Source organism: Clarias gariepinus, chromosome 8 (assembly GCF_024256425.1).
Source record: "Clarias gariepinus isolate MV-2021 ecotype Netherlands chromosome 8, CGAR_prim_01v2, whole genome shotgun sequence".
In the NCBI taxonomy this organism is placed as follows: Eukaryota; Metazoa; Chordata; class Actinopteri; order Siluriformes; family Clariidae; genus Clarias; species Clarias gariepinus.
The window spans coordinates 35,814,037-35,885,926 of record NC_071107.1 but is presented as its reverse complement, the minus strand read 5'-3'; the positions used below and the strand labels follow the sequence as shown (position 1 = coordinate 35,885,926).

The 71,890-nt window shown below is 40.2% G+C and overlaps 4 protein-coding genes and 2 long non-coding RNA genes across 8 annotated transcripts; 1 reads left to right on the top strand and 5 right to left on the bottom strand.

Annotated features, from left to right (window-relative positions):
- Positions 1–12,559: 12,559 nt before the first annotated feature.
- On the bottom strand, positions 12,560–13,665 carry LOC128528915 (uncharacterized). Its single transcript, XR_008360995.1, has 3 exons — positions 13,238–13,665; positions 12,817–12,978; positions 12,560–12,730 (listed from the first exon to the last, which is right to left on the bottom strand). It is a non-coding gene; the product is annotated as an uncharacterized LOC128528915 (long non-coding RNA).
- A 3,086-nt stretch (positions 13,666–16,751) lies between these two features.
- Positions 16,752–17,601, top strand: LOC128528912 (interferon alpha-inducible protein 27-like protein 2A). The gene is made up of 4 exons (XM_053502102.1): positions 16,752–16,848; positions 16,947–16,976; positions 17,089–17,250; positions 17,340–17,601. Exons 1-4 carry the CDS (start codon positions 16,839–16,841, stop codon positions 17,414–17,416), a joined length of 279 nt encoding a protein of 92 aa, XP_053358077.1. The 5' UTR covers positions 16,752–16,838; the 3' UTR covers positions 17,417–17,601.
- Positions 17,602–19,129: 1,528 nt separating this feature from the next.
- Positions 19,130–49,268, bottom strand: LOC128528910 (interferon alpha-inducible protein 27-like protein 2). Of its 3 annotated transcripts, none has more exons than XM_053502099.1 (4): positions 49,112–49,257; positions 20,290–20,325; positions 19,603–19,764; positions 19,130–19,518 (listed from the first exon to the last, which is right to left on the bottom strand). In XM_053502099.1, the coding sequence occupies exons 1-4, from the start codon at positions 49,119–49,121 to the stop codon at positions 19,421–19,423; spliced, it is 306 nt and encodes a 101-aa protein (XP_053358074.1). In that variant the 5' UTR covers positions 49,122–49,257; the 3' UTR covers positions 19,130–19,420. The 3 variants fall into 3 exon arrangements, with proteins under 3 accessions (XP_053358074.1, XP_053358073.1, XP_053358075.1); XM_053502098.1 differs by lacking the exon at positions 49,112–49,257 and adding an exon at positions 20,433–20,533; XM_053502100.1 differs by lacking the exons at positions 19,130–19,518; positions 19,603–19,764; positions 20,290–20,325 and adding exons at positions 47,639–48,208; positions 48,288–48,449; positions 48,967–49,002 and having other exon boundaries at positions 49,112–49,268.
- On the bottom strand, positions 26,061–29,862 carry LOC128528914 (uncharacterized). The gene is made up of 3 exons (XR_008360994.1): positions 29,813–29,862; positions 26,278–26,352; positions 26,061–26,138 (listed from the first exon to the last, which is right to left on the bottom strand). It is a non-coding gene; the product is annotated as an uncharacterized LOC128528914 (long non-coding RNA).
- A 2,124-nt stretch (positions 49,269–51,392) lies between the features above and the next one.
- LOC128528909 (interferon alpha-inducible protein 27-like protein 2A) lies at positions 51,393–55,495 on the bottom strand. Its single transcript, XM_053502096.1, has 4 exons — positions 55,363–55,495; positions 54,363–54,413; positions 52,269–52,430; positions 51,393–51,677 (listed from the first exon to the last, which is right to left on the bottom strand). Exons 1-4 carry the CDS (start codon positions 55,367–55,369, stop codon positions 51,451–51,453), a joined length of 447 nt encoding a protein of 148 aa, XP_053358071.1. The 5' UTR covers positions 55,370–55,495; the 3' UTR covers positions 51,393–51,450.
- Positions 55,496–61,107: 5,612 nt separating this feature from the next.
- marcksl1a (MARCKS-like 1a) lies at positions 61,108–64,924 on the bottom strand. Its single transcript, XM_053503002.1, has 2 exons — positions 64,643–64,924; positions 61,108–62,761 (listed from the first exon to the last, which is right to left on the bottom strand). The coding sequence occupies exons 1-2, from the start codon at positions 64,709–64,711 to the stop codon at positions 62,198–62,200; spliced, it is 633 nt and encodes a 210-aa protein (XP_053358977.1). The 5' UTR covers positions 64,712–64,924; the 3' UTR covers positions 61,108–62,197.
- Positions 64,925–71,890: the final 6,966 nt, after the last annotated feature.

The window sequence follows — 71,890 nt, the reverse complement described above, 5'->3', positions numbered from 1 at the left end:
CTGGGAGGTGGAGCACTTACACAGAAACACACCACTGAGGATTAAACAGTACACAGTTTTAAATTTCAGGTTGTTGCATTTGACAACGCCCGCAATGTAAAGATCCTGCTGGGATTCAGCCAAAACTACAAGTGGAGCTGCTACAACGCGGATGAAAGCGAATAGGCAGGAAAACCACGCGATTTAGTTTAAGGACTCTCACAAAAGGGGAGCAAGGGAAAAACACAAATTTAACCCGCGTCCTATAAACACACACTCAAAATCAGAAAGCGAAACCCAATAAAGTGAGAACTCACGAATCGATGGATGGAAAGCCAGAACCGACATGGGCTGAACTCAATGACTGAGCGCTAAACCGTGGTTTGTTTACTCCTCTTATACTTCCTGGTTTACGACCGCCTTACTTCCGGGTCCTAGTGCCGGTCGTGTATTGAGTGTGCATGACAATAGACATACAAAAATGCAGTGCCCTAAAGCGAAACAATATTGTGGCATGGGCGGGGTTTTGATTGGTAACCATCATGCTTTGCGGGAGGGGTTGTTAGGTGTTCACCCTGTTGGGGAAAGGTGTTTGGGTTAGTGGCTTCGGCCAGGGTGTGTGTGTGTGGGTTAGATGTGTGTTTTATGGATGTTGGATGTGCTGGTATTGCTGTTTCGTGCTGTTGCAAAATAAATTACTCCCAGCCATTTGCATTGTGCAGCAAAGAAGCTCACTCGTCTCTCCAAGTGCCTTCTTAGCGGTGAAAAACGCTACATTTGGTGTCAGAAGTGGGATGGAGAGTTACGGGTTAGAGCACACCTTGGAGGACATCCGGAAGATTCAAGTAGGCCGCCGAGTAGCAGAACAATTAAGGAGGAGGAAAACCCTCCCTGACTGGGCCAGTGCAAGCAAAGAGCGGCGACCGGAGCGAAGTGGGGCGTTTGAGGTTCCGGCACTGGAACTCGGGGGGAATTCCTATGGAGACGCAGCGCAGGCACCGGAGCAAGCTACAGCTCCGTGCGCCGTCAGCCGGCGAGGCGACCTGCAGCTGCGCCTGCCTTCCTACAATGGCGCTGTCGAGCCCCACGCGTTCCTAGCCCAATTGGAGCTAGCCGCCTACTTCGCGGGCTGGTCCCCAGCGGAAACAGCCGTCCGGGTGGCCCTCTCGCTGGAGGGCGACGCGCTCCAGGCGTTGGAAGACCTCCGGGCTGATAAGCGGAAGGACTGGGCGAAGTTGCGGGAGTCGCTCCACTTCCGGTTCGCCGCGGGTGACCGTAAGGAGGCCGCGTGCGAAAAGCTAGCGACCCGCGATCAGAGCGCCTCCGAGCCACTGGGGGCGTTCGCCATGGACCTGAGATCTACGTGAACTGTGGCCTGGACAACGTTTCGCTACGGGCGCTCGTTAACACCGGCTCTACAGTTTCGCTGCTGCGCTGGGGAGTATTAGAACAAGGCGAGCGCGGTTGTATGCTGTGACTCGGGCGTCATAGAGCCAGCGTCTGGACCGTGGTCTTCACCGGTTGTGCTGGTGCGTAAAAAGGACGAATCGTAGTGGTTTTGTGTTGATTACCGGTGGTTAAACAAAGTGACGCGCAAAGATTATTATCTGTTGCCGCAAATAGATAATGCACTGGAACACGTTGCGGGCTCGGCGTTTAGCTCGTTAGATCTGCGTAGCGGGTATTGGCAAGTAGAGCTCGCCCCGGAAGCACGACCTAAAACCGCGTTCTTGATGGGGCAAGGGCTATGGCAATTCCGGCGCATGCCATTCGGCCTATGTAATGCTCCAGCTACGTTTAAACGGTTGATGGATAAAGTGTTGGCCGATATTCCTCGCAACCGTTGTGTCGTCTAACTGGCACGGCAAGGAGTTTGAGGTCGCGCTAGCTAACCTACGGGAGCTATTCTTGGCTATCCGGCGGGCGAATTTGCGGCTCAATCCTACAAAGTGCCAGTTGTTGCGGCATGCTAGCGGTCTTCGCGGCCCTTAAACATTTTAGGCCGTATTTATACGGGCAATCCTTGGAGCCGGCGTGCAGCCGAGTTACTGCGTCACCCAAACTATTGCCTGTAGTCGTTTCGCCTGTGCCACAGATGGACTGTGATCAGCTAATTGTCGAGCAGGAGAAGGATCCGGCGCTGCAGCGGGTACTAGGTTGGGTTAACGCGGGCCAGAGACCGGATTATGCCGCGGTTGCTCACCTGGGACCAGAGGAAAAAGCTCTTCACTCGCAGTTTAACCGACTAACGTTGCGGGGAAGTTTACTCTACCGCCACTGGGAACGGCCGTGCGGCGCTGGCGAATCTTTTCAGCTGCTGGTGCCGCGGACTCTGCGAGCATGTGTGTTAGGAATGGTTCACGGGCATGCGGGACACTTCGGAGTAACTAAAACGCTGCGGCGGTTGCGCGCTCGCTTCTACTGGCCGGGCTGTCACACTGATTTTAATTGTTATTTTTAAAATGGTAGTGATTTTAATGTCAATTAAACTTTAGAACAGAATTTTCCAGTGTATCGAGCGCTCTGACTGATTAATGGATATTATTAATTATTCAGCAATCACTATATTTTTACTTTTTTCCTATGCCTTACTTGCTATATACACTCGCTAAATTATAAGTATGTTAGGAGAGTATGCTACTATTCAAACTGATACATTTTAGTTATTTTATACAGCACGTTAATGATAGTAAAAAATGTTGCACATAGCAATGATAACTAATAATAACATTTATAAAAAAAATTACCCAAACAGGTATTAACAATACAGAGATACACATCCAAAATGCAATGACAAACTATATGGGATTATCCTAAATTTTTTGACAGTAAACTAATTTAATTTTCATTGTATCTTTTACATTTTCTAAAAACACTAGCATGTCCTTCATTTTGGAGAAGACAAATGAAAAATTTACTAGATTATCTTCTTTTTCATCTTCTCCAACATTTCTAGTGTGTCAAATTTACACAGGGCCGTCTCTGCTTCATCCTTGTTCATGTACAAGAGGTGAAGCAACATTTCCACCGGAAATGTAACTTTATTAATTAATGCCAAAATATAGTTAAGAGATAAGTTTTCTAGTGTTTATATCTACTACATATTTTAGAATAGTTTTTAAGTTTTAGGAAATGCAAATGAATAGTACTACTTCTAATAATAATAACTTCATGATTTTATTTTCCTCTCAAGCAAACAACTGTGATAAACAGGCAACTCTAGTGGAAACTATAAATAAATAAATATATAAATTAATTTAAGATTTATATAAATAAAGATCTATTCTGCAAATGCCACAGAAGCTGCGTCAGGGCTAGTACAACCTGCTCCTCCTGTAGAGCATCATAACCAGAAAACTATGAATGTCATGTAGTTCCTTATGTAGGCATAAGAATAGTGATGACAAATCTAAAAGGTATATAAAATATGATAAACTTGGACTCTATTTTTAATAAGTAATTACAGGTACTACATACATTATATGCATATGTATGTATGTATGCATGCATTCTAAGGAAATGTTTTCACAGAACTTTCAATTTAGTTAATTATGATATGATATTTGGGGGGTTGTACTGGACAGTTTTGGTTACAAACCGCCCCCATTCCGCCGATGATCAGCTTTAAGTGAAGCTTTATTAAAAGGCGTAAAACACAAATAATCAGAAATAATCTGATTTGTTATTCATATATAGGAAAACCACAGTTGTTTTTTTAATGCTATTGTGTACAACTTAAAGTGAATATTTATAATAAAGGTTATAAAGTACTGTATAAAGTACTGTATTTAAACTGTATGATAATCATACAGAGAAAAGTGAGCAGGAGGCTTTTCTTACCTGACTTTTCATGTGTTTTAAATATTGATGAAAAACAATAAAGGACGCTCTAACAACAAGAAAGTGCGTAATATCAGGATTGTGTTGTATTTGACTGACAAACATAAAAGAGTGCCAATCCTGCAACTCCACGCAGGGCGGATCCTATGGACTGCTCTGGCCACAGGCCCGGCTGCTCCTGAATAACAAACACATTGTGATGAACATTCAACAACAGACTGTCCAAAAAAAACAAGACTTCCAGCTGCTACGCCACCACCATTAGCAACTGCTGCTGCTGACATTAATTTTGCAGCTATACAGTAGATCCTGCTAATTAACAAATTAATACCAGAGCATATCTAACATGGAAAAGCTGCAATAAGGAACAATTGCTATAACACTGGAAACACTCCATACCAATGGAGATGGTCAATTCATCATTAAAGACATTCAGCACATTATTGGAGATACTTGGGTTTCACTAGTTATACCCTTTGTAACACATTTAATAGATATCTTGTAGACACCCAGTATGTCATTAGAGACACTTTGACACTCCATCGACTCCCTGACCCAGTTAAGGATGAGCTAACAGCCTCGTTGATCTGGCGACACCCGGAAATTAACCCGACAGAACCTCAGGTCACTCCTGTCACTCCTGAGTTTACCCCAGAACCTATGCAGGTCAACCGCAAGCACATTTCGCCCAAGGAATATCAAAGTTGGAAGGACAATAGCACATGCTTTTACTGTTGTCAGACCTATTATGTTAAGTGAACTATGTCTGTTAAAAGGTAATACTAGGGTGCAAGAGGAGCCCGACACAATACTCTTTCCCATATCTTTACTTAGTTTTCTGGTACCCCTGATTCATGGCAATCAGCACCATGCCCTGATAGCTTCTGGAACAAATCAGAATTTAATCTCCTTGGTGTCCCAACTCTGGATTTTACCCACATTATTAAACAAACTATTTAGCATACCTTGATGGCAGCAAGTCCCCTTAATCACCCACCACACTGCTTCAGTCACTCTGCAGTTTTCCAGTAACCACATCAAAACCATCACTTTCCTCATCATTAAATGCGCTCATGCACCAACAGTTTTACATCTCCCATAGCTAAGACTACTTTGAAGCATCCTGGATTGGAGTTTAGCTGCCTTTCCTCATGCCTTCATTCTGCCACCACAAGAAAGTCCTTATCCATCTCTCAGGAGGAGATCCCCAGCTTATCAAAGTTTCCTGCTGAGTATCACGATTTCCACCAGGTGTTCAGCAAGTCATGTGCCATCCCTTTACCTCCTCGTCGCCTGTAGGACCGTGCCATCGATCTTTATCCCGGCACTACTCCATCTAAAGGGTGCGAACGTGAGAACGTGCTGTAGTTACAGAAAAAAGATAGAAGTTGTTGAATCCCAGCAAGCATTAAAGCTCCTACCTTGAGGGTGCTGTCGGCCAATCCATGACGGCCTTTTATTTGACTGATTTCTTTTTTTTTTTTACTTGTTTTAAAATATATATTTTTAAACATGATACAACAATTTAAAATGAGAAAATACCAAGCATGGATCAACCTTAATAATTTAAAATTATTTTTTGTCTCATGTAGTTATGGCCTATTTTAAAGGTCCCGTATTTTACTACTTTTTTCACATAGCATAGTGTTGTTAGCAGATCTTAGCAAATCTCATCTGCAAAAATAATAACATTCCTAGCATGAAGCAACCCTAATTACTCTGACTTATTGCTTGTCAGAGTGTTCTGCTTAGGAAATGAAACTTAGAAAAGCATTAATCATGGTGTTTTATGTTGCATGTAGATTTAAACATTTCTGCAAAATATCATTAAATACAGTGTGATACCAGATTTAATACCAGAACACACTAATGTACATGACTTAAAATACGTGGACACCCCTTCACATTGCTAAAAGGGAAATAAAACCAAGGACATACCTTTGCAACCATAATTATCCATACAAAGAACTGTGCTAAAGTATAAGAGTGAGACTAAATCTGACACTTTAGCATGCGTCAGTTCATGAAATTTCTGCTTCACTAGATTTGCCTTGCTCAACTCTAAAAGATATTGTAAACCGTAAGTGACAACAGCTCAGCCAGTAACATGAGAAAGGCCCCTTCCTGTTCAAATTGCATTTCTTGACAATGCCCTTGTGCACTCAGTCAGAGCAGTGAAGTCACGGTCTGATAAGTCTGGTTTGGAGGAACTTGAATGACCTGCAAAGAGCGAAGATCTCAACCTCACTGAACACTTTTGGACTGATTGTTGATTACAAGATTGAATTTCTTTATCAAATGTCAGTGTTTCATTCATTAATACATTCTTATTGATGTCCATGCTTTTGGAGTGGGATGTGTCTTGCTACTGTCCAAATACTTATGAACCTGGCTGTCCACATACACTACAGTGATGTGATAAAGTCTTGGCCCTTCACCGATTTGTCATACTTAAATGATTGTGGTCAATCAAATTTCAATATTCCACAAAGATAAGCAGATGATGATTTCATTTATTACAGGGAAAAAAGCTCGCCAAACCGACTTGGCCCTATGTCAAAAAGTAATTGTGAAGAAACTATTTGATGGGTTTCTTATGGGTGACAGGACTGAAAAAAAGGATATAGAATGAAAGGAGTATAAAGAAGATCATGACTAAACGGGGGTAGTAATGCAACATAATGGCAACTGCCAGTAAACATCAAGAAGCAGGAGCTAGATCAGGTTAGTAGCTGATGCCGATGAGTTCGGCGACGTGGCTGATCTGTGGTCATAGAGCAAGCAGGGGTCGAAGCTGGAGAGATGAGAAAGAGTATGTGATCTAAACTCCTGTTCGATATGCAGTTCCAGAATGAGTCAAAAGCCTAAGGTGTTCAGACAGTTGAGGGCGGGGATCTGTGGTCTTCTCTCCGAACCTTTAACACACCTTTAACTTTGAATCATGATTGACTGCAGTCAGTAATTAGAATTAACCTACCTGTTACAGGGTCAACTTCTTGATCGGGGACTATAAAGACAGACATTAAAAAAAGGCCTTATTTGTAACATGGCCACCCGCACAAAGGGCAAATCTGTGGACAACTAGGCAGATTTATAGGCGGGCAGAACAGACATTGCATGGACATGGTTGCTAGGCAACCCTGCCATGTTGCCAATGAGGGCAGACGAGCTACAACTATCCGGCAGGTTATTTAAACCCCCAGAAACCAGCACACTACGTGCGAACATTAGATAGCACCACGTATAAGTATGTTGCTCTGGGATAGGGAAAAGAAAGTAAAAAAAAAAAGAGAACAGAAAAGTGAAAAGACAAAGAGAAGAAAAAAGAGAAAACTGAAAAGAGAAATGAAAAGATAAAGAGAAGAGGAAAGAGAAAACTAAAAAGGTAAGTGAGAAGAGAAAAAAAGGAGAAAGGAGAGAATTGAGAAGAAAGGATAAAACAGAAAACTGGAAGGAGGCCTGAAAGATAAACAATATATCTCATGCACATGGTTCACAAGACACTCCCCGTTCTTTAGTTGAGTTAATCCCCGCCAAAGTACACATAATGATCCCACGTCTCAATGCTCCCCTCTAAGTCCTGCGTTGGGGCTGACACTCTTAACAACATATTCGGTGGCACCATATTGAAGCGGCCCCTTATAACAGAATCAGCGGGTGCGTGAGATAGTGACTGCTCATTTGGGGATGAACGGTAAACACGAACAAGCCCTGACCAAGTTGTTTTCAGAGATTAGGGGAATTTTGCAGAGCTTGGAACAAATTCATGGGCGTCTTGAGGCACAGGCGAGAGAAACATATTGGTTTAATGCCTATCCACTGTAGTGCTCCTTAATATTTGAGATGCAACCCTCTCAGTTTCCTACTCAGAGGGTGAAAATTGTCTGAACACTTAACAGTAGAAGCATTTATAGAGATTTTCAAGGCCATTTCTCACCACCCAGATACGGCAATTTTCACCTCTCCTCCGCATTCGCCAAGGAGCCCGATCAGTGGCTGCACAATAGATTTCTGCACACGAGCTGCCAGCTCCAGCTGGAACTCTGCGGTGCTTATGGCTGCATACATCCAAGGCCTATCAGAGAGGCTCAAAGATGAGCTAGCGGTGCGCGAACCCCCCGAGGACCTAGAGGAGAGTGACCCAAAAGCCAGATCCCCAGCACAGAGGACTTGTTCTATCAGCCACCATCACCTGGGAGGGGTCCCTCACAACCCGCCTAAAAGTATTCATAAACTCGGGGCGGTAGGTAGTTTTATAGATGCGAGTTTGGAGAATTGGTGTGCTGTTCCACCCACTCTGCTCCCATCCCAGTGGCAACACTGGACAGGCAGTTATTAAAATCCGGGCTGATGCACAAGACGGGCCTGTTGATACTACGCATTTGGCAACATGTGGAACGAATCTTTTTTTTTTTACCTGTGTGCCTGAACTCCAAATGGTATTGGGGTTTCCCTGGCTTCAAGAGCACAACCCCTGTATCGACTGGTTAACCTGTTCTGTTTCCATCTGGGGGGCTTTCTTGCGGCAATGAAGGCAATGAAGGAGTATATACAAGAAACATTATCCTTATGGTTTATTCGCCCATCCACTTCCCTGGCAGGAGCAGGGTTCTTCTTGAAGGAAGAAGGATTGGGGACTCCAGCCCTGCATTGAGTACTTTTTAAACTGTGTGCTGCAAATCTTAGCTACAAAATCAACACGACCTGCAATTTGTACATATGACTAATTTACCCTTATTATATTAATGATATATTATAATATCAATGAACATTATACTACAATATAAAATGAGAAAATACCAAGCATGGGACAACATGGGACGCAACTATAGCTAACGTTAAAATGCGAAATGCAAGAAAATAGGTTTCACCCATATTTAACAATTCTAATAACTTAATAACATCTCATTTTTATACTGTATTTAACCTTGTCTGAATACATTTCTTGAACAAATTGCTGCTGCAACCTGTCAACCTGAAAACTGTCAGGACAAAATGCCATGTAATGTCTTTAAAAATGTGTTTCATGTGTTGGTTAAACAGTCCCTATTATGCTTTTGAAAATATGATCTTTCATGCAGTGTGTCATGTAGCTGTATGTGAACATAAACTATCTGCACTATCTGCAGATAGTCTCTTAAAAAAAAGAGTTTTGTCTCGTAAAAAAAAGAGTCGACTCACATTCGCCTAAACGAGTCAATAGCAATTCTAATTTTTCTCTGTTACAGATCCACGTCACTACGTAACATATTTGCATAATGTCCGCCCACGTTCTACGTCTTGAACAACTTGCCCGCCATCTTACAATTAACGTTACCACACTCTTGTTAATGTGACCGAGCATTCATGCCGGGTTCGCTTAAACACTTTGTAATATAAAAAAAACAATAAAAACGAGAGCACACGAAATCCTTTTTAACAGTTTATTCTCCACCATTCACCAAAACGGAACTCTAACACTCGCAAAGTGAGCATGCCCCCTGCCCTTCTATGGCAAGCCCAGAGGGGAAAAATGCATAAGTAGTAATGGTGGACCAGCGCTGGCGTTATTTGTTTGGACGAGAGAAGGAGAGATTGCTGTGGATCATTTTCTTTCGAAGATTTTTCAACCGGATTATCTTTGACTGGACATATTCCCCGGACTTCTCACCCTCCGTCATCGGCCTCCCGGACTTCATTAACCCTGGTGAGACCGAACCATACTCCTCTAACACACATATAATAAACACGGACTTCGGACATTTTCCACTCACTCGGTGGAAAATTAGGTCATCTCCTGGTTTGTGTTTCTCATGTTTAGCTCCTAGTCATGTTTAGCTCCTGTTTGAAAGAGTTCCTATTTTTGTAAAGGTTTGTTAGGTTATATAGTGGTTCTGTTCTTTTTTTAAATTATTTGGTTTCCTAAGTTTCTGTCTTGTCAGTTGTGCTAATGCTAATTAGGCTTTATCATAGTTTCATAGTTTGATTCCTTTTGTTCTATAGTGAAAGCTTGTTTTTGTTCATGTTCTGTTCCTTTATTAAAAGACTCTAAGGTAATCAGCCCACACACAGCACCCCGTGACAATAACCAGTTTTCTCTTAGCATGATTTTTCTCAGGTTTTTTCTGTCATCTGTAATGCACAAACTGCTCGCGTTTTATCTTAAAATTTATTATGTCTTGTTGGAAGTGAGCACTTTATTGCAGCCATATTTTGGTTTAAAAAATGGATTTAAGTTTGCTTGTTACCTATTTGAAATAGTTATGTTTTTAATGCCACTAATATGAAACACGTGTTTAAAAAAACATCTAAGTAGATTTGTACAGTATGTGATTGAAATAAACAAGTGATGTAAACTTGGCTTAATCCTTAATCCTTAATCGCTTAATCCATGTTTTAGAATTTGTTTAATTATAATGTATATTCGGCGCACGGTGGTGTAGTGGTTGGCACTGTCGCCTTGCACCTCCAGGGTCTAGGTTCGAGTTTGTAAGTTCTCCCCGTGCTTAATATGCAGGTTAGGGTAATTGGCGTTCCCAAATTGCCTGTAGTGTATGCCCTGCGATGGATTGGTACCCCGCCTCGATCCCTGAACCTCCTGAGATAGGCTCCAGGTCCCCGCGACCCTGAATACAGGATAAAGCGGTATAGACGATGAGTGAGTGAGTGATACTGTATATTTGTATATGTGTCCTTTGTAACTCCTTTGCAAACCAAACAATCTGAAGTAAATTAGTCGAGATTTACATTAATTACTTTTCTTATGTGTATGGAACATTATGGAATACTAATAAAAACATATTCCAGTATACACTACATGCTTGGATAAACACATTATGAACAAATCTAATATGAGATAATAATCAGATGCTTTGAACTAGATTACTGTGTACTTGCCAAAACAATGAATAATCACAACTTTCCTGTAACTGCAGCCTGATTACAATAACGCCATAATATTAGTAGACGAGTGGATTATATTCTCATACAGATTTGGGTTCACAATAAAAATAAGGCTTTTGTTATAACCTTAGCCATTTAGTGCATCTGTTGTGGCACAAGTCTACCCTGAGTATTTGTAGACACTAATACTGTTAATATGACTTACCTGAATCAACAGCTGCTAGGTCTTTTGGTGAGAGTTTATACGGCATCATGTGTATTGTTTTTCTTGCTTGTGGTAGTATTGTTATATTTTTATTGTATGTGCTATATTTACCAGGCTGTGGACGAGCACTGTCCCAGAAAGGCCACAGCCTCCTAGACACTGTTCAGATAGCTGTACTGTTTTCTTTCGCCGTAAATCTTCTCTTTAAGAAGGGCCCACAAGTTCTCAATACAGTATAGGTCAAAGTGGAGCTTTGCCCATCCATCTGGTCCATCATAAGTCACTCTCATCTCATCAGTCCACACAACCTTCATCAGATCATCAGATAATTCTTAGCCCAGGGTTGACACTTCACCCTATTTGTCTTGTTAGGCTGGGTTTTCCGCCTCCCTTACCTTGTCCATGTCTCTGAGCACTAAACACCTTGTACGTCCTTGCACTCCAGGTAGGTTGCAGTTGTGGAATTAGATAGCATTGGAGGATAATGGGTTCCTGGTAGCTTCACATTTGATTCTTCTCAAATCTTTGGCAGCTTTTTTCTCAAAAAGTTTCTTGCAATTCTGTTGATTATTTGCAACAAAATATTTAATCGATATTTTATCACAACCCAATATCTTAGCAATTTCAAAAGTGTATCCCTCTTAAAGACTTTTTAAAGTCATTTAAATGCCTTTTTTGCCCCATTTTGCCTGAGAAAAAGAAGCACACCGTGATATAGGGTACACCGTACCTTAGAGGCGGCGTTACCAATGGGGGAAAAGTAGGCGAGCTGCCCGAACTGCCAGGGCCCCATGACTTAAGCCTAAATAAGTAGTTTTAGCCACCCCTTACGTCTAACATTTAAAAACAACTAAAATCCACCTGCTGAAATAGCATTAGAATGCCATTATGCCACGTATTAGTATTCGGTATTATTTGTGTCACTCCATTGACCTGTCATGGCTTTTCTTACTTTAGTGAAACAGCATAGAAGACAGAGGCCAATCGTCAACTATTAATCTGCTGATCATGTTAAAATACAAAGGTCTCTGTATCAGATATGTAAACTGACAATGAGTTAAATTCTAATTGTAGAAAATTGGTTGTGCATTAGTTAACCTGTTAATGTTTTGTTGTTGGTCTTTTTAAAAAAAGCACTGAATGCAGAGGGCCTCATATCCATGTTCGCCTTGAGCTCCCAAATTGTTAAATCCGCCCCTGCCGTATCGTAGGGTACACATAGCCACCCCGTCCCTCATCACATAAATACACATCACATGATATGCTTAAACCCACTAAGAATTTAAGTTTATATAGTTTGGAGTTGAAAACTCTAACTTCCATTAGACTATTAGGTGTGGCTCTTGCTTGGTTGGAATGAAAGCGTACATTCACACTGGGCCTTTCTAGATACGGTTTGCACAATGTTTAACAAACTTTATTTGTAGGTTCTTATACCATTCCATTTTTTTTTTTTAGAATGTTAAAGAAGAAAGCGGCTAGGTTGAAATAGACATCTCAAATTGGTATTAAAACTTTGGTAACTCATCATGAGTATTTCAACATGATATAAAATATATAAGTGATATAAGACACCTACACAAACATTATAACTGCATAATTTTATTAGTTATACATTGCGCAAATTGCATTAAATCACACTATTTTCCTTCATGTATGTGAAAACAAGTAAAAGAAAACAACAGAAAGTGTTTTTTTTTGTACTTAAAACAAAACAGTTTTTTTGTACTTAAAACAAAATAGTTAAGCATTTAATTACTACAGTAACGACTGCTCCAGTAGTCGCCAAAATAATCTGACCGGTAAGAGAAAGTCCAGCTGCCCCTATATATCATAAATGTTAAAACAATTAATGAGAGAGCTGTAACAATTCACTTATTAGCTGCATTTCTGATCATGTCAATGATTACCTATTGACTGGAAGAAAGAAACAAGAGTTCCTGCCGCTACACCACCTCCATTAGCAATCGCTGCTGCCGACATCAAATATGCGGCGAAGGATCCTGCAGCGATACCAGCAGAGGTGAACCCCAACGCCCAAACCATAAACGTAGCTCCCACTAGGGCACCGACTTAAAGACGAGAGACCAGAAATCAACAACCACTGTATATACACAAGTCATTGTTATCAATGGTGAACATTTAACTTTAACATTATATATTAGTTATGTATGTAACTATTCCAATCTCTATAGGAACTTTTACTCAGCAGCCAAATTAAAACATTTCCATCTCATGGCTGGGCCTGTAAGATGCTTAGAAACACAGTTAATATTCCCTTTTTGCCATCTACAATAATTTTCATAAATATAATGAAAACATCTGTCCTACCTGCCCCAGCTCCGGCTACTAAAACTGTGAAAATGTTAAACATTATAAAACCAATCGAGATTTTGACTTGTACTCGTAACAGTGATTAAAAGAGATCTTAAAAAGAAATAAAACCAGTCTTTCAACCTGCTGGTGAATGTCTTTGTGTGACGCTGTGGAATGTGCTTTGTTTGGGTTCATGCACACCTACAGTACAGTCATTTGCATAAAGTAAATCTCACAAATCAACATATAAACAGTACAGTACATATAAAAATCTATCAAAATACACAAAGAAATTCCACAAACATGTTCTTCCAACAAACAAATCGCCGGCACAATTAACTACATCCTGTGCCAATAGAAATGGAGAAGCTCTGTTTTCGCAGGGAAGATGTTTCCTGGTATGTCTGCGCATCAAACAATGGACTACTGGTGGCCAGGGTAAAACTCTGATTCTTCAACGTCAAGAGATCTCCTGTAGCAAAGAAATAACAGTGTTATGTCAGTGAATCTGGAGAACATGTCTGTGGCCAAAGGCGTAGAGAAGGTCAGTGTTCACCGCATTAACAAAAAAGGGCGACACAAAGGACTGCTCTAACTATTGCACCATCACCTTAATACTACATGCTAACAAGATCCTCCTAAAGATCACTCAACAATGCCTGAGTACAACCATCGATAGAGAACTGCCAGATGTCCAGGTTGATTTCCCGAAAGGAAAAGGCACTAGAGACGACATCGCCAAGCTTAGATAGCTCAAAGAGAATGCACAAGAATATCAGAAATATCTCTACATGTGATTACATGTAAAAAAAAGGGAATCTTGCCCAGCTCATCGATTCGCTTTATGTGAACCAAGAAGCCACAGTGAGAACTGTGTATGGTAATACGGAGTAGCACAAGATTGGTACAGGGACAAGACTAAATTCTTTCGCCAACACTCTTTAACCTGTATATAAAAGCAGTAATAAGAAAAGCAAAAGACATCAAAAGCAGAGTTTTTGGCAAGTGATGGAGTTTTTTTGGAAAATTGGCAGCAGGACCATCGACAATCTCGGGCATGCAGATGACACCACCCTACTGGTCAAAAGCAGATAAGACCTGAAGAAGCTTATCTTGAAAGTGCAAGAAAAAAGTGAAAACTGCAGTTGTGCTTGAACATCAAGAAGACACTATGATCATGATGATCTTCAAGAATGGAGGATGCAGCATAAAGATCTACAATGAACAAATGGAGACAGTACAGTACTATATATTCCTTAGATCCAAAATTGACTGAAATGAGGACATGATATCTGAAATTAGGACACGGTTAGTCAGGCTATAGTCTTCCCCATAGCAACCTATGTATTGCTATGAGACTTTGACAGTCAAGAAGACAGACAGAAGAAAGATGGAAACCTTCGAGTTGGATGTTCGAGGACATATACTATAGTACTTTTTTTGCACTACTGTGTATAGTAAAAATCATGCACACAGGGCTACTTGCCCTACTGCCCTAATCCCTTTATGTACTGTACATTCTACTGCACATACTCAGAATCCCCTCCGACTTATTTAATCACAAGCTAAATGTTGTGTAATTACTGTGTACAATATTTTATTTTTTGTTTTATAGAGCTACTGTCACGGCGTGCACCCAAATCTACTATCGCTTCTCTCTCACTCCGTGGGATCCCTAGATAGGCAGCACCCCCTTCTGCACGTATGCAAAGGGACGGAGCCGCCTATTTGGGCCGGCTGGCGATAATCAATGTTAATAAGATCTCGGGCTTGCTCCGCATTATAAAAGCAAGGCGCGGAGTTCAGTCCGGGGTCAGGGAAGAACGTGAAGCGATGGAGTACGAGAGGGTGGCATGCGAGTGGGGCAATGTGATGCCACCCAGGGACTTTAACAAGGACACTGGAATTCCACCTTTTGATCCCCACGCTGCCGAAGAGGAAAAGGCCGCGAGGAGGACAGCGTTAAGGCCCCCAATCCGAGCCGGGAAAGCCACCCAGTTCTCCTGCATGAGGGCGCGCCCACATGAGGACTAGGAGGGGCCAGGCCGGCCATCGACAGCGGGAGAAACGCCGTCACGAGGGAGCGTGCATGAGCGCTGGTATAAAAGGAGGATGCCCAAAAGGCTCAGTCATTTACAAGCAAGGATGGGGTGCAGTTCACCACTTTGTGCTGTAGTCCAACAGTTTAGGAACAACGTTCCTCAACGTACAATTGCAAAGATTTTAGGTATTCCACATATACAGTTCATAATATCATCAGATGAATCAAAGAATTTAGAGAAATCTTTGCATGTAATCAGCAAGGCAAAATACCAACACGTAATGCCCATGACTTTCGATCCCTCAGACAGCACTGCATTAAAAACAGACATCATTCTGTAAAGGATATTACCACGTGAGCTCAGGAACACTTTGCAAAGCCACTGTCAGTTATCACAGTTTATCACAAATGTAAGTACTGTACCATACACAGCGCAAGCTGTACATTAACAACACCCAGAAAGGCTGCCGGCTTCTCTGGGCCTGAGCTCATCTGAGATGGAGTGATGCAAAGTGGAAAAATGTGCTGTGATCTGATGAGTCCACAATTCAGATTGTTTTTGGACGTCATGTCCATCAGGCTAAAGAGGTAAAAGGACCATCCAGATTACTATCAGAGCAGAGTTCCAAAGCCATGGTCTGTGAGGGCATGGGGGTGTGTTGGTGCTCATGGCAAGGGTAACTGTGAAAGCACTATTGATGCTGAAAGGTACATACAGGTTTTGGAGCAAATATGTTGCCATCCAAGCAATGTAATTTTGAGGGGCGTCCCTGTTTTATTTAGCAAGACAATGCCAAGACACATTCTGCAATGGCGTGGCTTAATAGTAAAAGAGAGCGGGTACTAGACCAGCATGCCTGCAGTCCAGACCTGTCTCCCATGTGTGGCGCATTATAAAGAGCAAAATACAATAATGCAGACCCCGGACTGTGGAGCAACTGAAGTCATACAACAGGAAAGATCTGTTGATCAATGTTTGTACTGTACGTTGGTGATATCATGTCAATATGGGTCAACAAGCATTTGCACATCATTATATTCAGTTTTTATTTACTTCGTTGGACTTGGAGTTAAAAATAACACATGAGTAAAAACATATTTTACATAGTTTTTAGATTTGTCATCATTATCCTGATACCTACGTAAGAAACTACATGACATTCATAGTTTTCTGGTTATGGTGTTGTTCTACAGGAGAAGCAGGTTGTACTAGCCCTGATGCAGATCTTTAATTTATATTAATTTTAAATATATTTATTTATAAATTTATTTATTTATTGCTTCTAATTGAGTTGCCTGTTGATCACGGTAGTTTGCTTGTGAGAAGAAAATAGTAATTCATTCATTATTATTATTATTATTATTATTATTGTTAATATTATTATTATTGGTATTAGTAGTAGTATATGTTTTCATTTCATGCTGTAAATCACAGGGGTCTGCTTCAGTGCTTTTGCTGTTTCGTTTCTGAATCAGGCTGAGAGTTTCGTTTCGGTGTAAGAGCTCCACCTCTCAGCTGCTGTCTGTAGTTATAAAAAGCCCACCCTCTGCCTGTTTCCTGTCAGTGTCTACAAGATGGTGCTTGGTAAGTAGTCTGTACTTTTTATTCAGATTTAATAAGACAGAAACACTATTTAGTGCAATAATAGTAATTCTTTTCTAATCTTCACCTTTTTTTAACAGGCACATTGTTAGCAGTTGGAGCAGGAGCAGGTAGGTCTGAAGGCTCGTCTTGTGGGCTACATACCTCAGTGATGAGGATGATGGTGTGTGTATGATGATGCATGTAGTTAACTCGACTTCCCATGACTGTTTTGTCTTTTAGCTGGGGCTGTAGTTGGAGCCCCAGTATTGGTTTCAGCGTTGGGTTTCACTGCAGGCGGCATCGCTGCAGGATCCGTAGCTTCATGGATGATGTCCACAGCGGCGGTCGCTAACGGTGGAGGTGTAGCAGCGGGAGGTGTTGTTGCTGCCCTGCAGTCCGTCGGTAATTATGGACACAATCAGAAATACAGGTCGTAAAACAAATAGATATAGTTTTCATATTAATTGCTTTAATGTTCTTGTTTTATTTAGGAGCTGCTGGATTGTCTGCTGTTGGCCAGACTGCCCTGGGTACTGTAGGAGGAGCTGTGGCATTAGCCTTGTTGTAAACCAAACCTACAGCAAATATAAATGATTTATGCACGAATTTTTCCTTTAAGCTTTGAACTTTTTTTTTCCTTTATTACACTAAGACATTGTGCTTCTTTTCATCTATATGAAGGGAAAAAGTGCTTAATTGCACTATGTAAGCCTCCTACAAAACTAATAAAGTGAATATATAGTAATAATACAACTATGGACTAAGCGTCTTCTTTAACTTTGGTTAAATTTTCAGAAAGAAAATTCCTGCTTGAAACCTGCTTGACTTAAATTTCACAAAATTTCAAACAGAAAAAAAAAGTTTAAAATGATGAAAATGAAATCTATTTCATTTTAATGCCGTGATCATGACTTGCTTGTCCTTTGTAGTCCTTTGTAGAAGGAAATTTTCATTTCTGTGTAAGAGTTCAACTTCTCACCTGCATTCCTTAACCCTATGTTGCATATTGAAAAAAGTTTGGCCGTACCTTTTTAACTTAATTTTTATTAATTTATTTAGAAATATTTGATTATTTTTATTTAACAAAACTTTTTGTATGAACTTTTAACTATTTCTATTAAAACATTTGCAGTAATTAAAAACAAGCAAGTAACTGTAAATTATCATTTACAAATAAAAAAAGTTTTTTTATAAGATGAGGCCACTGGCAGTCAGAGAACTACGTAGGTGGAGAGATTATATCTCCACGCTGGGAATGCCTTGAGATCCCCAGTCAGAGTTGGTTGAGGTGGCTTGCTGGAACTGCTACCTATGTGATCTGATTTCAGATAAATGGTTAAAGATGGATGGATGGATGGATGAATGGGTGGGTGCCTGAGGACACCCTCCCAGGCCAGAAAGTACCAAAAAATGTGCAATTTATCTTGAAATCTCTGTCAAAAAGCAGCACAGGTGAGTCTATATAAATAACCGTCTGAAAGGTGGGGCGCTTATTCATAAATGAAACAGATTGTTGAGTGCAGAACAACAGACAGGTTTACGTGTCAGGTTGTCAGTAAAAAAACATTCTTAGAGGCTTCAGATCCTCATCATGACTTTTTATAATGATGATAAGAAACATATCACAGTCTAATTTTAGACTTTAACTTGATTAAAGCTAAGTATTGTTTCATATTTAAAAGGACTTGATATTTTCTTGGACTTTCATTAGCTGAGCGCTCGCGCAGGACGCTGTTGCTAGGCAAAACAAAAGGCAAAGTGGAGAAAAAGATAGATACTGATATGAATGTTTAGCTCAATAACTACAGTACAGTGCGATAACATGAAGCCCAATGTTAGCTATAAATCACATGATTGCATCTCAAGCTAAATTGCTGGCTCAACTTGACATTTTTAGTTTGTTCAGTCTGTGTCTCCAAAGATTTTCAAGAAGACAATGTTACCTGTTGTCCCACCAAATACCACTGGAACAACAATACAATATTAATTCATTCAACATTAATCTAGACTTCCAGCTGATATGCCACCACCATTAGCAATTGCTCCTGCTGCTGAAATGAAGTTTGCAGCTACTGTATGGATCCTGCAGCGATGAGGTGAAGCCTACTGTCGCGATCAAACCCGCAGAGCGACAACGGAGCGGTTTAGATCTATTAGATCATTATAACAATCGCACTCTTCATATCCCCACTAGTGCATTTGAATACCATAAAATCATTTCCCTTATATATTAGCCTGAATTTGTTTATTTTTATCCCTCTGATATATGCGGGTTTAAAAGTAGCTTTATTAGCAGGTGGAGGAAAAGTAGCACAAATTGACAGAAATAATTTACTTTATTTTTCATTTATATAAAGACACACACCAATCACACCACAATAGGTTTTTATGCTAATGTATTTAACCAAACAAATATTTTATGATATATGTTATAAAGAACTATATTTAACCTAAATGATAATCATATAGAGGACAGCGAGCAGTAAGCAGTTTAAATAAACATGAGAAATGTTGGCAAACAATGAGTACTCTAACAACAGGAAGGTCAGGATTGTGTTATGATTGTCTTGGATTAACCAACATAGGAAGCTGCCCATCCTACCACCCCACCCACGGTGGCTCCTACGGATGCCGCGGCAGCTGTGCCGGTGGCCCCAAGCCCGGCTGCTCCTGAATAACAAACACATTGTGATGAACATTCAAAAAAACGATAAATGTCTATCAAGTATTTGTTTCGTAGGTGTCTGTGTTTACCAATAGCCTGCCCAATAGCAACAAGACTTCCAGCTGCTACGCCACCACCATTAGCAATTGCTGTTGCTGACATTAAGTTTGCAGCTATGGATCCTGCAGCGATGCCAGCAGAGGTGAAGCCCGCTGCGGTGATCACAACTGGTGCTGCTGCCACCAAGCCAACTTAGAGACAAGTAGAAGATAAAATGTTACACGGTGCCTCCGTATAATGAACGCTGTTCATCAAGGCTGCACAAATGGCTGCATGATAAGAAATTTATGCGGAATCTTTAAATCCTTTGATCCTTATTTAAAACTGGAAATGAAAATGTATAGCCACACATACAGGTAAGAGAATATCTACACAATGCATTGCTAATGATTTTTTATTACAATTTTGCAATACTGAAGCTAAATCTTTGCTTGACAAAATATTGACAAATGTAAAACTATATATCATAGTTATATTATTAAACTATATAAAAATAATTTACCATATTTTTTACCACAAACCTTATGTATTTTTCTCATTCAGAACAATAACAATATCATAATATAATCTTTAGTCAAATTAAAAAATATCATCATAACATCTATAAAACATAAATTAATATCAGAGCATATCAAACAGGAAACAGCTTTATTCTTCCTAAATGATTAAAAGTTTTTAATTATAAATCAGTATATTCTGAATTAAAGTTATCGTACCTGCTCCAAGGAGAGCTCCAACACCTACTCCAATTGCTGTTTAAAAAAAGACATTAGAAAATATATATTTTTGGTATTTTTCATATTTTGTGCTACAAAAAATAACACCCTTATCGAGCCTGATTATAAATTAGATTACTTACTGCAATTCATCCTGAGGTCACTGTGAAAACACAAGTACAGGTGAGTCTATATAAAGAACTGCCTGAAAGGTGGAGCATTTATACAGAAACGAAACTCAACGCTGAGGGCAAAACAACAGACAGTCTCATGTGACAGGTCGTCAGTAAGAAAACAGAGGCAGTCTCAAAAAGCGCTCTATGGTTCCTGGTTTAAAATCCTTGTTGAAAAGCAGCACAAATGAACAGAAATAATTCACTGTATTTTTAATTCATATATAGACAGACCACAATTACACCACATAAGGCTTTTATGCTAATGTATATGGCCTAAATTAAATATTTATGATACAGGTTATAAAGAACTGTATTTAAACTAAATGATAATCATATAGAGGGCAGTGAGCAGGAAACTTTTACTTTTCAAATACTTTAAATGAGCATAAGAAATATTGACCAAAAAAGATAAATAGATACTCTAACACTATTACAGGATTATGTAATATTTAATTAAACAACAATTGAGACTGCCCATCCTGTCACTCCACCCAGGTCGGATCCTATGGATGCCCCAGAACTGTGCCTGTGGTAATGAACATTTAGAAAATGGTAAATGTCCATTCAGTATTCAGTGTCTGTGCTTATACCAACTGATTAGACTCCCAACTGCTACGCCATCACCATTAGCAATTGCTGACACTAAGTTTGCAGCTATGAATCCTGCAGCGATGCCAGCAGGTGTAAAGCCCATTGCAGTAATCACAGCCGGTGCTGCCACCATGAGGCCGGCTTAGAGACAAGTAGAACAAGTTTTACACAGTTTGTTGATATGAGTAAAACTGTTCAGCAGGTTTGCACACACAAATGGTTGCATGGCAAGAAATTCTTGGAATCATATGTCTTAATTCCAGTCTGAACCCATACAGACTCAGGAATACCTTCACAAAGCATGTACAAGTTTCAGTTAAGAAAACATTCTTAGAGGCTTCAGATCCTCATCATGACTTTTTATAGAAAAAAATGATGACAAGAAACATATCACAGTCGAATTTTTGTTTCACACAGAGATAAATGATACATTTTTGAGAGTTCTTGTTAAACTTTCTTTACCTCTGGAAAAATCTAGATTCGAAACAGGTCTATTCTTATAACACTGATAATGCGTGGGAACTCTCACTATAGAACTGGAAACACTCAGCAATGGAAATGGTCAATTTGATGGTCAATGGAATATTTCACTTTATTTGTACTTCATATATGGAAATGCCACAATGACACTGCAATAGATTTTTAATTCTAATCTGTGTTGTCTAAATTTTATATTTATAATACAGATCATAAAGAATTGTATTTAAACTGAATGATAGTGGGACAGTGAGCAGTGAAAAGGAGGTTTAAAAAGAAATACAGGACACTCTAACAACAACAAAGTGTGATATCAGAATTAGGTTATACTTGTTTAATAAGAGTTTGGGTCTGCCCATCACTTGACCTAGGGCAGCTCTTATTTACGCCGCAGTTGTTGTGCCAGCGGCCCCAAGCCTGGCTGCTCCAGAATAACAATCACATTGTGATGAACTTTCAGAAAACAATAAATGTTCATTTATTATTTGTTTATTAGATGTTTGTGCTCACCAACAGACTGCCTGCACTGAAAAAGAAAAAAAAATCCGCCTCAACGTTCTCAAAAGTTTACTCAACTTTTAGAGAAATTTGCTGGCCAAACAAAATATTTTACACTGCTGGTTAGTTGACACAACGTGCACCCAGTTCAAAATCTAAAGCTGACCCTACTTTTAATTCAAATATTTAAGTCAGCTCAAGTAGTCTTGGTTGTGAGCTCAATACATTCTTTTTCTCTAGGGTTGACTTAGCCCGACTTTTCATATATTCAGAAAAGTACATTGTATGACACTGTAGCCCATTGATGTAGTTGGTTCAAGTGATGCTTTTCTATAAAAACAAGTTGGCCAAAACTTCTTCTTCTTCTTCTTCTTTGTCTTTCGGCTGTTCCCTTTCAGGGGTCGCCACAGCGAATCATCTGCCTCCATCTAACCCCATCCTCTGCATTCTCTTCTCTCACACCAACTAACTTCATGTCCTCTCTCACTGCATCCATAAATCTCCTCTTTGGTCTTCCTCTAGACCTCCTGCCTGGCAGTTCCCACCTCAGCATCCTTCTACCGATATATTCACAGTCTCTCCTCTGAACATGTCCAAACCACCTCAATCTGGCCTCTCTGACTTTATCTCCAAAACATCGAACGTGGGTTGTCCCTCTGATAAACTCATTCTTAATCCTATCCATCCTTGTCACTCCCAAAGAGAACCTCAACATCTTCAGCTCTGCTACCTCCAACTCTGCCTCCTGTCTTTTCTTCAGCGCCACTGTCTCTAAGCCGTAGAGCATCGCTGGTCTCACCACTGTCCTGTACACCTTTCCTTTCATTCTCGCTGATACTCTTTTATCGCACAACACACCTGACACTTTTCTCCACCCATTCCAACCTGCCTGTACCCGCTTCTTCACCTCCTTTCCACACTCTGCGTTGCTCTGGACCGTTGACCCCAAGTACTTAAAATCCTGCACCTTCTTTACCTCTGCTTCCTGTAGGCTTACCGATCCTCCTGGGACCCTCTCATTTACACACATGTATTCCGTCTTGCTGCGGCTAACCTTCATTCCTCTGCTTTCCAGAGCATACCCCCACCTCTCCAAATTTTCCTCCACCTGTTCCCTGCTCTCGCTACAGAGCACAATGTCATCTGCAAACATCATAGTCCATGGGGACTCCTGTCTTACCTCATCTGTCATCCTGTCCATCACCAGAGCAAACAAAAAGGGGCTTAGAGCCGATCCTTGATGCAGACCCACCTCCACCTTAAACTCTTCTGTCACACCTACAGCACATCTTACCACTGTCTTACAGCTCTCATACATGTCCTGCACCACTCTAACATACTTCTCTGCCACTCCAGACTTCCTCATACAATACCACAGCTCCTCTCTTGGCACCCTGTCATATGCTTTCTCTAAATCTAAAAAGACACAATGCAACTCCCTGTTACCTTCTCTGTACTTCTCTGCCAGCATCCTCAAATCAAATACTGCATCTGATGTACTCTTTCTAGGCATAAAACCATATTGCTGCTCACAAATGCTCACCTCTGCCCATAACATTGCTTCCACTACTCTTTCCCACAGCTTCATTGTCTGGCTCATTAGCTTTATACCTCTATAATTGCCACAGCTTTGCACATCTCCCTTGTTCTTAAAAATTGGCACCAATACACTTCTCCTCCATTCCTCTGGAATCCTCTCACTCTCCAAGATCTTGTTAAACAAACTTGTCAAAAACTCTACTGCCACCTCTCCTAAGCAGGACCAACAGCCTTTCCACTCTTCATCCTCTTCAACGCCCTTCTCACCTCACTTCTACCAATATTTGCTACTTCCTGTTCCACAACAGTCACCTCTTCTACTCTTTGTTCTCTTTCGTTTTCCTCATTCATCAACTCCCTAAAGTACTCCTTCCATCTTCCCATCACCCTCCTGGCATCTGTCAGTACATTTCCATCTCTATCTTTAATCACTCTAACCTGCTGCACATCCTTCCCATCTCTATCTCTCTGCCTTGCCAACCTGTACAGATCCACCTCTCCCTCCTTACTGTCTAGCCTAGCATACAAGTCCTCATATGCTCTTTGTTTGGCCTTTGCCACCTCTACCTTCACCTTACTCTGCATCTCCCTGTACTCCTGTCTACTCTCTTCAGTCCTCTCAGTGTCCCACTTCTTCTTAGCTAGCCTCTTTCCCTGTATACACTTCTGGACTTCTTCATTCCACCACCAAGTCTCCTTTTCCACTTTCCCCTTACCTGATGAAGTACCCTCCTACCTGTCTCCCGGATCACATTGGCTGTAGTTGTTCAGTCCACTGAAAGCACCTCCTGACCACCCATAGCCTGTCTCAACTCCTCCCTAAAGACTTCACAACATTCTTCCTTTCTCAGCTTCCACCACTTTGTCCTCTGCTCTGCCTTTGTCCTCTTCACCTTCCTCACCACCAGGGTTATTTTACACACCACCATTCTGTGTTGTCTGGCTACACTCTCCCCTACCAACACTTTGCAGTCACTGATCTCTTTCAGGTTACAACGTCGACACAAGATGTAGTCGACCTGAGTGCTTCTGCCTCCACTCTTATATGTCACCCTATGTTCCTGCCTCTTCTGGAAGAAAGTATTTACTACTGCCATTTCTATCCTCTTTGCAAAGTCCACCACCATCTGTCCTTCTACATTCCTGTCCTGAAGACCAAACCTGCCCATCACATTTTCATCACCTCTGTTCCCTTCCCCAACATGTCCATTGAAGTCTGCACCAATCACCACTCTTTCACCTCTGGGGATGCTCTGCATCACTTCATCTAACTCACTCCAGAATTTCTTCTTCTCTTTTAACTCACATCCTACCTGTGGAGCATAACCACTAACAACATTGAACATTATCCCTTCAATTTCCAGCTTCAGACTCATCACCCTATCTGATACTCTCTTCACCTCTAGAACATTCCTTACAAACTCCTCTTTTAGGATAACACCTACTCCATTTCTTTTCCTATCCACACCATGCTAAAACAATTTGAACCCTGATCCTAAGCTTCTAGCCTTGCTACCTTTCCACCTGGTCTCCTGTACACACAGTATATCCACCTTTCTTCTCTGCATCATATCAACTAACTCTCTTCCCTTCCCTGTCATGGTTCCAACATTCAAAGTCCCAATCACTCCTAAACTCTTGCCTTTCCTCTTCTCTCTCTGCTTACGAACACGCCTTCCTCCTCTCCTTCTTCGACCAACAGTAGCCCAATTTCCACCAGCACCCTGTAGGTCAACAGCACCAGTGGTGGTCGTTGTTAACCCGGGCCACGACCAATCCGGTATGGGAATTATATTCTTAATTCGCATCATTGATTTGGCAAATGTTTTACGTCGGATGCCCTTCCTGACACAACCCTCTGCATTTATCCAGACTTGGGACTGGCACAAGAAGACACTGGATTGCGCCCCCCGTGGTTGCATTAGTTGGCCAAAACTAGTTAAAGTTAAAATAGTGATCTGCATAAAACAGGAGAATAGAGGTTCTATTTTGCTTAAAGGTCAATAAAATACCTGGATAACACCGAATGCTTATCAGTCTCTTAGTCATTCTTTTATATTCAGAGGCGAACCAAGGAGGTCAGGGGTAGCTCAGTGGTTAAGGCATTGGACTACGGTTCGATAGATCCCAGGTTCAAACTCCACAACGACCAATTTGCCACTGTTGGGCCCTTGAGCAAGGCTCTTAACCTTCAACTGCTCAGATGTGTAATAAGATAAAAATGTAAGTTGCTCTGGATAAGAGCGTCTGCCAAATGCCTAAAGGTGAAGTGGGGGCCCCAGGCAAAATGAATAGATGAGGCCCTTCTAAAAGATTATTTCGTTAATATATCTTTGTTACCTAAATATGCATTTATACAACATAAAAAAGTAATCAAAACACATAATACAACATAAATGTAAACATATTTAGTCAAAAAATTTTCAAAGAGCACATACTGTATGTCTCAGTAAACTCAACTTCATTAGGACTACATCTGACATGCTGAACCTACCATTTTCACTGTCAGGAGACTGTCAGGGGTATCTTCTGTCTGAGGCAGTGGTGATAGGGACTTAAGCAATGCTCCTATTAATAGAAATACATGGTAATCATCTTAATTTATTATTTATTATTAGTTTATCAACTGGCTATGTCAACTAATTTTCTAGAAATGTAGAGTAAATGTATTGATATAGTAACACTATATCTAACATGCTGAGCTTACCATTTTCACTGTCAGAAGGATGGACTGGGGTATCTCCCTGAGGTGGTGGTGGTGACAGGAACTTAAGCAATGCTCCTGAATGCAGAAATATATGAATAGCATTTTAATTTAATTTTCAGTTTACTAACTATTAGTTCATTGTTAGTTGACAACTAATTATGTTAACTCAACTATTTTAATGTAGAAGAGCTAAATAAAAAAATGTCAACTAAGCAAATGTAATGATATTTATTTAAATTGTTTTGTGAGCTCTCCAGTGGCAGCAAAACACAGTACCAAAACCTGCCAAGTGGTGATGTTCACCTGATTAACATTATCATCTATTGCAGCCTATTAATACCTGCGAGAGTGCGCCCTCCATGGCGCGTGTACAGTATGTTTTTAATAATGACATTTCAGATTGTTCAAATGGTCAGCTGTCGGGGCCCCCTCAAAATGCGGGGCCCCAGGCAATTGCCCATCTTGCCTGCCCTATTGCTACGCCTCTGTTTATATTACATTATCATAACCATGTTTAAAAACTAGCAAATATTTGACTTTTGAAGGCTTTTTTTCTCCATGTGACGGACTGGATGGAATTCTAATAATGGATTAAAGCTAAGTATTGTTTCAGATTTAAAAGGACTTGATATTTTCTTGGACTTTCGTTAGCTGAGCGCTCGCGCAGCTGTGTGTGCTGGGGTCGCGCAGGACGCTGTTGCTAGGCAAAAGACACGGCAAAGTGGGGAAAAAGATACACACTAAAAAACGCTGGGTTGTTTTTTCTACCCAAGCGCTGGGTTGCCTCTGTTGGGTCATTTTTCTGGGTTATTTACAGAGAGTTGGGTAGTTTTTATGTAACCCAGCTGCTGGGTTGAAGTTTGCTTGGCTCCTCCCCCAAAGTTCACCGGTGTCTTCAGTGGCTGTCAGTCAGAGCTTCCTAAACAAAAAAAAAAAGAAAAGAAATTTGCAAGTGTTCTAAAACTTTTGGATGGTAGTGTATGTCTATGTTTAAATGTACAGTATGTATTAATGTGTGTGTCTGTGTGCGTCTGTGATGGCGTTTGTGTGTGACCAAAAATTGTATACACACTTCAGGAGAAGACAAACTTGTATAATCTTTTTTTATTCTAAATGTATATGCAACAGTATATGTTAGTGTATATAATTTATAATGTTATAATAATAATAATCTGAAACTATTATTATTATTATTATTATTATTATATAAATATACATACTATTTTTCTTTTCCTGAAGTGTGTATACATTTTTTGACTATTTATATACCTTTTGATCACAGGACTAACCACACCAAATTCAACATGTTAGATTACAAACACTGTTTTATTATTTTTTTTTCTTTTTGAAAAATATTTACTATGTACAATTTATAGTGATGATTTACAGTGATGTCACCTTTTTACTACCAAGTAATAATTTAAATGCAAAAAGTGCAGTTTCATTTGGTGTTTTTTATTTTTTCAAAAGTGTCACTGGTCATGTCCAAACATTTTACATGGTACCAGTGCTTGCATCTGCAACACTCAATCTAAAAAATGTGTCAAACATAACATTTTACTGGAAATGAATTTTAAGCCCCATGTTTCATCAGTATTTTTTTTAAATAACGATAAAATAATCACCCAGTCAATCTTCACACTGCCTTTTGGACAATTCTCCAGTGCACAAAGTCAGCGGAGCTCATCAAGTGCATGATATTAGAAAATGAAAAATTATTAATAAAAATCTATCTAGTTTTTGGTCATGCTACATACAAACTTTCCTTTATTGTATAAATTTGTAAAAAAAATATAGATTTAAACATTTCATTTATAAATTCTTACCTGATGATTCCAAAATATATGCTGCCATTTCTTCCCGCAAGTTTGAAATTGCTGACTGAGTAGTGTTGACTATAATTCTTTCTGGTTCAAAAAAAGGTTGTTCACTTCAAATCATTAGACTGCCTTTTGCTTTAATTGCAGCCATAGCATTGTTGCAATAAGTTTATGCACAATGTTTATTTTGTTTGCACATCCCAAACATTCTCAAAAGGGTAGACACTCTATGGTAGCCAAATCAATGTGTGAAAATGATGTCTTCCTCTGCCTGACCCACTGTTTCACATCTTGGAATATGCCTGTGCCATAAGGAAATTAAAAGTCACAAATGTGATAAACCTTATCATTCAGTATATTCAGGTTTTCGGCTGACCACATTTTGAGTACATAACATTGCTGAACCCAGACCTAGCCAACAGAAACAACCCCAGATCATAATACTGCCCCCGACAGGTTGTCCGGTACGCATTAGGCATCATAACTCTGATGCACCCTTTACTCTGGGAAAAGGTTAATATGGACTCATCAGACCACTTTTTTTCCAATGTGCAACAGTCCATTATTTATACTCCATGTCACGAACGGGGTGTAATGGCGGATGTTGTCACCGTGGGCGAAAAGAGCAGGCATAAGCGCAGAGGGGTTTTGTAACCAAAAAGTGTCTTTTAATAAGGTCCACAGTATATAAATAATCAAGACACACAAAAACAAAGGAACAAACACAAACAATACTCAAAAACATACGGTGAAACATGGGCCCTCTGGCAAGACACAGGCTAAGGGACACAGACAGGCTCTAATACCTGTTACACGAAGCCTAAGCCCTGCGGCGAAACACAGGCTTAAGGACACATACACAGGACATGACTCACAAACTAAGCATGGAGCTGAAACGGGGGGAAAACATGATGAGAGACTAGAGACAAGAGACAGGACTAAGGCTAAAGACATGGCTATTAGCTAAACATGGGTAATAGCTAACCATGGCAGTCAGCTATACATACATCTAAGCAGGTCTTTAGCCTAACATGCACATAGCTACACTTACCTAATAGCTAACCACACACTAGGGACTCAGGACACAGAAACACACAGGCTGGGCTAGGGGACACTCAAAGGCTGGGCTAGGGGACACTCAAAGGCTAAACACACAGGGAAACAAGGGAGGCCGGAGACACAGAAATTAGAGACACGGGGAGACCAGAGACAACGAAAAGGCTAGAAACACAAAGGGGCTATGGCTAGAAGCATGACAGTTAGCTCAACATGGCTAACTGTCCTAGCTACTTACCTAACTAGCTAAAACACACAAGGAAACAGGATGACACAAACAACAATACTTACAGACACATTAAACACACTACACTTGACAAGACTGAGTCAGCTCCACAAACTTAGACACACACAGAACATCTACAGTAAACATTGTCAACATGAGAGCCAAACCCTACAAAACTTAAATCAAAATATAAACTGAACAAAAACAAAACAAAATGCCCATACAGTATAAATGACAGTAGTATAAAACTGGGTCTGCAAACAAAAAACAAAACAAAACAAACGAAACAGTGACCTCTAGTGGAAATCCCTTACACTTCATCGCAAATTAAAACCTTTTTAATTTGTCTCACTGATAAGTGGTTTGATAATGGTTACACGGCTGTTTTTATCTAATCCCTTTCTCCATATTGTGTGGATGAAAATGCTCTTACCTTCACTATTAAACATATCCAGGAGTTAATTTTTCTTTTGTTGTTGTTGTTGTTGTTGTCTTTACTAAGCGTTAAATTGTTTTCTTATCTTAAAGCAGGCCAAATGATTTGACCATTCTGAGACAGAGTAACATCTTTGCCACACCCACAGGAAGCTCCTCACTTAGGCTCAAATAATGTGTTGCAGCTGAAACATATTAATCACTGCAGTAAGCATCCACTGAAAGACTTTTTACCATTTATTTAGATAAAGTGACTAGTAGTGATTTTTTATTATTATTTTTGGCTGGGCATTGTGTGTGTGTGTGTGTGTGTGTGTGTGTGTGTGTGCGCATACAGTATATGCACACAGTCAGCCAAAAAATGTGTGCACATATCAGGAAAAGGCAAATATGTGTAAATGTATATGTTATTAATATAATAATAATAATATTATAGATTATTTTGCTGACTTTGTATATATATATATATATATATATATATAAAGAGAGAGAGTGAGTGAGAGAGAGAGAGAGAGAGAGAGAGATCTTAGTTGCATTACAAGAACTGTCAGGGAATCGGAACGGACACAAATGCAGGTCTCTTCCAATCTTTTATTTAATGCAGAGATTCAGGCAGAAAGACAAAACAAAAATTATGATGATAAAAAAAATTAAATCAGTGACAAGCTGCACTGTTCTTTCTCTTTAGTAAAAACTTCAGAGCGCCAACATCCCAAAAGAAAGAAAACAAAGAAAAACAAAAACCACTCAGAAGAGGAAAAAGGCCTTGTCAAAAAAAAAGGCCAGCAGGGGGCGATAGGGCCGAAGCCCGCTGAACTTTTTTGTTAAAATGTCTTATTGCTATTATCTTTTATTTCATTTCATGTTTATTTTCTTCTTCTATGTAAAGCACTTTGAATTACCATTGTGTATGAATTGTGCTATACAAATAAACTTGCCTTGCCTTGCCTTGCACGGCCGCGAAGAAGCGCGAGAGCAGGCCGGCCTCGGGACGGGAAACCGCATCGCAGCGCACACTAATGAAGGTTAAAAAACAGTATCAGAGGATACTGGCTTGGAGCCAAAACAAACTACACAGACAGGGCTAGACAGGACATGAAATGGGCAGGCGATATGGCTAGCGACGGGGAACAACGATCTGACCCAGGACAACGGACAAGAGGGAATAAATAGGGCAAATGATTACAACGAACACGAGGAGAACAGGTGAGTGCAATCATCTTGATAGAGTAATAAAGAGGAAGTGGGAGTGATGGTGGTGATGTCAGAGACGCGGGCACATGGCGAAGGATAAAAAAAAAAACGAAAAAACGAAATCTTAATGATCAGACCAGGGGTTTGACAGTACCCTTGGGCGCCACTAGGCGCCCCCAGGAAGGGGCTCACCTCGTCGTCGACGGAGGTCCTCGACCAGCGCCTGATCCAGAACATCCTGGGCTGGAATCCAACTCCACTTCTCTAGGCCATAGCCCTCCCAGTCCACTAAGTACTGAAAACCCCGACCTCTGCGACAGACATCCAGCAACCTCCTAACAGTGTATACTGGGGAGCCATCCACTAGACGAGGGGGAGGGGGGTTCAGAGCAGAAGGGGCAAGAGGGGAGGAATACACAGGTTTAACCCTAGAAACATGAAATACTGGGTGTACCCGACCAAGCGTGGAAGGAAGCTTGAGCCGTATCGCCACTGAGTTCAAGACCTTTGTGATCCAGTACGGACCGATGAACTTGGGAGCCAACTTGCGTGAGGCTACCCTGAGAGGCAAGTCCTTGGTAGGAAGCCATACTCTTTGACCACAAACATGGTTAGGGGCAGGAGTCCGGCGGCGATTAGCCGCGGCTTTGATCCGTCTACTAGCCCGGGCCAAGACCTCCTTAGCTTTTCTCCAGGTGCGCCGGGAACAAAAACCAAGGCAGACAGAACTGCCGCTTTGGGTTCCTGTGAAGGGAACAGAGGGGGTTGATAGCCAACAGAACACTCTAATGGTGACATACCTGTGGCAGAAACCGGTAGAGTATTGTGGGCATACTCTACCCAGGACAGCTGTTTTCACACCAGGAGGTCGGATTGTGGGATGCCAGCCAGCAGAGAGCATGTTCCAAATCCTGGTTAGCCCGCTCAGACTGCCCATTGGTCTGGGGATGAAATCCAGATGACAGACTTGTTGAGGCCCCGATCTGTCTGCAAAACTCCTTCCAAAACCAAGAGATGAACTGTGGGCCCCTATCAGAGACCACGTCTACCGGAAGACCATGAATCCGGAATACTTGGTCAACCACCACCTGAGCAGTCTCTTTGGCTGAGGGGAGCTTGGGAAGAGGGATGAAGTGGGCTGCTTTGGAGAAGCGGTCCACCACCGTGAGAATGTGTTGCCCCTTGACTTGGGGAGGCCAGTGACAAAATTAAGAGCTAGATGTGACCATGGGTGGGCGGGGATGGGTAATGGGTGAAGCAGACCAACGGGAGGCGAAGGTGAAGTCTTGTTCTGGGCGCAAACTGAGCAAGCTGCCACAAACTGCCTGATATCCTTGGTCATGGAGGGCCACCAAAATCGCTGACGGACCAGCGATCTCCGAACTCCTGGGTGACAAACTAGTCTGGATGAGTGACACCACTGGATGACTTTGGAGCGCAGTCTCAAAGGGACATACAACTTGCCCGCTGGAACCCCTCTGGGTACACGGCACTAACGTAGGGCCTCCTAAACTTCCCTCTCGACATCCCATGAGAGTGAGGCCACCACCACGCCCTTGGGCAGGATGGTGTCGATGGAGGCCTCTTTCTCAGGGGTCTCAAACAGGCGAGAAAGGGAGTCTGGTTTAGTGTTTTTGGACCCAGGCCTGTAGGAGAGTGTAAAATTAAAACGACTAAAGAAAAAGGACCAGCGGGCCTGTCTAGAATTTAGTTTATGGCCGAACTGATATATTCTAGATTCTTGTGGTCGGTCCAGACCATGAATGGTTGGACTGCGCCCTCCAGCCAGTGACGCCAGTCTGGCTGGAGGGCGCCAGTCTGACTGGCAACAACTACCGATTACCTATGTCATAATTCCGCTCAGTGGGGCTCAGGCGGTGGGAGAAAAAAGCGCACGGATGCACTTTCCCATCCCGAAGAGAGCGTTGCGACAAGACCGCACCAACTCCAACATCTGAAGCGTCCACCTCAACAATAAACTGTTGCTCAGGATCTGGAGTAGACAAGACAGGAGCAGATAGAAACCGGGACTAGTACTAGTGAGTGCTGTTAAGGGGGCAGCCATCTGACTGAAATGCCGATAAAAGTTGGAGAACCTCAGGAACCGCTGCAGAGCCTTCCGAGAGTCAGGAGTTGGCCACTCAGCTACCACCCTTATCTTAGCAGGGTGTCGAAATCACGAACTCCAAGAACTAAACCGACCTTGCATGGAAAACGCACTTCTCCGCTTTCACTAATAGTTGGTTCTCCAAAAGCCGTTGCAACACCTGGCGGACGTGCCGAGTGTGTACCTGCAAAGAGGGAGAAAATATCAGGAATAACATCTAGGTACACAAAGACAAATTGATTTACCATGTTTCTCAGCACATCATTGACCAGGGCCTGGAAGACAGCAGAAGCATTGGTCAGACCAAACGGAAGTACCTGGTATTTAAAGTGTCCCGTGGGTGTGTTGAAAGCTGTCTTTCACTCATCTCCCTCCCAAATACGGATAAGGTGGTGGGCGTTGCGCAGGTCAAGCTTGGTGAAGACCTTGGCTCCCTGCAAAAGTTCGAAAGTTGAAGACATAAGAGGGAGGGGGTACCTGTTCTTAATGGTAATGTCATTCAGCCCATGATAATCAATACAGGGACGCAGGGAACCATCTCTCTTCTTGACAAAAAAGAACCCCGCACCCGCAGGAGAGGAGGAGGGACGGATGAGGCCGGCTTTGAGGGACTCGTTAATATATGTGTTCATGGCCTCGCTTTCCGGACCTGAAAGAGAATATAAGTGACCCTTGGGCGGAGAAGTGCCGGGGAGGAGCTCAATGGCACAGTCATAAGGGCGATGAGGAGGCAAGGACATGGCTTGAATAGACATGTAAACAACACGGGGAGAGAGGAAGGGAGAAGAAAAAAAAATGACAATCTTAATGATCAGACCAGGGGTTTGACAAGAACTCCACAGCTGGTGGCATCTTGCTGGGTAGAGTGTTGAATAAAGCCTGGCTTCCAATTTTTGCTTGTCCATTTTTCTTTTCCATAACGATTGAGCCGCATTTTAAAGTCGTTTTTAAGTGGATTGAATAATTCTTAAAGTTACACAGCGTTTTAAAAAATAGATATCTTACCATAACTTAACTAGTTTTGATAGCGTTTTCAGATATCATGGTGAAGAAGTGTCAAGATATTACAGAAATATATTTTGGTTATGCAAACTTTCTATACGTAGTCAAATTGTACCATAGACATCGTTATTGTTTTGATTGTTGTTTTTTCCCCTTTACAATTGTTGATAACTTGTAAGTTAAAGGTTTCTAAATCCTTTATGCATACTTTGAATCTCTTGTTTAATTTAAAATTATATGGGACACAAAGTTTACCAGAATTTGCATATTCTATTCTGTAATATATTCTATATTACCTTTTCATTATTACTAGGACATTTAGCTTCATAGATCTCCGTAGATTTGTGGTCTTCAGGATCATTGTCCTTTGCCAGGGTGCTGTCTTTTTCTGTTCTTATTTTCTTTGGTTGCACAGGAACTTCTTTTAATTCCCCTACTTTACTTTCAATCGCATCCACTGCCATTGCCCTTTTTTGTACATTTTTTATTTATTTTTATATTTGGGCCTCTGAACATTTGGAGGAGATGTGAAGTACTTTGATTTTGATGCTTTGTTTCTCTCCGTTTCTTTCTTTGCCCATGTTTCCTCAGCTTGGTCAGCATCTTCATTTTTTCTGCATTGCAATGGCTTCATTAAAAGCTTTGGAGGAAGCTGGTTATAAAGAATATGTTCTCTATACCTTCCAGCCAAGGATGAATGCATCTTTCTCAGGAAGACCCCTGGTCTCAAGTGTGTTTTTCCCTGAAGAATGGATGACTTGACAATGCCAAACCATGTTTTGACGTGACAATTTGTGCTACGAGTTACATGAATAGCCTTCCTTTGGTTAGGTTCCTCACTTTCCTGAACATATCTGCTCAACTCTCCAAGGAGTACCCCACTCCATAAAGGGAATATGCCCATGTAGTTAAGAATCAAGGCTTTTACAATCCCAGGGCAGTGATAGCCATTCTTCTTAAGTGTTTGCCTAGCCTTTTCACATGAACAACTTAATGATTTATGATAGACTGACTTAAACATTTTCGAAAAAGGTGACATGCCCACAATGGTCTTGACTGGATAGCAGGGATCCTCATCACCCGTGGGTTTTTCATTGAAACAAGAGTCCTCATCAGATAACTCAGGTACTCTTATTTTGGCAATGAGATCCTCAAGAAAGTTGATGCTGTCTTGGACTCTTTAGGTGCATTTGTATTTTGCAGTCAACACTATGCTTAAATGCCTAAATGTATGCAATGCAACATCTAATGATGTCGGGCAAACACAAATGTTACAAAACCTTTAAGACCCTTGTCATTTGTTTGCTTGTGGATGATTTGTTTAACAGCCTTTACTACATGTGCTGCACACAGGTGCAACACGGTAAAATTTGACATCTCTGTCAAGGAGGCCTGTCTATTGCAGATTTTGTACGCCTTTTTAAGATGGGTGAGGATTGATTCTTTGTTGAATGCTAACAACACACTGTGGATTAACGCCCAACTAAAGTCTGTCTCGACTTGTTTCACTCTCAAAGTTGAAAATTTGGAAACTTTCCAAATAAGCTGCATTAACCAGAAAGTTAATGGTGGTACGGAGTGCTCTGTCGTAAGCATTTCAGCCACAGGTAGTGGGGGAGAGTTGGAACCACTGCCAGGGAGTGTGAGTGAATAGTACAATACCCTTTTATTTTGTCCCGAATTTTAAGACACAAGGCTACCAGTTGCATCCAATTGAAATGTAAATGGTGTCTTTTGTCTCAGTTAGTGTAGCAAAATTCCCAAACCTGTTTCCGTGTACATGTGCACATTAAATGGGTCCACTTGAAAATTCTGAATGTATCCAGGAAAATGGATTAAAGAAGTGTGACATTCTTTCACGATCTCTTTAGAAAGGTGGATTTCCATTAGGATGTCACTATGTAGTCTGTCACTTTTCTTTATCTCAGATGAAATCGTTTAAAGAACATTTTTGGTTAAACATCTAGTGATGTTTCCAGCCATAATCTCAGCAAGAGGAGTGCCACTCAGTTTTTTATAATAAATGTTGCTCACACCTTGAGAAATTGATCTGGCAATATGGCCTCTCCTTATGTTGCTTGCAGGTCTAAATCTTCTTTTACTTTTCAAATGGCAGATATTTCCAAAGCGGATAACTGTCATTTTGATGGGACTAAGAGTTGTAGGTTTCCTCTACAATCTGAAAAGATATTTGGCTCGGCAAGATCTAAACATGCAAACAGCCCAAACTCTCAGGTAATCACACATTTGTTTACGCCCGTGGTCCTTTATTGTATGTTGATATTTAAATGAAAGTGGGCAACGTGAGATTTTTTTCCTGAATGCATTGCTAATCACATGTGTCCATGGCTTCCTAAGCTTCCCTAGTCCCTTTAATGGCTTGATGTTTTTCCATTTATTTCTGTCAATTAGAATCTGAAATTTTCTTGGTAAAGCATTTTTGTTTTTTAACTGTCTTTTTTGATTCACCATGTCAGTTGTTTGGGGGTGACCTATTATCTCTACTTTTTTTCCCTCTTTTAAATTTTTCCCTCTTTCATTTTGTGACACTTGATTTTCAAATTCAGACATGGTGGAACTTTGTGTTTTAGATTCAGAGCATTTGTAGAATTTTCTGTTTCACTTTCAGCATGCACGTCGACTGTATCTAATTAAGTAGTTGTAAAATGCAATGCCTGTTCTGTGTTTTCTGTCCTTAGAAACTTATCTGCCTTGCTGTTATACATTGCAATTGAATTTAAGTTTTCTTGATCCTCTGTGTGTAACCATACAAGGAAAGTTCCTCTAGGATTGGAAACACTGCCTTTGTGCACTCAGAGTCTTCTGACTCTGTTGTTTCAACTCCTACACTCAGGCATTGGGTATTCTCATACCTAGGGCCCAACTGAACTATGATGGATGACTGTCCTGTTTCTTTCTAGGCTGCTGATACACTTAACTTAGTTAAGTTGTGACTGCTTTCCCTTCCTGCATGACTATCTTTTTGCTTGGGCTTCATCTACACTTTCTCTTACTCTTCTACGATTTTCATTCCACACAACCCAGAGCCAGTGTCTGTTTTTCTTTGAAAGTAATCCCCAAATCTTTGAGCACCATTTAGAACGAACTAAACTTTTATACTCTTTTAGAAAGTGCCTAACGATAACTTCTTTACCACCACATTGAGTCCGTAAATCTTGTCTCGTTTTTGCACCTTTCTTAAATCTTCCCATTGTGTTTTATCTGGCTGTAAAAAAACATTGTAGTTAAAATGTGTAGTTTATTAACATTGGGAAATGTACTAAGCAAAATGTGGCAACAATCCTGGGGTTTGTATCACCATACCTTAATACTGCATTCAGGGAAAACACCAAACCTTGAAGTAGACGTAAACAACACCAAGTAGAAGATTTCAACCTGGTTTTCTCATACCCACTGGATGGATAATTCAACTTCAGAACTTCTCCCCGCTCAGTCTATAAACTGTGCCACCTATTTTGATAATTTCTCAAATCCTTAATTAATGATTAATTTGGAAACTTCAATTAAGCAATATGGCTTTTGCTAGAAACGCTACCGGTAACTGCTATAATAAAGCAAATGAAGGCACTGGCCACAAGGTGGCCCTTGCAAGACTGCTCTTAAGTGGGGATTTTTTCTGTAAATAAATATGTTTAACTTTTCAAAATATTGGCAGTTAACAAACTTTTTAGATCTTGCCATGTTTGCTTATGCCTTCTTGAGTTTTAAAATGGCAGTGTTAAGATGCCAAAAAAGTTTGTTTAAAGTTTTTTGAATTTAATACAACTGATTAAAATACATATTACATGAAGCATGAATAGTCTGTAATTAATATATACAGAAATAATTTGGCAATATTAAATGAAAGTCTGAATATATTGAATGAAGGAACAACATGAAAAATAGTATAAAACTATTTATATAAAGAATATGTGGAAGGAATTTTGAATATTATGTAATTTAAGGTGAATATGTTAAATAAAACTTGACGTCATCAACAGGCAGTCGCCATCTAGGTTTTTTTTTGTGTTTTTTGCTTTTAACAAAGAAACGTCTGTGAGGTCCTACACAACCAGACCAAATTAAGCTTGAACTATATAACAGAACATACACATACAAAACGTATCCATAAGCATAAAATTATGACTATACAAGATAGATTTTTTTTATAATAATTAAGACAAATATTATTTTTAAATTAATGCAATTATATTAATATACTTTACAACTTTATTATGATTATTATGATTATGATTATTATGCAAAATACACACTGATTTTTACGTTCAACTGGCCTTAGAGGAAGTCTCTCGCACTAGATTATTACAGTATATACACATGAACAAAAAGCTATTGAAATTCAACAATATAATTTTTGCTGAATAATTTTATTTATAAAAAAAAGAAAAAAAAAGAATGATCAAACTGAATATTGCAAAGGGAATGGTTGTAGTTATTAGCAATGATGAGGTGGATTATAGTACAATTGGTTTACATGTGTAATCCACTTAACAAAAAAAGCTATTGAAAATTCATAATTGTTTTTATTAAAAAATATTTTTAATAAAAATGATCAAATGCAATATTACAAAGGGAATGGTTGTAGTTATCAGCAATGATGGAATGGATTATAGTACAATTGGTTTTACATGTGTAACCCACTTAATTAAAAAGCTATTAAAATTTAAATTTTTTAAATAAAAAAATAATTTTAAAAATGATCAAACTGAATATTGCAAAGTGAGTCATAGTAGTTTTTAGAAATGATAGAGTGGATTATAGTACAGTTATAAAAACATTCCGACTCTCATTTAACAACTTATCTGTTTTATTGGCACAAGAATTGTCTGTGTAATAATTTATTTTATATTGTACCTTAAAATAATTATTAATCAATTAAACAAACAAATAAATAAACAAATAATACATACTGTAGCCTAACAGTTTAATATTGTTGATGTCCGTGAGGTATTCCTCTGTAATCTTGTGTATTCTTCAGGAAACAAACGTCTGGGTCTTGGTCATGCACTTTTTAGACGGTCCCTTAGTGACTCCATCGCTATAAAGCGCCGGTAACCAGCGTTTCTGACAGATTTAGCTCCAGCAGGCTGTAACAGGAGAAAAGCTAAAAATATATTTATTTGTAATAGTTTCTCTGTCTACTCCAGAGTGAGAAAATATGTCATTTGTCATTTTTGGGTATTTATTTCTTTATAAACAGATGAGATAATCATTTAGTTAGGTTGCCAGCGTTAGCAAACTATTGCATGTATGTATGGTTTGCAAAACTTGCAAGTTTCTATTTTTTTGTAATAGACCAGTATATCAAAATAATTTAACTGTTTAATAGACATGGGCATTTATTTTTTTATTTTTTTATTATTTTTTTAACAGATTCAATGTAAACAAATAATCTATTTTGCTGGGTTAAATTAACCCAGCATTATAGTTAAATATGACCTAGCATTTCGGTTGAATATGTAACCCATCTTGCTAGGTTAAACAAATAACCCATTTTGCTGGGCTAAATTAACCCAGCATGTAGTTAGTTCAATATTTACCCAGCAGCTGGGTTAAAAACAACCCAGACTGGGTTCTTTTTAACCCAGTATTTTTTAGGGTGTAGATACTGTTATAAACGTTTAGCTCAAAAACCACTTTACAGTGCGATAACATGAAGCCCAATGTCAGCTATTGTAAGCTAACCTCAGGAATGTAAGGGGGCCTTTTTTTACCCAGAATAAATAGTCTACAAAACAGCCGTCTTCACCCCTTTCGTGCAGTTAAATAGCATCAGTCCATCAAGGGGAAGAGGGAGGTCTCATAAATCACATGTTTGCATCTCAAGGTAAATTGCTGGCTCAACTTGACTGTTTTAGTTTGTTCAGTCTGTGTCTCCAAAGTTTTAAAGTTGTCTCACCAAATACCACTGTAAGAAGTTGGAACAACAATACAATATTAATTCATTCAACATTTATCTAGACGTCCAGCTGTTACGGCACCACTATTAGCAATTGCTGCTGCTGCTAACGTTAATTTTGCAGCTATGGATCCTGCAGCGATGCCAGCAGAGGTGAAGCCAACTGGCGCGATCAAAGCCGCTGCTGCCGCTGCAAGGCTGACTTAGAGACAAGTAAAGCATGAAGTGTTACATCAGGGAAACTCTTCAACAAGTTTTCACACACAAAATGTTGCATGACAAGAAATTAATGTGGAATATTTAAATCCTTTGATCCTCACTAAAAATAAAATAAAAGCCACATGTACAGGCCCAGCAATACAGTGCCTTGCGAAAATATTTATGCCCCACTGAACTTTTCCACCTTTTATTATGTTACAACCATGAATGTAAATCTATTTTATTGAAATTTTGTTTGATAGACCAACACAAAGTGGCACATAACTGTTTAGTGAAAGAAAAATGATAAAAAAATTGATAATTTTTTTTACAAATAAAAATCTAAAAAGTGTGGCATGTATTTGTGTTTAGCTCCCTTTACTCTGATCCCCTTACTAAAATCCAGCGTATAGCACAACTGCACACTTACCAAGACATGGCCATACATCTAAACTGGGCAAGGAGATCATTAATCAGAGAAACAACTAAGAGTCCTGTGGTAACTGTGATCCACGGCTCAGTTGGGAGAATCTGTCCACAGGACAACGACTCTAAACATACAGCCAGAGCGACAACGGAGCGGTTTAGATCCATGCATGTTCCTGTGTTAAAATGGCTTAATCAAAGTCCAGACCTAAATTTAATTAAGAACTTGGGGCAAGTCTTGGAAATTACTTTTTACAAATGTCTTCATCCAATCCGTCTGACTTCGAGCTATTTTGCAAAGAAGAACGGGCAAAAATAAAATTCTCTAGATGTGAATTAAAGCGGATAGGGATGTACCCCAAAAGACTTAATTGCAGTAAAGTATACTACTTTTTGAATAAAAGGGAAAATTATGTGCCATTATGTTTTGGTCTATAACATAATATCCCAATAAAATACATTTACATTTGTGGTTGTAACATGACAAAATGTGAAAAAGGTCAAAGGGTATGACTACTTTTGCAAGGCACTGTACATTTATAACTTAAATTATAAACATACACACGACCTTATCTCACTTGCTTACTAAGGAATCTACACCCCAAAAAATACTGGGTTAAAAACAAGCCAGTTTGGGTTGTCTGGGTTTCTTTGTCTCCTCTCTTTAAAGTATAGGATCGTCACATTGGTTGTCCGAGGTTCGCCAATCCTCCAATGAGACTGGAGCTGTCGTTATAAAAGAGGCGGGGCTCCCTTGACTTGCCGTCGGTTTGTCCATTTTGTGTTGACTGCGTTCCTTGTTTCTGTGTTGACCTAAGCTTTGCCGTGTTTAGTCTGTGTTTTATCTTTGGTGGCTATGCGTTAGCCTGATTTTGCCTTAGTTCGTTTAAACTTTCAAACACTCATGAAATATAAAACACCTGCTACTAAATGAGGTTTGTAATGAACATTAAGCACTACTTTGCTTTGATTAATCTAGACCTATTGTTATTTAAGTCTTGCTAAAGGTAAACTGGTAGCTTAAACTTACTTTCCTTTTGTTAATAGTAGGTAGGGAGTGACGACCACTTTTGATTTTGGTTTTATTAATTAGAGTAGTTTAGTTTGGGCGCCGTATGCGCCGAAGCTTTCGGTTTCTTTTCTACACTTTTTGTTTGGTAGTTAGAGTATTTGGGTTGGAGTTTAGTTATTAGAATTCCTTTTGCTTTTGATAATCTCTTTGTTTTGGTGTCACGCAGTTTTCTACTTTCCTTTTAATTTATCTCTTGTTTTACATTTTGAAATTGGTTCAAATAAAACTGTTGTTATCCTTATTCACTTGCCTCACTGATTTTCTTCATGGTTTACCCCAGTGGCAAAAACATCTCACTTAAATGTTACAGATCATCCCCAATAACATCTAACTCGTAACAATGGGTTAAATATTCAACCCAAATGCTGGGTCATATTTAACTATAATGCTGGGTTAATTTTAACACAAGAATTGGTCAAATGTTCTACCCAGATGTTGGTTCATTTTAACTGGAATGTTGGGTTAATTCTACACCACAAATAGATTATTATTATTTTCATGTTTTACAGTAAATCTGTAAAAAACTACCCATGTCTATTAAACAGTTAAATTACTTTGATATACTGGTTTATTACAAAAAAACTTTTGCAAGTTTTGCACACCCCATATATATATATATATATAACAAAAGTCTTTTTCACATTTTGTCACATTACAGCCACAAACATGAATCAATTTCATTGGAATTCCACGGGAAAGACCGATACAAAGTGGTGTACATGTGAGAAGTGGAACGAAAATCATACATGATTCCTACATTTTTTTACAAATAAATACCTGCAAAGTGGGGTGTGTGTAATTATTCAGCCACCTTTGGTCTGAGTGCAGTCAGTTGCTCATAGACATTGCCTGATGAGTGCTAAAGAGTGCACCTGTGTAATCTAATGTCAGTACAAATACAGCTGCTCTGTGATGGCCTCAGAGGTTGTTTAAGAGAATACTGGGAGCAACAACACCATGAAGTCCAAAGAACACACCAGACCGGTCAGGGATAGAATTATTGAGAAATTTAAAGCAGGCTTAGGCTACAAAAAGATTTCCAAAGCCTTGAACATCCCACGGAGCACTGTTCAAGCGATCATTTAGAAATGGAAGGAGTAGGGTACAACTGTAAACCTACCAAGACAAGGCCTTCCACCTAAACTCACGAGCTGCAGAGATCTACATCTCAGGTGGGGGAATCTGTCCATAGGACAACTATTAGTCGTGCACTGCACAAAGTTGGCCTTTATAGAAGAGTGGCAAGAAGAAAGCCATTGTTAACAGAAAACCATATGAAGTCCCGTTTGCAGTTTGCCACAAGCCATGTTTGCCATGTTTGCCATGTTTGCTGTGTCCCCCAACACAGCAAACATGTGGAAGAAGGTGCTCTGGTCAGATGAGACCAAAATGGAACTTTTTGGCCAAAACGCAAAACGCTATGTGTGGCAGAAAACTAACACTGCATATCACTCTGAACACACCATCCCCACTGTCATATATGGTGGTGGCAGCATCATGCTCTGGGGGTGCTTCTCTTCAGCAGGGACAGGGAAGCTGGTCAGAGTTGATGGGAAGATGGATGGAGCCAAATACAGGGCAATCTTGGAAGAAAACCTCTTGGAGTCTGCAAAAGACTTGAGACTGGGTTGGAGGTCCACCTTCCAGCAGGACAACGACCCTAAACATAAAGCCAGGGCAACAATGAAAAGGTTTAAAACAAAACATATCCATGTGTTAAAATGGACCAGTCAAAGTCCAGATCTAAATCCAAACGACAATCTGTTGCAAGATCTGAAAACTGCTGTTCACAAACGCTGTCCATCTAATTTGACTGAGCTGGAGCTGTTTTGCAAAGAAGAATGGGCGAGAATTTCAGTCTCTAGATGTGCAAAGCTGGTAGAGACGTTCCCTAAAAGACTGGCAACTGTAATTGCAGCAAAAGGTGGTTCTACAAAGTATTGACTCAGGGGGCCGAATACGCACACCCCACTTTTCAGTTATTTATTTGTAAAAAAATGTTTGGAATCATGTATGATTTTCATTCCACTTCTCACATGTACACCACTTTGTATTGGTCTTTCACGTGGAATTCGAATAAAATTGATTCATGTTTTTGGCTGTAATGTGAAAAAATGTGGAAAAGTTCAAGGGGGCCAAATACTTTTGCAAGCCACTGTATAAATATATAGATCACTTTCCGGCAAAATTCCCATACAGGTGCACACTGCTTTTGATTGTTAATGTCAAAAATATAAAATGCCTTGAAGCACACATCAAACGCCCCAAGTAGTGTGCATTGCTCCAGAGCCTGTCCCACCAGAATGACGAATGCCTGAGAGCAGCGCTGGTCATTAACCCCCTCATGTCTGGATGTAGGGGTACGGCCTTGACACTTTGAGGTAGTCCACCATGTTGGTTCCAACTTTGGAAATAAATAAATAAAAGGAAGTAAAAATTGTGTTGAATAGCAAAGATTAAACTGTATAAGACTATCAATTTAGCGTGTAATAGGCCAACAGCCGCTGAATACACCGGTGATCTCTGGGGAAGAGGCAAACTTCAACCCAGCAGCTGGGTTACACAAAAACTACCCAACTCTCTGTAAATAACCCAGAAAAATGACCCAACAGAGGCAACCCAGCGTTCGGGTAGAAAAAACAACCCAGCATATTTTAGTGTGTAGACATTTTTAAAAACAAAAAGCAAGGTGTATCTTTGGGTTTAACATCGGGAGGCATGAGATTTCAACCCATGAAGGGGTTGCCTGAGGACCCCCCTGCCCAGTCCCCATAGGGCGAGGAGGTACCAAAACATCACTGTCAGAACTACAACAAACAAGAACTACAACTCCCAACACCAACGCTGTAGCTCACCTGAGTACTAACACATGCTCATCTGCACTCGTGTTCTCCGTGTCTGGATTATAACAATCACACTCTTCATATCCCCACTAGTGCATTTGAATACCATAAAATCATTTCCTTTATATATTTGTATGAATTTGTTGTTTCAGTATTAGGAAGTAGTGTACTTCCTCTTGGGAAGAGATTATTATCTTCTATTATTTTGTTTGCTCTGCTACTCTTTCTCTTTTTATTGGATGCGCTGCTGGATTTGCTGGATGCAACCATGTCTTATCCTTCAACAAACCACTTTATCATTATTTATAACAGTTGTTAATTTGAATTCATTATTATAATAATATTGTAGCGTTTTTACGCCGGGATGAATGCTGGAGAGACGAGTGAGCTTATTTGCTGCCCAATGCAATGGCTGGGAGTACTTTATTTAGCACACAGCAGGTATGGCATGAGCAGCACCTTCACTCAGGAGCCTACATCCAATTCAGCACTAGCTTGAACTGGAGCACATTTCACACGTCACACACCTCAACACACACACAACAGGGCCGAAGTCACTAACCCAAACACCTTTCCCCATCATGGTGAACACACCGACATTCCCGCAAAGCATGCAGGTCCTCAGCGGCCGCCCCGCCCACGCCACACTGCCCCCACCCGAGCTGTGACCGTCCCTGGTCACCATGAAGAACTTTGTTTCGGAAGCGTGGAGGCGGTCGGCGCTGGCGGTGGGAACGCCGGCGTCCTTTGGCAGGTGAGGGATGAACGCAAACGTAGTCCTGAGGCGGTCCGGCCTCCACAGAGTTCAATGTTTCCCCGGCGTGCGGCTGGCAAGGCGCAAGACGGTCCCGGTGGAGCAAAACTCGTGCCCGCCCCGCCAACCGCACCCGGTAGATGACATCGGAGAGCCGCTCGTTGCCTAGCCGCGACGGGTAGCCCTGTCCCCGGCTAGGTTCACGAACCGAGCGCCACTGAGCTGCGGGCGGTCGCTCGGCTCTTCCGCCGCGATGTGCCGCCGATATGGGCTCAGCGCGCTCGGCCTCGCGCAGCGGCAGGTCGCTTTGCCGGCTAACGGCGCACGGAGCTGTATCTTGCTTCGGCGCTTGCGCAGGGCCTCCGCCCCGAGATCCAGCGCCGGAATTTTCTGCTTCCCGCTCCGCGTTGGTTGACGTGGTGTGCTCGCGCTAGCTCCGCCAGGAAAGCGCTTCTTCTGCGCGAGTAGTCGCTCCGCTACTCGGCGGCCCGCTTGGATTTTTAGAAGGTCCTCCTTTGTGCGCTCGAACCCGTTATTCTCCATCCCACTTCTGACACCAATGTAGCGTTTTTACGCCGGGAAGAATGCTGGAGAGACGAGTGAGCTTATTTGCTACCCAATGCAATGGCTGGGAGTACTTTATTAAGCACACAGCATGAGCAGCACCTTCACTCAGGAGCCTACATCCAATTCAGCACTAGCTTGAACTGGAGCACATTTCACACGTCACACACCCCCCTCACACACAACAGGGCCGAAGCCACTTACCCAAACACCTTTCCCCAACATGGTGAACACACACCGACATCCCCGCAAGGCATGCTGGTCGTCAGCCGCCGCCCCGCCCACGCCACACTGCCCCCACCCGAGCTGTGACCGTCCCTGGTCACCATGACGAACTCCGTTTCGGAGGCGTGGAGGCGGTCGGCGCTGGCGGTGGGAACGCCGGCGTCCTTTGGCAGGTGAGGGGTGAACGCGAATGTAGTCCTGAGGCGGTCCGGCCTTCAGAGTTCGATGGTTCCCCGGCGTGCGGCTGTGGAGGCGCAAGACGGTCCCGGTGGGGCAAAACTCGTGCCCGCCCTGCCAACCGCACCCGGTAGATGACATCGGAGAGCCGAGCTGGCTGTGAGTGTCCACGCCCATTCGCCCCATAGGTGACCCCACCCAAAAGTCTTGCTGCGGTGCCCGCGAGCGCTGGGCGGGGCCCTTCTGCCTGGCGATGAGCGGTTCACAGTTCCACAACCCGTGGGAAACAGTGGAGCCGGTGTCCACGAGCGCCCGCAGTAAGACGCCGTCCGGCACACAGTCGATGTAAAGCCCCGCGGGGCTCCCCAACCGTCCACCCGGCGCTAGTTTAGTGGCTGCTGGTGTACGCTGTCCCTCAGGCCTGAGAACCTTGCAGCGGTAGTCCGGCGGTCCCTGGCCTCGGCATCGCCGCGGAATCTCGGAAGCGGTGTCGAGGCCTAGCCGCGACGGGTAGCCCTGTCCCCGGCTAGGTTCACCTACCAAGCGCCACTGAGCTGCGGGCGGTCGCTCGGCTCTTTCGCCGTAATGTGCCGCCATTATGGGCTCAGCGCGCTCGGCCTCGCGCAGCGGCAGTTCGCTTTGCCGGCTAACAGCGCACGGAGCTGTATCTTGCTCCGGCTCTTGCGCAGCGCCAGCCTCCGGCCCGAGATCCAGCGCCGGGATTTTCTGCTTCCCGCTCCGCGTTGGTTGACGTGGTGTGCTCGCGCTAGCTCCGCCAGGAAAGCGCTTCTTCTGCGCGAGTAGTCGCTCCGCTACTCGGCGGCCCGCTTGGATTTTTAGAAGGTCCTCCTTTGTGCGCTCGAACCCGTTATTCTCCATCCCACTTCTGACACCAATGTAGCGTTTTTACGCCGGGAAGAATGCTGGAGAGACGAGTGAGCTTATTTGCTACCCAATGCAATGGCTAGGAGTACTTTATTAAGCACACAGCATGTAAGGCATGAGCAGCACCTTCACTCAGGAGCCTACATCCAATTCAGCACTAGCTTGAACTGGAGCACATTTCACACGTCACCACCCCCTCACACACAACAGGGCCGAAGCCACTAACCAAAACACCTTTCCCCAACATGGTGAACACACCGACATCCCCGCAAGGCATGCTGGTTGTCAGCCGCCGCCCCGCCCACGCCACACTATATAATATGTAATATTTGGGAGGGGAGGGGGTTGTATTTAAAACTGGTACCCCCCACCGATGTAAGCGGGTTTAAAAGTAGCTTTATTAGCAGGTGTAGATGGAGTAAAAGCAGCACAAATTGACGGAAATGATTTACTTTATTTTTCATTTATATTTAGATACACAACAATTACACCACAATAGATTTTTACGCTAATATATTTGACCAAAATATAAATTTTATGATATTTGTAATAAAGAACTGTATTTACATTTACAATTAGGCGTTTGGCAGATACTTTTATCCAGAGCGACTTAAAAAAAGTGCTTTAAAGTTTACATCACTGAATACATACTTACACTGGGTTAACTAGGTAAATAACTAAGTGCCATTAGTCAAACATAACTGGGAAGAGGGTTTTTTTTTTAGGGGGGAGATTAGTCCAAGTACTGAAGAAACAGATACGTCTTGAGTTGTCATTTTTATTTAAACTGAATGATAATCATATAGGAGGGCAGCGAGCAGTAAGCAGGGGACTTTACTTTTCATGCAGTTTAAATAAACATGGGAAATGTTGGCAAACAATGAGTACTCTAACAACATGAAGGTGCGGAATGTTAGGACTGTATTTAATTAAAAAACATAGGAGGCTGCCCATCCTACCACCCCACCCACGGTGGCTCCTACGGATGCCGCGGCAGCTGTGCCGGTGGCCCCAAGCCCGGCTGCTCCTAAATAACAAACACATTGTGATGAACATTCCAAAAAAAATGTCTATCAAGTATTTGTTTCGTAGGTGTCTGTGTTTACCAATAGCCTGCCCAATAGCAACAAGACTTCCAGCTGCTAGGCCACCACCATTAGCAACTGCTGCTGCTGACATTAATTTTGCAGCTATGGATCCTGCAACAATGCCAGCAGAAGTGAAGCCCGCTGCGGTGATCACAACTGGTGCTGCCGCCGCAAAGCCGGCTTAGAGACAAGTAGAAGATAAAATGTTACACGGTGCCTCCGTATAATGAACGCTGTTCATCAAGGCTGCACAAATGGTTACATGATAAGAAATTTATGTGGAATCTTTAAATCCTTTGATCCTTATTTAAAACTGGAAATGAAAATGTCTAGCCACACATACAGGTAAGAGAATATCTACACAATGCATTGGCAAAAGAATAAAAAAAAAATTTGCAATACTGAAGCTAAATCTTTGCTTGACAAAATATTAACGAAAGTAAAAAAAATCATAGTCATATTATTAAACTATATAAAAATAATTTACTATATTTTACCACAAACCTCATGTTTTCTTCTCATTCAGAACAATAACAATACCATTATATAATCTTTAGTCAAATTAAAAAATATCATTATAACATCTATAAAACATAAATTAATATCAGAGCATATCAAACAGGAAACAGCTTTATTCTTCCTAAATGATAAAGTTTTTAATTATAAATCAGTATATTCTGAATCAAAGTTATCGTACCTGCTCCAAGGAGAGCTCCAACACCTACTCCAATTGCTGTTTAAAAAAAAAAACACTGGAAAAGATTTTTTTCGGTATTTTTCATATTTTGTGCTACAAAATTAACACACCCTTATCAAGCCTGATTAAACATTAGATTACTTACTGCAATTCATCCTGATGTCACCATGAGAACACAAGTACAGGTGAGTCTATATAAAGAACTGCCTGAAAGGTGGAGCATTTATACAGAAACGAAACTCAACGCTGAGGGCAAAACAACAGACAGTCTCATGTGACAGGTCGTCAGTAAGAAAACAGAGGCAGTCTCAAAAGTCCCTCTATGGTTTCTGGTTCAAAATCTTTGTTGATTAGTTTAGTTACATTTATGGAGGTGTGATGATTGGCTTAATGTTTTTGCCTTAAACAAAAGTAGTAGTAGTAAAAGCAGCACTAATGAACAGAAATAAATTCACTGTATTTTTTATTCATATATAGACAGACCACAATTATACCACAATGATAATCATATAGAGGACAGTGAGCAGGAGACTTTTACTTTTCAAATACTTCAAATAAGCATGAGAAATATTGACAAAAAAGATGAATGGATACTCTAACAACAAGAAAGTGCATAATATCAGGATTATGTAATATTTAATTAAACAACAATTGAGACTGCCCATTCTGTCACTCCACCCAGGTCGGATCCTATGGATGCCCCGGAACTGTGCCTGTGGTCCCAAGCCCAGCTGCTCCTGAATAACAAACACATTGTAGTGAACATTTAGAAAATGGTAAATGTCCATCCACCACCATTAGCAATTGCTGTTGATGACATTAAGTTTGCAGCTATGAATCCTGCAGCGATGCCAGTAGATGTTAAGCCCGTTACCGTGATCACAGCCGGTGCTGCCACCATGAGGCCGGCTTAGAGACAAGTAGAACAAGTTTAACAGTTTATTCATTAAACAAACTGTGTTCCAGTTCCACCTCTGGATTAAGGAGATTTGGAGCAGTATGTTAAACCCATAGCATCGAATTTAGGGGTTATTTTTGTCCATGGCCTTAAATTTGATAAACAGATTAGTGCTCGGTTCTTTCAGTTAAGGCAATGGGCAAAACTAAAACTTGTTTTGTCCTTTAGGCTTTTCAAAATAGCCATCCACGTCTTTATCACCACTCGCATTGATCCCTGTAATGCTCTGTATTTTGGGGTTTCTCAGGCAGCATTACATCGACCACAGCTGTTTCAAAACTCTCCTGCTCAACTATTAATGTCTACCCGTAAAAGAGAACATATCTCTCCAGTTCTGGCTTCTCTTCATTGGCTCCCGGTACAGTACCAAATGGTCACGTTTAAATATTTACATGGCCTTGCCCCGCCCCACCTCTCGGATCTGCTTAAGCCCTATGCTTCATCCCGGTCTCTCAGATCATCAGATAAACTTTTGCTGATGGTACCCAACACATATTATTCACATAAAACACATTTTTTTTTGGCGTTTAAACCAACATGAGATGTTGATACACATATTGTTTTAATTAAATATGTGTGTGATGTGATTTTATGTTCCTTTATATTATTATTATTTTTTTTTTTGTAGATTACTATATTATTTTATAATTTATGTGAAGCATTTTGGGGCATTCTTGTTGTTAAAGTGCTATATAAAATAAAGATGAGTTAAGTTAATTCCAATCTTAATTCCAGTCTGAACCCATACAGACTCAGGAATATCTACACAAAGCATGTACAGTGGAACCTTGGATTATGAGCATAATTCATTCCAGAAGCGGGCTCATATTCCAAACCACATCCATAAGATTTTGGCCATAAGAAATAATAGAAATTCTAATTATTCGTTCTACAGCCCCAAAAAAAATATAAAATAAAAAAATTAACACAAAATATAAAGTAAAAATAAAACAAATAAAGCTTCATTTTACCTTTCAAATAAAGTAAAAATAAATCCTGACAGATGTGTTTTTCTGTTTGTTACGTTTGTGTGTGTGTGTGAATCTAAATTCCGCACACAGCGGAAACACTTATTTGACCCCGTTGCTGAGGTATTTTTTACCCCTGATCGCACACTGCCCTTTTCGAAGGACAGTCTGGGAGGGGATTTTTTACGCTCGTTATCCTAATGTATCTTATTCCTTATTTTCTATGATGGCGCCGGTTAGGTGGCTGCCGTCGCGACTCTGTGGTCGCACAAAATCAATTTACTGCATATTGTACTCTGTATGATTGTGTATGTGACAAATAAAATTTGAATTTGATCATGTCATGAGAGGCTTCATTGAAACAATCAGAGACAAGCTTTTTATTATTCATTCTTACGAGATCATTTAATAGTAAATCTCCATTCATAATCCAAATTCAAAACACACAAGCCCTTCTTTTACTTGCCTGAGAAATTTGGACTAATTCAAAAGCACAAACGTTAAGTAACCAGGTTGCATTTCTTTATTTTAAGTACACTTCTGAAAAAATTTAATATTTCAACTTCTGCGGGTCATTGAAAGGCCTGGAGGAGGTCCACCGTCGTCGTCATCATCATCATCTTCTGATGAATTTCCAGCTTCATTGTCTGACTGTTTACGGCTCTTGGGTGGATCAGTCGGTTGATTTCTTCCTCTACGGCCAGAAAACCACCCCAGCACTCCGCCTATCACTCCGCCTGTAGACGCCACGCCTGCTGTTGTGGCAGCCGAGACGCCAGCAGCTCCTAGTGCGACAGGGAGTTCGGAAATCACAAATAGTCTATTTATTGTAGAAAAACTTTTTGCTCTACTTTGTACAATGTGATTATTAGTGAAGCTCATCTACAACACTGACATCCTTTATAACATGTGCTGCCATGAGCTCATTATTCAACTTTTTACCATATGGCTTTCTTTGGGTGTTTCTCTGCAAACAAGTATAGCACTAATGTAAAAAGTGTGAGGGATTTATAAACAGTCATTGCAAACATCTGTGTACACAATTTTATTTTGCATGCTGGTGTTTCATATGCACAAATTTAGCACTTGTTTTAGTGACAAAGAAACAAAATATCCAAGTTTCTAAATCTAAAATATCAGGCTGATTGGTCAAATGGTTGGTTTATTGTTCAATTGCTTGGCCTCATTGGTTCCATCTGGTTGGTTAATTAGATCGACTAGTTAATCTGGTTGGTGTTTTGTTGCATGGTTGCTGTCTGGTTTTAGTAATGGTTTATTTTTGGTTGCTTGCTTCAACTAACTTCGACTTAAGTTGTTTGCTTGTGTTGGTGGTTGGGTATTTATTTTATTAAATGCTCACATGATAGTCAACTCACCTACTGACTGAAGAACAGCCACTAGGCTGCCTGCTGCCACTCCTCCTCCGTTTGCTATAGCAGCTGATGACATCATACCCGCAGCTATGGAACCAGCTTGGATGCCAGCAGCAGTGAAGCCCAACACCCCAAGTGCAGCAGGGGCCAATAGGACTGTACCCACTACAGAAACAAACCCAAACAAATTACAATATGTTTAATTCTTTTCTCTGGGAAATAAAACATGCAGATCCAGTTGGGGCCATAAGTATTTATAAGTAAGTAATTTTTTCTGATTTTGCCTCTGTGCACAATCACTGTGGGCTTGAACGAAAGCAACAAAGATGTGTAGAATGTGTTTCAACTTTAATTCAAGAGGTTTAACAAATGTTGCATTAACCGTTTAGCCACTACAGACATTTCTTTCCAAAATGTATATATTTTTTTAGAAAATTAAGTACAGTATATTAAAGCTGGTCTCGATTACAAAATGTCTGCATTGTTACATGTAGCTATGCATGTAAACTCAAAGTTGATTGCTTAATTTCAAATCCATTGTGGTACAAAGGAATAACATTAAAAGAATTAAACAAAAACATTGTGTCCTTGTCCAAATATACTCAGCAAAAAAAAGAAACGTCCTCTGACTTTCAATTGTTTTTACTTTCAGTAAACTTAATGTGTAAATATTTGTATGAACACTAAAAGAGTCAACACCATAAGACAAACTAAAAATGTTTCCCAATGTGTCCCTGAATGAAGGGAGGCTCAAAATCAAAAGTACCAGTCAGTATCTGGTGTGGCCACCAGCTGCTTGAAGTACTGCAGTGCATCTCCTCCTCATGGACTGCCTATTGCGGACAGTCTGAGCACTGATGGAGGGATTGTGTGTTCCTGGTGTGACTCGGCCAGTTGTTGTCGCCATCCTGCACCTGTCACGCAGGTGTGATATTCGGATGTACCCATTCTGTGCAGGTGTTGTTACACGTGGTCTTCCACTGCGAGGATGATCAGCGTCTCACGGTGCAGACATGGCAATTTATCACCCTGGCCACATTAGCAGTCCTCATGCCTCCCTGCAGCATGCCTAATGCACATTCACGCAGATGAGCAGGGACCCTGGGCATCTTTCTTTGGGTGTTTTTCACAGTCGGTAGACAAGTCTCTTTAGTGTCCTGCGTTTTTAGAACTGTGACCTTAAATGCCTACTTTCTGTTAAGGTCTTAACGACCATTCCACAGGTGCATGTTAATTAATTGATTACGGTTAATTTAACCTGCATGAAAAACATTGTTTAAACCCTTTACAATGAAGATCTGTTAAGTTATTTGGATTTTTACAACATTATTGTTGAAATACACAGTCCTGAAAAAGGGACGTTTCTTTTTTTGCTGAGTATATGCATGTACCCGACTCTATATGTAAGTCTATATGCAAATGTCCTCTATTACTCAGGAAGCAGCATTATTGTATGTGGAAACATATCAAAATACTGCAACACTGTTTTTAAATAACTCTTGTAAAATAATTTTTCTGCCGTTGTTGACTGGTTTAGTTACATTTACAGAGGAGTGATTATTGGCTTAAGATTTTTGCCCTGACTAATCTGAAGCAGAGTGGGGTGGATGCCTTTACTTTGCCAAACTGGGGGAAAAAATTAAATAATTGTTTGCTGCCATCTGCCTGCCAGTCCATGGTGACACCAAAATGACATCTTGCAGAAAATTAATTTAAGATAAGACAAGATGAAACAAACTAACACCACCAATGTCATTGTTTATAAATTTTTTTTTGCTGGATTAGAATTTAAATATATTAAGGGATAAATTAAAAAAAGTAAGTCTTCAATTATTTTCTTCCAACTTATCACTGTTTATAGCTACAAAATATATACATTTAAATAAACAGATTTTTAGTTTCAGCTAAGGTCCGAGTTGTACACAGAGGGTGTTCATTAAAATGGTAATTATTTGGCTGATTCATTGAAATTGAAATTCATGTTTTTTCCAAAAATTGTGGACTAAACCCTGATGGGCTGTTAGACTACCACAATTCACCATACACATATCCAGCTTTGGCACATCAACTGCTATGAAAATAGCTTTCAGTACTGACCGGTTCCAGCAACAGCCCCTATTGTGATCCCAATCGCAGTTTTGACCTCCTCTGGGGGAAAAAAAAAAATGAATAGTAAAAAGTTAATTATAGTATGATATAAGAATGTATAGTAGGTATTGTCAATGTCAAGAGGGTATCCTTTGAGCCAACATTTTACTCTTTATAGCCTATAGTTTATATACACTGATGATATCGAGTAGATTCCACTTCTGCCACCAAAACAGTGATTCACAGTCATGTGTCCTGACTCCTTTCTACTGGAACCAGCATTGACACTTTGCTTGATTTGATCTACACTAGTGCTTCATTTGGATCAGACTACACGAGCCAGCTTTCACTCCCCATGTGCATCAGTGAGCCTTGGCCACTCATGACCCTGTTGTCACCAGTTCACCGGTTTTCCTACCTTGGATCACTTTTTGTATGTCCTGACCACTGCAGACTGGAAACATCCAACACAAGCTGTAGTTTTGGAGTTGCTCTGACCCAGTCCTCTAGCCTTTTGTGGTCAGGACAAACCAAAAGTTATCCAATGAAGGAAAACTGATGAACTGGCGACAGGGTTATGGGTGTCCAACACTCACGGATGTAGATGGGGAGTGAAGTCCGATCCAATAGAAACACTTCTGTAGCTCAAATTGGGGGAAAAAAGAAGTTATTGCTGGTCTGATAGAAAGGTATCAGAACACACAGCACTCAATATTAGGCAGGTGGTCATAATGTTATGGCTGACCAGTGTATAATCTTTATCAAGTACATCTACAATACAGTCTACTGTATATGGTGAATAATAAGGTTTAATTCCCATGTTGGATTTCTCATGAATATGGCAGTTGTTTTTTTTAACATTCACATTTTTAATAAAACAATTGTTTTTAATTATATCTTCCAAAAAAAAAATCTATTAAACATTTTACAAAAAAAAATACTACTAGTATGATTTTCACAAAAAAAAAAAAAACTGTCTAAAAATCTAAAGACTAAAGCATTCACTTACTTTTCATGCTGAAATGTTCAACACCACTTCCGTTGGATTAATGACGAACTTTCAAGGTAAAAACAGGTCTTTATAGCTTTCGTTTTCCTTACGTCATCAGATGGCAAATTATCCCGCCTCCTGCGCTCTGATTGGCTAACACAGCACAAGGACACACTGATTGGACAGTTACGAAGTCATTCACCGACACCGCCGACTCGACAACATTTCGGGAGAAATAACCCCCTAAAAGTGTACACTTTTATAAAAATATTAAATTTATATGTAACGCTATATAAAGCATATATATAAGGCAGACAAACTTCTACTTGAGTTTTCTATGGAATTGCGTTATCATGTCTCCACAGACTTCATAACAGGAAGTTACAATCTTTTGCTATATATGGAGATTTATGGGCGTTTTTTTAATGCAAATTAGTGTCGTTAAAGAAATTTAAAAAAACGGTGTTAATTAACGTTCATTCGAATACCGCCGCGCGCGCTCTCTCTCTTTGCCGAGATGAGCCGTTTCTCACTTTAAACAGAATCTCCCGCGCTTTCTAAAACACTGGACAAAAGGTCGGCCATTATCAGCCTCATCATAAATCTTTTATTTGCTCTATCAATAATTTGACTTTATATTTCATTTGTCTTCCTTGTTGTGAGATAGAAAGTGCTGAGGAACAGAAGTGTGTACAACAAAGGGTTCTAATGCTAATAATTCTATCTTTGACAATTAACTGAAGATTTAGAATAGAAAGGAAACAGGATATATCTTAGTTATATTCATGTTCGTGTTTATAATTAAACTAACAAGTCGCTTCTTGGAATATTTGAATATTTGAACCTTGGCCACACACAGTAAGAGCAACTTCAAAACTGCAGCTCAAGCTTTATGTTCCTAGTATGCTGTGGTCAGGACCCACCAAAAGTGCAGCCGGTACCCACCGGTGACAGGGTAACATTTTTATCTAACAAATCATCATTTCTACAATACTTTGCCAGTAATGTGACCCCAAAATAGTACCAAAAATATTCTACTTGGCTTCCCCCCAAGATTTGTCTTCCCTGATTTTTTTTTTTTTTTTTTTTTAGTAATCCATCCAGGTTTATTAACTTGTAAGGTCATCAAAAACTAATTTTGGATCACAGGGTCACATGACCTGTAGGGTACTGTGCAAATAGTAGTTTCGTGTTTAAATAAAAATCAATGAGGACATATTTTTGGAATATCAAGAGGTGAAAGGTATTGCAGAAAGGTATTAAGGAAGTGCACATGAGGAGCAAAGGCTGGGCCCCTGTAGTCCAGCCAGTTTATATATACATAAACATAGCTAGTTAAGTTGTGTGATGTCGTTTAAAATAATAAAAATAATAATAATATATATACACATACAGTGTGTGTGTGTGTGTGTATGTATATATATATATCAAAAAGTGTTAATGCTTCTAATACTATAGCAATTTGCCAAATATTATAATTTTCTGTTTTAATATTATGGGACTTTTTTGTAACATGTATTTTCAGTTCTCACTTAAGCTCTAGCTTTATCAGTAAACTACAGAGCTTCAGTATTATTACTGTATAAGGCAGGTGTGGCTGCAAAGCCTAATTCCAACCAAATAGGAGGCACACTTGACAGATGATTAAAAATCAAGATAAACTGATAAAACAAGTGGAATAATGTGTGTTTGGGTGGAATCCTGCAGGCACACCCCTGGAGTCAAACAGTTAATTTTCCAATATCAGAAAACTCTTACAAAGCACTGACACTGGGAACTCCTTTAATAAACATCTACTGATAGCATATTACAAAAATAGAGGCACTGTTGTTAAGGAAAACACCTTTTAACCAATCAGATTTAGGAATTTGACAGCGCAGAACATGACATCTTTTTTTTATTATTTATTTATTTATTACACAAACGTGTCAGTGACGACACTGATCCTCATCCTGATGTGTTTCAACCTACCGATCTTACAGGGGTCATATGGGCCTATATACACTTTTTTAAGCCATTTGGACTGAACTGTGTGTTGGAAGAGTGCGTACACAACCACTCTACGATGATAAAGAGCCGCCCAGTGATTTTCTTTTCATTTATTAAAATAACATGCCCCTTCTGAAATCAGGCCAATCGCAAATGCCTGTCAATGTGACGCCACAGGGCAAGAGGCCGCTCCTACTATAGTTGATTGACACTGGTGTTTTAGCAAGGACCCGCCCCGAGTGAGAAGAAGCTGTCGGCCATTGTTTTTCGCCGCTGGAGCAAAATGTCGCCTAAGCTAATGTGGTGTACAGTTGTTGGGTGTAATAGCGAACACAGCAGTCGTCATTCACTACCGAAATCTAAGCCGCTGAGGACGCAGTGGCTGAATTTTGTTCTTAAAGCTAACGTCCCCGCCGATCTACCTAAATGCGTTCATGTTTGCGCTAATCATTTTTCACCAGACTGCTTTATAAACTCGGGTCAATATAAAGCAGGTTTTGCTACGAAGCTGCTCCTAAAAAATGGATCTGTACTAACGCTTCGTGTTTCTGCTTCATCTTCACCAGGCTTGGTGAGTGTAATTCCTTTTTCTATGAATCTTTGCAGATCGCCTTTTCTAATAATCACGATGAATGCAGAGTGTAAGTTAACTTATACTCTCATAGAACATGGTTATGGCTTCTTCTCTATGTACATCCGTCTCTATATAATTCCTAATCGCCCGTTTATAATAAACAATGCATTAAGGTGATTTGTCTAGTTGCAAACGGTGTACATAGTCGGAAAACTATATTATGCTTACCTTTGTAACGTTAGATGGTTTATAACGATGTCTGTCAAATATTAAGAAGTCATGTAAACACATCAGTAAACACATCGCGTCCGTATCTCTCTCAGTAAGCTTCTCCGCTTTTGTTGTTGTTGCTCGCGGCAGCGTAACAGCCCGTTAATTCATGCCCATGCTGTGATGAGAAAGACAAATCGAAAAACTGAAAAAAACCAAAAACTACTTAAGAAAACAGACTCAGGCTCTATATTCCAGCGTTTTTCAGTTTGGACTGCATTACCCACAAATTACCCCGCATTACCCCGCACTGCGTTGTGGGCAATGCTTTGTGGGTAATGCAGTCCAAAGCATTGCCCGAACTGGACTACACTCCCGTGGCTATACCCCACGTGTGTTGTGAAGACACACCCCACAGAACTGGGGGGGCGGGCTCAGCAGAGATTATAAGGATTTAATGGAGCATGTACTGAAACAGGTTGCTGAGAACAAGGCTAGTTTTTACCAGTTAAAAGTAGTGTTTTTTTTACACAACCATTGAGAATTTTTAATTAAATATATTACAAACTTTTCATTAGGACCCTAAAGATCATATTAACATTTAATGAAAGATGTGTCTGGATGACCCCTTTAAAACTAACTAAATTGTTAAATAATGTGGGGCTCCTTACTTTTAGGGTAAGTAAACTCCTAGAGATATCTTTCATGGTGACTTAGTGGTTAGCACTGTCGCCTTGCACCTCCTGAGTCCAGGTTGGATTCCTGTTTCGGTCTGTGTGCATGGAGTTTGGATGCTCTTCAGTTTCCTCCCACAGTCCAAAGACATGCAGATTAGGCTAATGGGCATTCCCAAATTGCCTGTAGTGAGTGAATCAGTGTGTGTGTGTGCCCTGCGATGGATTGGCATCTGGTCCAGGGTGTACCCTGCCTCGTGCCCTACAGTAAGTAACCTGAGATGGGCTGCAGGCCTCCTGTATACTCCTTATACATGATGAAGTGGTACAGGTGATAAGTGAGTGAGATCTGTCCTCCTGAATTTATTTCTTTTGGCTGCTCTCCTCAACGGGTTGCCACAGCAGACCATCTAATCACAGATATTATATGTTCAAGCTTTAGATTACCTCAGTTTCCTTGTTTATATTACTTCATTTATCTCCATCGTTCTTCCTGTATTTAATTTGCCACATCATTCTACATTGCCCGTCTCCAAAAAAGTCAAACACTTATATTTTTTTTGGACTGTCTTTAGCTGTGATTATGGCATTGTTTCGAAAACAATTGTATGACATGTTTATTGTTATTATTGGTGACAGCAGACTCAACCTACTCTTTGAAGTGTTCTCCAGCACCTTCTGAAGACTTTCAGCAGGGGTTATGGTCAGGACTCACTCATGCTCACAGAACCATTCTTACACACTCAACGTTCTGGAATATGGCCGTGCCATCAGGGAATAAAAACTCCATGGATGTGCCTAAACCTGAGCAGCTGAAGCTCACTCAGCTCATTGACTAACCCAGATCATAACACTGCTTCCAGAGACTTGTTCAGTGGACACTATGCATGATGGGTGTATCGCTTCATGTTTCTCTTTCTAGTCTGGTACGCCCATCATTCTGGAATAGGGTCACTGGACCACATGATCTTTTTCCATCACTCCAAAGTCCAGTCTTTATGCTCTCTAGCAAAATGAAGCATTTGTTCCCTGATTAATCTCACTAACAAATGGTTTACATATGGACACACGGCCATCTAATCCCAATCCTTAGTTGTTATTGTGTGTGTGCATAAATGCTCTTCTATTTTCCCTTTTAAACATAGCTCTAATATCTACTGTCCATTTTTTGTGATGCAAATTCACCAAGTGTTAAAGTGATCTCCAATCATGGTCATTTGTGATTCTATACTTCCAGGTTAAAATTTCAAGTTAGACAGTTCTTAACCCAAATCCAGTCATTTTAATGTTTTCTTTGCTTTCTTTTGCAAGACAATATTAAAACCCCTTTTCCATGAGCCTGTGATACGTTGTCTTCTTGGGGTTGGCACCCACTTTGTTGCATTACCATCACCTGCTTATCTCATCTGCCTTTCAGTTTAAATCCTCCTTTCTAGTCGCGTCATCCTTAAGAAACCCATCACTTTCTTTCTTGTCCTCCTTCTCCATTTTCTAAAATACTTTTCACAACGTACTTAATCGTTCCAAATTCTGGAATGCTTTCTGAACTAAGGTCCCCGACATGTGATGCATCTTTTGGTATAGATGATCATTAAGATGTGAGAAGCTCCTTACTGCTAAAAGATTTGATCACAGCTGAAACATATTAATCACTGCTGTAATAATCCAGTTAAAGGCTTAGTCTTCTTGGTGTTTAAGCAGCACTCTTCTTGGCTGGTTATTTTTCCTGATATACTCCTGACTTACCTTATCTCTTCTTCCAGCCTCGTTTGCCTTAACCAACTTGTCTTAAATGTCAAATGGAAGTGTTTAAACCCTTTCTGTTTGTCCAATCATTTCACCTTGCTTTGCACAGTTTATCTTAAGTTCTCACCTTTGCTTTGGCGAACAACCTCTGTAGATTTCTATACCTGCTGTGCCAGTGTAGAGACCATGGCTCATGCCAGGGAGGTTTTCCTCTGCTCTACTGTTAAAAATAGATGCAATATCTATCTAATCAAGACAGCGCTGTACTGCCAGTCTAAAATTTAATCAAGGCAGTGCTATGCAAATTCATATTTTCCATTCTATATTTAACGATTAGGAACAAGACTGCTAGTTTTTACCCTGTGCACCAGGACGTGACAAATCATGCAAGCTTGTGCTGTTTGTCTTGCTGTTAAGATTTAATCACAATAAAGGGTTAAGAAAAAAAAGCATTAAACATGCTTCTGATACTGAATAAGTAACGAGGTAAAATGAAAATACGACTAAAAACGTCACAGAATATACCTGCAAGTGAAATATGCCTTTGTGTTTCAGCAAGACATTGACACGTTATTGTACACCATGTTTACTGTAACGCTGCTGGTGAGAAGTAAAAGTTCAATATAATGAATACAATCAAATCGCTCTGCTACTTGTAGCTACGTCCCGTAGAATGATATGAACACTGATTTAAAATACATGAGTGTTACACGTGTATAGTGTAAGCGTCAGTAACGACATGACAATCGTGTAGATCTAGTTCATCAGTCTAAAAACACTCTAGGCTGCAAAACAAGCCAGCACTAAACAAGATAAAAATTAAATGCAAATTAAAAAAAAAAGAAAAATGAAAGAACCAAAGAAAAAAGATGCAAAAGAACAGAATGAGGAGAGTTGACATTTATTTGCCCTTGATCTTACAATAAAACCATTAATGTTTAAATGTTAGCAAAAAAAAAAAGAGACAAAAAAATTATATACAGATGAACAAATAAAAAGGAAGCTGATAAAAGCAGTGGTTTTGTACACCCCTATGTCAGACTCCTTAGGGAGAGACGACGACACGCTTTTGAAAAGCTCATCAGAAATCAGCCTAAGCCTAAACCACCCCTCAAAGCTCCAAAGTCTCTGCACTAAATACTCGCATGTGTTTTCAGGGGTTAAAAAAACAATGGAGGAATGTAGATCTTCTAAAAACAAATACACACTATTTCAAAAGGTTTCACATTGTCCTTTAACCGTCAGCGACGATCCGTCGATTTGCTCGCCTGCCACTGGCATCTGAGACGGGAAAAACGTGGGCTGTGAGACTGATAGGAAGGGCACGCTCTCTTCTACTGGAAAGTATTCCGATCTGTTTGGAGGATGCGGTTCCCCTCCGCGGTCCCGGTTCGTACGTCCACAGTGGAGAAGGAGCGACCGATCGAGAGAACCCGTGATGCTTTTTTCTTTTTCCATATCTTTATCATTGACCTTTTTTTTTCTCTGTAGTGACACGGCTGTATTTTTAATGGAACTTCATTGATGTGGCTCAAGTCTCATATATATATTTTATATATTTCAATCTTTTTTAAAAAAAAAAAAGAAAAAAAAAAGAAAATAATAAAAAATAAAAAGAAAGGAATGAGGGAGGAAAAAAAATCAGTCCTGTCGCAGTAGGTTACTCCGAGGCTGGTGTGGGCTCAGCGGGTGTGGCCTCGGGCTCAGCAGACGAGGCCTCGGGCTCAGCGGGGGTGGAAGCAGGAGCTTCTTCGGATTTGGTGCTCTCCTCTGTGGGTGCGGCTTCCACCACAGGGGTGGGCTCTTCTGCTTTAGGCTCCTCCTCAGCAGCCTCTGGAGCAGGTGCTGCCTCTACCTCCACCTCCGCCTCTGCCTCAGCAGCTGCCTCCTTGGTCTCAGCAGCCGGCTCATCCTCTTTGGTTTCCTTTGGGGCCTGGCCGTTCTCCTCTGGCGCTGGTGCCGCCTCCTCTGTGCCCTTGTTCTTTTTCAGTGAGAAGCCTTTAAACTTGAACGAGTTCTTCAAGGAGAACTTCTTCTTCTTTTTGACCTCCTTGGGTGCCTCGTCCTCTGCTGCTTTGTCGCTGGTTCCTTCACCCTCTGCGGCCTCAATGGCGTCCCCGGCCTCTAATTTGACAGCCTCCGCGGTTCCGTTGCCATCAGCCACCGCCACCTCTCCTTCTGGCTTGGCCGACACGTCTCCGTTGGTTTTGACGTGGCCGTTCTCCTGGGGAGAAAATAGAGAAGGAACCTTTAAATGCTATTTATTTTATCTCCAATGTTTTGCCTGTGAATGAAATGGTAAATGTGATGCTATTTTCTGAGCTCTAGACATCAAGTACTCCACCAATATGGACATCATAGTAGCTGAGCCAAAACAAATGTAAACAAATCTCCGGCCATTTTTTTTTGGTACACCACGTGTGAGACACACAAGCGCTGTCCATTATTAGTTAAAGACTATCAGACTGCCTCAAGGGAACAAATGCGAGACCCAAAGCCCAATTTCTGGTCAAGTCAAAAGTCACAGTTGGCCAAAGTGCTGTACGATCCTAAAAGAGCTGCAGACACAGAAACAGTCTATAAAAAACAGACAACGCACAACTACAGACAATTTAACAGTAAATATAACAAAAATATATACATAATAAAAATTAACAAACACTATTAAAAATGATATGGAAAAAGTATAAAATTTAAAAAACAGCATCAAAGTCTTAAAAGATCACAGTTGGATCTGTTTAAAAGTATCCGTTAGTTTTCACAATATATATATATATATATATATTATATATATATATATATATATAATTTCTGTTTTTAAATGTCTCTGTAAACGCTGTTTTTGTATTTCTTTCATTATACTTGCGTTGAAATTGAAACCTTGTAGAAGTTGTGTACAAGCCTGTGTAGTTTCAGTATTGACCAGCAGGGGCACTGTTTCGCATGTTTAGGTCTTTGTTTCTCATTACCCTGCGATACTCAACTCTACCACTAGGCGCCACTGTTGCTCCGCTAAAAGCAGAGCTTGCGACGCGCACGCGGAGAACGTGACACAACAACAGACGGGCGCGTCATAGACGACGGGCTCGTTAATGGCGCAGGACGAGAATTTATTGTCTTGTACACACTACGTAGTGCACGTAATAAGAGAGACAAACCATTTTCAAAAAAGACGGACGTGATTTTATTATCCTAAATACATGTGTGTCGTGCGGGGTATATGGGTGCAAGGTCTTGCGCTCACTGGTGGTGTTTAGTAATTAATTAATTAAGTCAATTAACAATAATAATAAAAAAAAAACTTAAAAACTATATATAAGCTATATCATTTATATTATTTAAATGTGCCCCCTTCTTGTGTCGAGATCAACCATTAAAATGGCTCCCTACTCCCTACCCATCGGGGTATCAAATGATGGCGCCCTGCACCCCACGCAGCGCGCGCACTACGCACTGAACCCCCATTATTTGGGACTGAACCTAAAACCCAATCCAAAGCGCCATCAAACTCGAAATTAAGCTGATGTAAAACGCGAGGAGACGTTCGTACAGAGATGAGACGGTGTGTGTGTGTGTGGTGGTGCGTGTTCGTGCGCTTTTGTTCAGCAGCACAGCGCAAAAGAAAATGCCCCTCATTTGCATCCTTTGCGCCCTTTTGTTCCGAAATCACCCCACAGAGCACAATGGGCTGAGCTCGGTGCGACTACAATCATCATCACCCGATTAGGAACTCAAAAAGTTTCGAACCGAACCAGATTTAAAATTATTTGATCAATCATTCTTTTTTTACCAACAAAAAGATACCCAAGGTGTTTGATGTTTAATTATAGGGAACAGCCTGTGATGGCAACGTGTTGTTCTCTATCACATCTCGGACACGTCATATATAAACTAACATCAGCATTGAAAACAAAAAATAAATTGAGCAGAATTTGTGCAAAAATAATTGTTTAGTAAAGATCAATCATAACGCGCGGACCCCTACACACCCCCATACACATCGATGGAGAAAAGCCTCTGAAACCCCAGACAAAACAAAGGAAGCATGTAGTAGACGATGAGATGGGATGTGAAATGACCCCACATGGACACATGGATCTTTTACCTGGCCGTTGGTTTTAGCGGCTGCGCTCTCAGCCCCTTCAGCTCCACCCTTAGACAATTGCGCTCCCATCTTCACTCCAAAAACCAAACCGTTGCCAACCCCGAGGGAATCAAAACTAAAGATGAAGAGAAAAAGTAAACTTCTTGTTCAAAAGTTTTTTTTAAAAAACAAAAACCCGTGAGCGACAGAGTCCTCTGTTAGTCTTTTGTTGTTGCCTCGAAACAAGGTGTGAAAGCACGACGTGAGATCTCACATCCGCTGCGTCCGCGATCTGAAGCTGCTCGAGATGTCGACCAGTGTATTTCTGAAGCTCAAATATCGCGCGAGGCCCCGCCCACACGGGCGTGGTCACCGCCAAGGGGCGTGTCCCCACCCCTAGTGGGGTACGTGCCAGATGTTCTAGATTACTTTACTCACTAAGCTACACTCTTGAAAAGAATTATACTGTATATAATCTGATATATGAGAATGCTTCTTTATCATCAGCATCATATGTATGTTTAATTATTAATATTATGCTTCGCCTGTGATCTAACAGTAGGCAACGTCATAATCAACTTTTATGTCATACTGTTAGAACGTCACAGGCATCTCTCTCTACACACACACACACACACATATATATATATATATATATATATATATACACACACACACACACACACACACACACACACACAACAACAACAAGGAGCGTGTTCACTCCCCTCTGTAATCTAGTGGGCTACATGGCGTGTTCTAAATTACTTTGTACACTTCTACACTAGCTACAATCTTGGGAAATTAACTCACTTACATTAAGGAATAGTTCTAAACTCACTCTCATTGATCACTCAGGTTTGCTGACGGTGAGGTGATTGTTTGCTTTACATGTCAGGAAGCCCTCATGTTTGTGTTTCCTTCTGGCTCTCCCTTTTAGTTATGCTGTCATAGTTAGTCCTGCCGGAGTCTCTGCTTGCACTCTACAGTTAATATACATTCACATTATACATTGTGTGACTGTGACCATACCTAACTGCCATCTCTCCTCTTCTTCTCTTTCCCCCCCTCTTTCTTTTTCCTCTCTCCTCCTGTCCCCCCTTTCACTCTTTCTCTCTCTCTCTGTCGAGCTACACATGTCGTTCCTGAGCTGCCAGTGATCCAGACTCCCTCTGCCCTCCGGACCTGTCTGACCCATCCTGATGCCCCGCTTCTGGCTGAAGATCTCGTCACATGGATGCCCCGTGTGTCTCTCTGGGATGCGTCTGGTGTCTGGGAATGATTCTCTCTACCTAGAAAATGGTTCTGGCCTTGACTGGTGTTGGCAACTGTTTCTCTGGGGACTTGACAGTTCGATAGTTCATGACTGGAACTTCTTACAATTCATACAAATTCACATTTCATACAAACCTAAATAATTCTTTTGACTATGTAAAGCTGCTTTGCGGCAATGAAAATTGCTAAAAGCGCTATACAAATAAAATTGAATTGAATTGAATTGAATTAAACTGAAGTAAAATAGAAGGAAAAAAAAAATCATTGTTGTCTATGGCACTTACCCCTTTAAAAGCACTACTTCAATTTCTGTTACTTTAATGTAGATGGTTAAGGGTTCTTTCCCCCTAAAGTATGATTATTGGTATTTTTTTAAATGTGAAAATTGAAGACGCCCTTATTTGTTTTTGGGAGACGCCCTTGTCCAGAGCGACTTACATGTATCTTATTATACGTCTCAGCAGTTGAAGGTTAAGGGCCTCGCTCCAGGGCCCATTATTGGCAGCTGGATGATGCTGGGGTTTGAATCTGTGACCTTCTGATATGCAGTGCATTCCTTACAAAAAGGTTTTTCTTTTCAAGATGGATGAAATCCCTAACCCTAGCACTTAACATCTTTTAAAGACTTTAACTCATTAAACCTTCACAAATTATAGTTATTGGCATTTTTTAAACAAAGCAATTAAAATAAAACAACAAAAAATTAATTTTCAGACTCCATATTAGAAGGGTAAGGGTTCTAGCTCGTATAGAGGTTCTCCTTGTATTGAGATCATTTTAAAGAACACTTGAGGCTTATTACACCCTAAAACGGCACATTTTGGAGTTTATATTTTAGAATTTGTTTCGTCATTTTTATTTCATCCAATTATTGTAAGGAAAGTACAAAATGAATGGTTAAGGCTTTTAACATACAGGTGTTCCACTAAAGGGGTCCTCTGCTTAAAGTTTTAGATCCTGTTCTTGAAAAGGAACAACCTGGGATAAACCAATTATAATTACTCTTTATATTTATTAACCTGAAATAGAGGCTTCTAACTAAATGGTTAAGGGGGTCTAATATAATTAATGTTTTACTCTGTTCTAGTGTTCCTTTGAGAAATTTCTTTAAGAAAGACAAACTAAACAACGTTTGTCACTGTCCAGGTCGCCTTCCTATTAACCCACTTAATTCCACCAGGGGAATTTCTTTTACTGAAATGTAGAGTACAGATTAGATAGTTTGGATTCTAGGATTATTTTTTAAAGAGGTTTTATTTGAAATGAGGAAACCCATTTTTTATAAACTAATGAGAAGAACAATGAAGTTTTTGTAGTATTTAATACTACAATATTAAATGACTGGCCTTTTTTTAATGGAAAGACACTACAGATTTGATTATTTAAAGTTCAAGCATCTAAAGCGGTTTCATTTGGATCACAGAGACCCTTTGTTTAACGTTCTATATGGATGACATCTTGACTCATTTGGGACCACAATTTGCAATTATTTAAATAAAAAAATTATAATAATTTAACCCCCCCTCCCCCCTCCAAAATATTAGACACCAAATTGTACAGATCAGGGTTCTAGCATATTAAAAAGGGTCTGTTTTAAACATGGATAATATATTGGATTTAATATAAAAAAAGTGACAATGATTTGGATGGACATACGTATCCTATTTTATTCTAACAGTTATATATAATTATGTCTTTTTAAATTCAAACATAAACTGGAGGGTTACGCGTGCAAATGTTTTTAAGAGGTTCTACATTGAAAGCAGAAACCTTCTATTGCTTTAAAGGTTCTTCAGTGAATGAGAAACTGAAGAATGGCTAAGGTTTGTTTTTTTTTTCATCCACATCATTCATAAATCGTTTAATTCCACCATTTTTTTTAAGCATTTTGAATGAAATGTAATGTATTGTCTAAAAGAGATGATTAAGAGTTTACCTTTAAATAGGAAAAAGTTCTCATTAAGGAATGCTATATGTTATAAGAATGTTAGATTTTCTTTAAGGGTTCATGGTAGTAACCTGTCCAGCATATTTTTTTTTGTTTCTATTCTTACGATAAGGAAGGCAACAAATTATCAAATGACGTTATACAGTAGCTTGCCTTGTTTTCATATTTTATATCAATTCCTGTTTTTTGAAGGTGGGTCTAGAATTTAGGGTCACATGACCTGATTTGTGACGCTGCTTTGAATGTAAATGGAAACCTCTGACGCTGGATAAATAAATCAGAAAATGAAAACAAGAAGTTATGAGGTCATTAACATTCAGTCTAGTTGAAGCTGTTACCACAGACGTATGCACGGATGTTAAAATATTGATCCGAAATATTGATGCTTCCTTTTAGACCTTAAAGCAAATGTCAGACACCAGACGTCTCAGGGCTGACTGACTACATTTATGGTAAGTCAGGAATTGTATAAATTAGATGTATTTTCTTGTTTTATTTATTTTTTCTCCCATACAACAAAATGAAGGGAAAAATCCATGCTGATTAATTGTAGAATTTTTCGCATTATAAGCATTGTGAGCCCCTTCTGCCCCTCTGTAGTGTAGTAAGACTAAACTTTTAGCGACATCTAACCAAAAACCTAATGATGCAGCAGGGCATGATGTGAGAAATCATCTCCATGGAAACATGAGAGGCCAAAGATCAGAACTGTGCATGCTTATGTAATGATGGGATGAGTGTGGAATAATGATGATGGTCAGAATGCTAGAACGTCAATATTAGCAAACGGGTCAGAAATGTCATGCGGATTGTTTAAGGTAATATAATGAGTGAAGCGAAGGGTTTCTATTGGCAAAAGTCGTGACCCCGAAGTTAAATCATGTCGATTAAATGAAAGAAACAGGAACAAACATTTTACTGTGACGGTCTGCAAAGTGCCCAAAGATACAATTCAAAAATTGGTTGTTTATGTTCCAACCACTCAGCATTCAGCATCACCAGTATGGTAATTACCGGCCTGATCAACTGTCATCATCTGCACCAGTTTCTCACTAGTTCATTCTCAAGTTAGATGCTTTTTATGATTGAATGATTTATAGGTCACAGTGTCACTTAACAAGCAAAAAACATTCATCTGAATGAATGAATGAATGAATGAATGAAACCGCTCAGGTACAGGTCCTGGACTAAACAAAAAGGTCCATCAGGAAGCCTGAAGAATTATTTCTCAAGACTATATTAAAAATACAAGAAAGTCTGGCTCTTTGGAGGCAAACTATGAATAAATTAGTGGGGTCACAACCCATGATGTGTGAGATTGTAGATTAATCGAAAGAAAATACAACTATAAACTAATGTAAAGTGATATTTAATTCACACTTTACACTGTGAGCGACCATGTTGATCTGATGTTACATGCCGAATGTTATGAGAATGAGGATTCCTTTATAACTGAGACATGCAGTATTGTCAGAACATGCCTGTGTAAGTGCTTTGTCATTGTAATCAGTCAAGTCAAGCGGTCACTGAATGCACCTTTCCACGCCCGTATTCCACTTACCTCCTGATGACCTCAGGTTTACAATAAGTGCAATCTAAAAGACCACGACACAAAGTCTACAATAATTATACCTAGCCAGATGTCAAACAAGCAGGACGAGATCCGGCTGGAGAACATGAGCATGTTTCCATTGTGGGAACATTTCCAGCTGGCACAAAAGTTTTTTTTTTTTTTTTTTTTTACAAAAGACAGGTTTTAAATAAGAGTAAAGCGTTGCACTGCTTCCTGGCCACGGTTTTCTCAATTGTTGTGTGCTTAGAGAGAAATGCATTGGAAAACCCATGACATGTACAAACAAGTTGCAGACCTGCAGGTCCATTGCAGATTACTGTTAGATAAACGACGCATAACATCAGCCTCAGGCTCAATGCCTATGGTGCTTACCCACGGACAGCAAAGAATGACATCGTTTTTTGTGGAATCTAATCAGTTATTTATAGGCATGTGGGTATAATGCAGAGGTATTAAAAGTAACTGAAATTCTTTATTCAGGCAGGTACGGGTGCCGCTGCTAAGCAGAATATATTCTCTGGTAAAAGACCTTTTAGACCTTCCTCACTCAAACAGTATAAACATCCAAGAAAGACTCGCCGAAAATGAAACCAAGCATTAGCTAAGGCTCACCAGCTAGCTCACCTCGTACACTACCAAATGTTAGGTAACAATTTTGACAAATGCTAATCACTAGCTTAATGAAAACATGCCGGCATAATCAGTACAGTACTTACTGTAAGTCTACGTAAAAAAAAGAAAATATGTCCCCAAAGGCAGGTCTTAAGTTTGATTTGATAAAAAATATATATATGTTGCAAACGCTAGCAGTAATACACCCAACTCTAACTAGCTTTTCGACTAACTTGGTTACTGGTTTAAATGATACAATAAAATGCACCTAGTTAGAGAACTTGGATGCAAGGTTTTAATTACGCAACAATAAAGTATTTCGGGTTTATTCATGGTTTGCACATGGTCAGCTTCTTATTAGACAACTAGTTGTGCACTCCATTTGTGCACTACTATCTCAATTAAAAAAGAAAAAAGGATTTGTGGCAGATGAGCAAACATCTTAGTTTAAGTCCAGCTTACTAATCATGTCTCTATTGAAACATTTTAATACATGTTTTGTGCAAAACTATGTTGGTATTATGTTGGTGTTTTCCAATAAATGACAATCGCAATGTAGCCTCTCATAATAAGCACTTGAATGGAAATCCAGCTACTGTAAAAGCTACACCGGAACAACAATGGCATCCCTGACTGAGCTAAACACAGAGTCAATTCACTTTCCACACTCAATTCAATTCAGTCCTATTGTCCTTTTACATATACAGGCTTTTCTGCTGATCTCGAATACGCCTACAACATTTATCAAGTGCGAACTGAAAACGTTTGAATGCCTCGTATTCATAATTGATGCCAAAACCCTTTAACCCTCCCTTTTCCAGCTGTGAATGAAACACAGCCTCTCTCCAGCAGTCGCTGTGGTATGTGAGGAATGTTTTAGCCGCCCAGAGGTCTCCGTTTCCGCTCGGTCACCCCCAGCTGAAGAGCAAGCAACAGCCCTCATCTAAATCCTGTTCCACCCCAAAACTGTAAAGAAGGGATAGGTATAAGACCGACTGTAAAATGAGACATTCAAAGTAGCTTCAACCTGGTTACAGTAGTTGGACATCAATAAATTTTAGCTGGACTTGTAGATAACTTGTCATTTTTTCAACATTATAAATGCCTAAATTTAAATTCCTTATATATTCCCTTATATTTACTAGCTAGCTAGCTTCTTTCTAAAGAATAAATATATAATTATATAATAAATTTCTAGCTAAATGTAACTATAGCCATAACTAAACTGCTTCCATTTGTTATAAAACTCCATTAAATTGAAATTCCTAGCTAGGGGAAATTCCCAAGTAATGATCTCTATATCATTAGAAATAAATATGTAGCTAATTTATTGTTTGATTGCAACATTTCTAGCTGAGTTATGCAAATTCAAAACTAAACTGATACCAGTGAGTAAAATTTTACTAAATTTTATTCTAGTTAATTTAGAAGTTTGTTATTTTTAAGGCTCTACTCTTGAATGCTTTTTTTTAGCTAACTTTAGATACCTTTGTTGCTACATTGCTCTTGTTCTTGCGTATCACAAAAAAATCCCACTTTAAAAAAAAAATCCCTATACAAATGTAGTTACATTTGTAGCTCATTTGTACTATCACAAATTTCCAAGAATTTTAAGTCCCTAGCTAAAAAATACTTTGTTGGCACTTGTTCATTTTAATTTGCTGCAAATGTTAAATTTCTAGCTAAAGTTTTTTTCTAGCTAAAAATTTAAATTCATGGCTAACTCCCTCTTATACTTTATAGACCCTTACACATTTTAATTCTAAACTAAATTTGCACTTGTTTATTAAACACTCTTAAAATTTCTAGCTTCATTTAAATACCCTGCTCTTCCCACATGTTTTTTTAATGGCCATACATA

Bases quoted from the DNA above. Each gene is read 5' to 3' on its own strand.
- LOC128528910 (XM_053502100.1), bottom strand. The intron at 48,450-48,966 runs GTACGATAACTT...CTTGTCTCTAAG, and splicing joins TGGAGCTCTCCTTGGAGCAG to CCGGCTTTGCGGCGGCAGCA. The intron at 48,209-48,287 runs GTAAACACAGAC...TTTGTTATTTAG, and splicing joins TGCTATTGGGCAGGCTATTG to GAGCAGCCGGGCTTGGGGCC.
- LOC128528909 (XM_053502096.1), bottom strand. The intron at 52,431-54,362 runs GTCAGTACTGAA...TTGTTTCTGTAG, and splicing joins AGGGGCTGTTGCTGGAACCG to TGGGTACAGTCCTATTGGCC. The intron at 51,678-52,268 runs GTGAGTTGACTA...CTGTCGCACTAG, and splicing joins GGCTGTTCTTCAGTCAGTAG to GAGCTGCTGGCGTCTCGGCT.
- LOC128528912 (XM_053502102.1), top strand. The intron at 16,977-17,088 runs GTAGGTCTGAAG...TTTGTCTTTTAG, and splicing joins AGCAGTTGGAGCAGGAGCAG to CTGGGGCTGTAGTTGGAGCC. The intron at 17,251-17,339 runs GTAATTATGGAC...TGTTTTATTTAG, and splicing joins TGCTGCCCTGCAGTCCGTCG to GAGCTGCTGGATTGTCTGCT.
- marcksl1a (XM_053503002.1), bottom strand. From the start codon at position 64,711: ATGGGAGCGCAATTGTCTAAGGGTGGAGCTGAAGGGGCTGAGAGCGCA. The intron at 62,762-64,642 runs GTAAAAGATCCA...TTTTCTCCCCAG, and splicing joins CCGCTAAAACCAACGGCCAG to GAGAACGGCCACGTCAAAAC.